Source organism: Theobroma cacao, chromosome 6 (assembly GCF_000208745.1).
Source record: "Theobroma cacao cultivar B97-61/B2 chromosome 6, Criollo_cocoa_genome_V2, whole genome shotgun sequence".
Taxonomy (NCBI): domain Eukaryota; kingdom Viridiplantae; phylum Streptophyta; class Magnoliopsida; order Malvales; family Malvaceae; genus Theobroma; species Theobroma cacao.
In genome coordinates this window covers 16,616,919-16,675,083 of record NC_030855.1, presented here as the reverse complement: position 1 = coordinate 16,675,083, position 58,165 = coordinate 16,616,919, and the positions used below count along the sequence as shown (strand labels likewise).

General features: G+C 34.9%; 7 protein-coding genes and 1 non-coding gene across 17 annotated transcripts; 5 read left to right on the top strand and 3 right to left on the bottom strand.

Moving 5' to 3' along the window:
- LOC18595896 (heat shock 70 kDa protein 14) lies at nt 5,032–10,320 on the top strand. Its single transcript, XM_007024050.2, has 10 exons — nt 5,032–5,190; nt 6,137–7,359; nt 7,679–7,900; nt 8,047–8,142; nt 8,234–8,455; nt 8,565–8,759; nt 8,839–8,985; nt 9,062–9,211; nt 9,307–9,437; nt 9,639–10,320. Exons 2-10 carry the CDS (start codon nt 6,190–6,192, stop codon nt 9,886–9,888), a joined length of 2,583 nt encoding a protein of 860 aa, XP_007024112.2. The 5' UTR covers nt 5,032–5,190; nt 6,137–6,189; the 3' UTR covers nt 9,889–10,320.
- On the top strand, nt 10,969–16,881 carry LOC18595895 (pentatricopeptide repeat-containing protein At3g16010). Of its 4 annotated transcripts, XR_001928510.1 has the most exons (5): nt 12,117–12,415; nt 12,782–12,908; nt 13,074–14,919; nt 15,831–15,981; nt 16,066–16,881. XR_001928510.1 is itself a non-coding variant. In XM_018123298.1 (4 exons), exons 2-3 carry the CDS (start codon nt 12,827–12,829, stop codon nt 14,900–14,902), a joined length of 1,911 nt encoding a protein of 636 aa, XP_017978787.1. In that variant the 5' UTR covers nt 10,969–11,390; nt 12,782–12,826; the 3' UTR covers nt 14,903–14,919; nt 15,831–16,881. The 4 variants fall into 4 exon arrangements, 2 of the variants coding, with proteins under 2 accessions (XP_017978787.1, XP_017978786.1); XM_018123298.1 differs by lacking the exon at nt 12,117–12,415 and adding an exon at nt 10,969–11,390 and having other exon boundaries at nt 15,831–16,881; XR_001928509.1 differs by having other exon boundaries at nt 13,074–15,632; nt 15,831–16,857.
- LOC18595893 (trihelix transcription factor ASIL2) lies at nt 18,141–20,458 on the bottom strand. The gene has a single exon (XM_007024042.2). It carries the CDS (start codon nt 19,623–19,625, stop codon nt 18,432–18,434), a length of 1,194 nt encoding a protein of 397 aa, XP_007024104.2. The 5' UTR covers nt 19,626–20,458; the 3' UTR covers nt 18,141–18,431.
- LOC18595892 lies at nt 23,770–26,947 on the top strand. 6 transcript variants are annotated; one of them, XM_018123897.1, is made up of 5 exons: nt 23,774–24,033; nt 25,032–25,084; nt 25,194–26,304; nt 26,394–26,524; nt 26,662–26,947. In XM_018123897.1, the coding sequence occupies exons 3-5, from the start codon at nt 25,277–25,279 to the stop codon at nt 26,715–26,717; spliced, it is 1,215 nt and encodes a 404-aa protein (XP_017979386.1). In that variant the 5' UTR covers nt 23,774–24,033; nt 25,032–25,084; nt 25,194–25,276; the 3' UTR covers nt 26,718–26,947. The 6 variants fall into 6 exon arrangements, with proteins under 6 accessions (XP_017979387.1, XP_017979386.1, XP_007024096.2 ...); XM_018123898.1 differs by lacking the exon at nt 25,032–25,084 and having other exon boundaries at nt 23,770–24,033; nt 25,194–25,674; XM_007024034.2 differs by lacking the exon at nt 25,032–25,084 and having other exon boundaries at nt 26,394–26,540.
- Nucleotides 28,700–35,182, top strand: LOC18595891 (MAR-binding filament-like protein 1-1). 2 transcript variants are annotated; one of them, XM_007024030.2, is made up of 5 exons: nt 28,700–29,110; nt 31,687–31,764; nt 32,400–32,503; nt 32,620–32,757; nt 33,184–35,182. In XM_007024030.2, exons 1-5 carry the CDS (start codon nt 28,840–28,842, stop codon nt 34,891–34,893), a joined length of 2,301 nt encoding a protein of 766 aa, XP_007024092.2. In that variant the 5' UTR covers nt 28,700–28,839; the 3' UTR covers nt 34,894–35,182. The 2 variants fall into 2 exon arrangements, with proteins under 2 accessions (XP_007024092.2, XP_007024094.2); XM_007024032.2 differs by lacking the exon at nt 31,687–31,764 and having other exon boundaries at nt 28,718–29,110.
- TRNAR-UCG lies at nt 35,397–35,470 on the bottom strand. The gene has a single exon. It is a non-coding gene; the product is annotated as a tRNA-Arg (tRNA).
- On the top strand, nt 35,586–38,842 carry LOC18595890 (protein SYS1 homolog). The gene is made up of 4 exons (XM_007024029.2): nt 35,586–35,752; nt 35,906–36,521; nt 37,313–37,539; nt 38,387–38,842. Exons 2-4 carry the CDS (start codon nt 36,298–36,300, stop codon nt 38,392–38,394), a joined length of 459 nt encoding a protein of 152 aa, XP_007024091.2. The 5' UTR covers nt 35,586–35,752; nt 35,906–36,297; the 3' UTR covers nt 38,395–38,842.
- LOC18595889 (probable sulfate transporter 3.4) lies at nt 39,992–44,693 on the bottom strand. The gene is made up of 13 exons (XM_007024028.2): nt 44,281–44,693; nt 43,691–43,739; nt 43,377–43,584; nt 42,867–43,038; nt 42,346–42,411; nt 42,141–42,254; nt 41,928–42,044; nt 41,587–41,713; nt 41,219–41,505; nt 40,888–41,078; nt 40,707–40,792; nt 40,474–40,550; nt 39,992–40,393 (listed from the first exon to the last, which is right to left on the bottom strand). The coding sequence occupies exons 1-13, from the start codon at nt 44,638–44,640 to the stop codon at nt 40,250–40,252; spliced, it is 1,998 nt and encodes a 665-aa protein (XP_007024090.2). The 5' UTR covers nt 44,641–44,693; the 3' UTR covers nt 39,992–40,249.

Sequence of the window (58,165 nt, the reverse complement as noted above, 5' to 3'; positions counted from 1 at the left end):
TTTTTTTATTTTTTATTTATAATTTAAAATATTAATAATTTTAATTAAATTTTAAATTTAAATATTAATTTTTTATAATATATAATAAAAAATGAAACCTTTTATTTTAAATTCTTTTCTTCTTTTTTTTCATTTTCACTTGTAAGGGTATTTTTGTCTTATTAATTTTAGAAGTTATTTCTCCACTTATGGAATAGCAAATACCATAAAGGGTTGGGATTAGCTAATCTTTGATTTTGAGTGATTTTAAGGCATGTTTGATTAGGGGAATGACTCTCTCTATTCCATAAAAGTTTTTCTCTCCCCATTTGGTTTGTTTTTGGAGGAATGATCTTCAAAACTTGGCAAAACATTGAAATAGCTAATACCACTTTCCTTCTTAGTATTAGCTATTCCACACATATGGGAATAGAGTCCAAACATTTTGAACTGAAATGTCCTCACTTTCTTTCAAAAATTACAAACTTAAATTGATAAAATTAATATTTTAAACTAAAAATTAAAATATTTTTAATATTTTAATATTTTAATTGTAATATATTTCAATCATAATGACTCACCAAACAAGGCTCAATTGCATCCGAGCATTTAGCTTATTGGTTAGTGCATGATCCCCCTACCTAGAGAACAAAGTTCAAATCTCTCTCCCCCAATTAAAAAAAAAAAACTAGGCTCATTTAAAAAAAAAAATTGACGCTTGTTCCCATGCAATTATATACTAGTATGGTATTTAAGGATATAGATATAATAGGACATAACATTTGGAGAATATTTTTAATCTATACACAATTCACACATAAAGAACATAGATATTCACATATGGACCAACATATAACACTTAACAATTGCAAATTTTCGAAAATCACATTACATGCATTTACTAAAGCATGTAAGTTAAAATAAATTTTCATTTGACAACCACAAGAGAAATATTGATTAAAAAAAACTATTAACAAATATGTAATCATTGGTACCCTAATTAGATCCCCATGAATGAAGAAATGCACAAACATGTCTCCATCACATTCCTTTACCTCATACAAGAAACTAAGTGTAAAAGAATTATAAAATAATTATTGTTATTGAAGGTTTGACATAAAGTTTTCCAATGCTCACCGTGAAATACTCCATGTCTAGTTGCATGTTTTTTGTGTGTGGATAAATCATTCCATCAAATTAGCAAACTAAATATTCATTATTCAAAATGAGTTAGTGCCTATCTGGTCTGGGTTTTTTTTAAACTTATTTATTTCTTAAAAGTAGAAGTTGAGCCAAGCACTATTTTATGAGAAGTTCTTAAAAATTTTTTTTTTTAAAGGACAAAATCTAAAAAAAAAACTTTTAAAAAGCTCCAAATAGGAGCTTTCTCTTCTCTTTTTTTTTTAAATATACTAGCTTCTTAGGAGAGTTATTTTTTTTTCCAAAATGATCCTCTCTCAAAAAATACTTTCTTCCTTTCTCCCTATTGATCTCCCTTTCCTCTCCCGCTTTCTACAAATCATCCTTCTATGGTTTTTTTTTTGTTCTTACAAAAATTAAAAAAAAAGATTTAAAATTAAATTCAGGTATTATAAACTTATTTATAAAAAAAGCTTTATAATAGCTTTTTAGTTAAAAAAAAAGGCCAAAAATGCTGTTTGTTCACTTTCCCAAGAAACTACACCTATGTCATTCCAATTCTTTTTCATTTTGAGAAACCAAAATGACTGTAACCTTTAAGTCACACAGTCCACACTTTTATAAGTTACTTATATAATTAGAAGATTTACATTAATAGTAATATAGAAAAATTACTCTGGGCATGTATAATGGCCCCTAATTAAGCAAATTATTTATTTCCAAAAAGTGAATATTTTGAAATATTAAAAAAAGTTAATATTTGGAAATATTAAAAATAGTTGTGTTGAGAATGAACGTAGAGACTAGTATTTATAAAGAGGAGCACTGAGAGAATCAAGAGAAAATTAAAATAAAATATGCTAGAAGATCAAGTAAAAAGGAATGTTCCAAAAATTTATGAAAAACGTGGTAAAAGGATTGAATAAAGCAATCAAAGTACAAAATATCATTTGAGTTTAGTCCACTTGTATATTTGCACGTAAGGGGAAATTCGCAATTTCTTAAGACTTGGTTTGATTTTGTGTGCACGCGAGCCCAATTTCTTTTTTTACTTACAATAAATACATAATGGATTTACTTATATAAAACACATAACATCTTTTGTACTTAAACAATGTGAGATTGCAACTTTATAAAATATCACTATTTTTCCAACGATCTAACCTTGCATTCAGAAATGAAATACATCTCTAGTAAGTGATTTTCACTTTGTCATAGAGAAATTTTAAGGATCCACTTCAAATGCAGCATATTTCCACAAAGGACCAATTAGCTCCCAAACTTCTTTTTTATTTCATTTCTTTATTCTTTATCATATCTCTGAGTTTTTATTTTTTATTTTTTTCCCTCTCTGTCTATTTTCATCTTATTTTTTCACTAATATTAAAAGAATATGGTGAAATGTTCTGTAAAACCAACTTAAAATATGTATTACACTTATCACAATATATACAAAAAGACTTGGATAAGTATCTATCTTGTCTATTAGCACCCAACTCAACTTTCAAGATTGAGGCGCCACCAGAGATTCCAATCTTGAAGTGTAGCAGCTTGGACAAAGGCTTTGTAAGCATGCAATGAGTTGCATGTCATTCGATCAAATATACTTTAGTCAAAACGACACGTCACATTTGTGTCATCACAAAAATGCACGTCACAATTTTAATAATTTTCATTAATTATTTTAGTAATTGGCGAAAAACCCAAAACACATATTTAGTGGAAAGTGAATATGAATGTGAAAGGGAGGGGGAAACATAACCTACTCATTTCACTATTTCAGTACTTGGCAGGATTTACCGATTCAGTTTATGAGCCTCACCTTGCACGTTGGCGGCTTGGTTGGACCAATAGCTATCTGAGTTCCTCAGTTTTAAGTCTAGAGACTTCACGATATTTAAAAAATACGCACATGTCATTGTTGATTATGTCAACACGTTGGCCCACTCAAACTGGTTTAAATTATATAGTAATTACTATATAATATATAGTTAATTATAGTAAATTTACATTAATTTTTTTTTATAATTAGAGAAGGGGAAATTCAAATCTTGTTTTTTAGACAAAGAGATAATGCATCAATCAATTAGCTAAATGCTCAGGTATAATTTTTTTTTAAATGTAAAAGATCTGTCTCTAAGAATAAAATGTATTATTATTAAGAGTCAGTAAAATCAAATCAGATCAATTACTCACTCAAATTATATGCAATTTGAGTAAATCGGTTCTATTTAATTGTTGTATTAGATCAATTGATTTAAAATATTTGATCTAATTAGTTTTTTGGTCAGTTCCCGATTTTAAAATTTTTAGATCAATCCATCCAAAAAATCAAACTAATTTTTTATATTATATATATATTAATATATAAAATATTTTTATATGTATTAAGAAGAATTAATAATATACTAAAAATATATTAGTTTAGCATATGTATATATACAAATCATAATCATAATAATTTAATTTTAGTTATATATATATTTATTTATAAATATTTATTAATATGAAATTACTAGTTATATATTTTAAATAATATAACTTATATATTAATATTATAATATATAATAGTAAATATTCTACATATTAATTTGTTTTAATTATTACACTTTAGTAATGTTTCGTAATATAAAATGTTATGAATATATATATATATATATAATTGTATAAATATAATATAATATATATAAACATATTTAATTTATACATAAATATTACTATAACTTAAAATAAAATTTATTTATATGATTACATTTAATAATTTTGTAAGTTATTATCTTAATTTTTATAACATATTTGTTTATAATTAATTATTATTTATACAAACTTTGTTATAAAAATTAAAATATTATAACATATAAATTATACCATTAATTTCATATATATAATAAAGTAATATATATATAATTAATTTATAAATAATTTATATATTTTATAATTATGGATGAAGTTTATAAATTTTAAAATTATAATTTGTAAAAAAAAAAGTAAAAAAATTTTGATTTATTGGTCTAAAACCAATTGATTTAATCAATTTTATATTTGATCGGTTTGATCTTTATTTATATTTGATTAATTTTTAAAAAATATTTAATACATTTGATCCTTAGATATGACAAAGCAAATTACTCAATCTACCCTTTACCCAACCCTAATTATTATATCCTTTATGAGAACAAGCCATGCTGCTACTTAGAAAAATTCTGCCCCGTCACTGTATCTACTATGCGATCGATTGAAAGAGTAGAAAAAAAAGTTAATATCCTAAATTTTAGAGAGAATATTAATTAATTTAATTAAAGTATGAATATAATCATATTCGATCTAAACACTTTTTGTCACTTTTTTTTTATAAATAATATTTTTTTGACAAGCAAAATTATTAATTTACAAACTTATGACTTAAAAGTATATACTAAAATCTAAAGAAGATGCTAATCACATGTTTATTTGGAGTTGATTTTAAGAAAGATCATTACCACATCAGAAATGAAAAACCAAAAAATTAACGAAAGAAGTTTTAAAAAAATTAGCAGATGATGGTTGTCGTAGATAGACCCAACTCTGATAAGTCTATCCATTGCATCCTAGGAAAAATTTTTAAAACCCGAATGAAAACCCAAAACCCGAGAACCCAACCCATGAGCCGACCAACAACCCGGCGCTTGACCTAAAAAAACGAAAACCTATAGAATTCCAAAGACTCCTCTCTCCGTAGATCTTTCTAGAAGCCGGAGTATCTCTAGACATCTCTAGGACCACCCGACCCCCACAAGACTCGCCCAAAAATATATAAAAAAGAAAAAAAGACAAATAATTAAATATATCACAGAATTATTAATTTTAAAAAAAAAAGAGTAAAAAGAAGTTGAAAATTCCACACAAACCCTCCTTAATAAAAAGGCTCCTAACTCCCTTTCGCTGCTTAAGGTTGGTTCCGTATTCTCTCTCTCGCGCACCAACGAAGAAAAAAAAAAAAACCCCCAACAAAAAAGAGGTGTTTTTGAAAAGAAATTTCAGAACCTCTTTTGGCCCCCAATCTTTCCTCTCTCTCTATTTCGTTTGTAAAAGGTACGATCGCCATCCTCCGGTCTTCGCAATTTCGTCGATTGTTTTTTGTTGGTGCTTTATTTCTCCGTCTGGAATTTGTAGATCTGTTTAGTTTTACCTTTAGATTTGGTACATCGGTGGATTTTTTTTCGCTTGATGATTTTTGCATTAACTTTTGTTTCTCTTTAGATTTAGATGTTTTCAGTGATTCAGGTGGAAATAGTTTTCTCAATTTATTGCTGATTTTTCTCTCCTGTTACTTAAAATTAACTTAAGTTTTTTTTTTGTTGTAATTTGTTTTTGCACCTGTTCTTTGGACTCAACGTCTTTCTAGTCGGGAGATTTATTTGAGAAGGAAAACGAAGTTGAATTTTGTTATTTCAGGTTGATTTGAATGCGATTTCTATCTGTCATTGCTAGGATTTTGCTTTTCTAATTGATTTATTTTAATGTAGTGTTATTTTTCAGTTGGAATCTGGTTTTGAAAGTTTTTAAGATTAAGATTTATTTCTATGAGTTTGATTTATGTGGCTCTTCTAAAAGCTTTTTGCTTTTTTTTTTAAACTAAGGTGTTTGATTAACTTCAAATGTGTTTGTTGTTTTTGCATGCACCTGGTAAGCACATTCATCTGACATTATGTCGTTGTGTGCTCTGTGTTCTAGTGTAAATGATTAACTTATCAAGAGTCTTCAATTGAAAAAAAGGGGGGAAAATGTCATTTGAATCTAGTTATGAGCTCAAGTCCATGGGAGTTACCACAGAATCTTGAGTCACAATTTATTGCTCATAATAAAAGGGAATATATTTATATCACCATGATTGATATTAATTTTGTATTTTCTTACTCTTAATTGTGTGATTATGTTGATGCCTTGCCTAGATTTCTAGTAATTTCTAGATTGTGATTATCTGTTTCCTTCCTGCATTAATATTTATATATACTCATATTGCTATTTGTTTTGTTAGGTGAAGATCAATTTTATTTTATATAAAATAAATCAGTGTAATTTCTGGTGAAGATGAGCGTTGTTGGGTTTGATTTTGGCAATGAAAGCTGCATTGTTGCTGTTGCGAGGCAGAGAGGGATTGATGTTGTGCTTAATGATGAATCAAAGCGTGAAACTCCAGCTATTGTATGCTTTGGGGAGAAGCAGAGATTCATTGGTACTGCAGGGGCAGCATCTTCTACAATGAACCCTAAAAATTCAATTTCTCAGATAAAGCGGTTGATTGGCCGTCAGTTCTCAGATCCTGAGTTGCAAAGGGATCTCAAGTCTTTACCCTTCAGTGTCACTGAGGGACCTGATGGATATCCTTTGATTCATGCTCGTTATTTAGGTGAAATGAAAACCTTTACTCCAACACAAGTCTTGGGAATGGTTTTGTCAGATTTGAAAAGCATAGCTGAGAAGAATCTGAATGCAGCAGTGGTCGATTGCTGCATTGGTATTCCTGTATATTTCACTGATCTTCAAAGAAGGGCAGTTTTAGATGCTGCCACAATTGCAGGCTTGCACCCTCTTCGCTTGATTCATGAAACTACAGCAACGGCATTGGCTTATGGTATCTATAAGACCGATTTACCTGAAAATGAGCAATTAAATGTTGCCTTTGTTGATATTGGACATGCTAGCATGCAAGTTTGTATTGCTGGCTTCAAGAAGGGACAACTCAAGATATTGGCTCATTCGTTTGACTGCTCTTTGGGCGGTAGAGATTTTGATGAAGTTTTATTTCAGCATTTTGCTGCAAAATTTAAAGAGGATTATAAGATTGATGTTTTCCAGAACGCAAGAGCTTGTATAAGGCTTCGGGCTGCTTGTGAGAAGTTAAAGAAGGTACTTAGTGCCAATCCTGTGGCACCTTTGAATATTGAGTGCTTAATAGATGAGAAGGATGTTAAGGGTTTCATTAAGAGAGAGGAGTTTGAACAGATCAGTGCTCCAATTTTGCAACGTGTGAAGAGCCCGCTGGAGAAGGCTCTTGCTGATGCTGGACTTGCAGTTGAGAATGTTCACATGGTTGAGGTTGTTGGTTCAGCTTCTCGTGTTCCGGCTATGTTAAAAATCCTCACGGAGTTCTTTGGTAAAGAGCCTAGGCGCACAATGAATGCTAGTGAATGTGTTGCAAAGGGTTGTGCTTTGCAATGTGCAATTCTCAGTCCCACATTCAAAGTTCGGGAGTTTCAGGTAATTGTCCACCAAATTGTTGTCTTAATCTCACTCTTTCTGTGGAGTGTCATCTCAGCTTTGCATTTATCATTCATTATTTGGAGGCTTTCTTGTGTAACTTGAGTAGTCTATTTTTTTGAAAAGGTGCATTGTAGTATGATTTCTAGTTTGGTACTTTGCTATATCATCTTGAAGATGGGAATGATGCAAGGTTTTTGCCTCCATTCCTTATTTTATCTGTTGTTGCTGCTGCATGTCTATATTCACTTTTGTGTACTTTTCCTTTCTCTTTTTGTCATATTTCTAACATGGTTTATCACTTAATTCATATTTGAAGGTCAATGAGAGCTTCCCTTTACCAATTTCCCTATCATGGAAAGGATCTGCTTCAGATGCTCAGAATGAAGGAGCAGAACAACAACAACTGGTTTTTCCAAAGGGAAATCCAATACCCAGTGTCAAGGCTGTGACATTCCACAAGACAAGTACATTCAGTGTTGATGTTCAATATTCTGATGTCAGTGAGTTGCAGGTCCCTGCAAAGATTAGTACTTACACGGTAATTAATCAGGAACCTTAATCAAACTGATCATCTTGTTTTCTAGTTTTCTACTTTAGGATAAGAATTACTTGTCCAGTTCAAGAATTTAGAATTTCTTGCTCAACCTTCTGATGAAATAATTTGTGGCATTTGTTAAATGGCAGATTGGTCCTTTTCCAACAATAAGAAGTGAACGACCAAAATTGAAGGTCAAAGTTCGTCTGAATTTGCATGGGATTGTGTCCCTTGAGTCGGCAACTGTAAGCATATGTGAATTAATTTCTAGATTTTAATTCTACCTGAAGGGTAATCTTTTTGTGCTCTTTCATAACTACTTTTCTGTGTTTTTAGCTCTTGGAAGAGGAAGAAGTTGAAGTTCCAGTGTCAAAAGAGCCAGTAAAAGAAGATACTAAGATGGAGACTGATGAAATACCTAGTGATGCTGCTGCCCCCTGTGCCAATGAGACAGATGTTAATATGCAAGATGCCAAGGGTACAGCTGATGCTGAGGGGGTTGAAAATGGTGTTCCTGAGTCAGGGGACAAGCCTGTGCAAATGGAGACTGATACCAAAGTAAGTGTTTTTTAGTCAGCATGCTATATAAATGAGTGGCGTTGTATATGTGTGTGTGTCTGTGGGTTTGGGTATGGTTGTTTACATTTTTGTTTTGCCTGTCATGTAGGTTGAGGCTCCTAAGAAGAAGGTTAAGAAAACAAATGTCCCAGTGGCAGAGTTGGTTTATGGTGCAATGTTTCCTGCAGATGTTCAAAAAGCAGTAGAGAAGGAGTTTGAAATGGCTTTGCAAGATAGGATAATGGAAGAAACAAAGGATAAAAAGAATGCTGTTGAAGCCTATGTCTACGACATGAGGAATAAGGTAAAATGTTGTTACTAGTTTGCAAAATTGTTACTTGGCTGTTCTGATCTTAAAACTAATTATACTTTTATGTCATCAGCTTAGTGATAAATACCATGATTTTGTCACTGCTCCGGAGAAGGAAGAGTTTACTGCTAAGCTTCAGGAAACAGAGGATTGGCTGTATGAAGATGGGGAGGATGAAACAAAAGGCGTCTATGTTGCCAAGCTTGAAGAGCTGAAGAAGGTAATTCTAGTGTTTCTTATTATTTCTCAGGTTGACTGTATAAATTGAGTATCTGACAGGTGTCTAAATATTGCAGCAAGGGGATCCTATTGAAGAACGTTATAAAGAGTATGCTGAGAGAGGAACTGTCATTGATCAGTTGGCTTACTGTATTAACAGTTACAGGGAGGCAGCCATGTCAAATGATCCCAAATTTGATCACATTGAACTTGCTGAAAAGCAAAAAGTAATGGCTTCTTCCCTCTCTCTCTCTCTTCTCTCTCTCTCTCTCTCCTTACNCCCCCTTCTTCTGCTAAGATTTAATCCTTTGGTGCATTATAGGTCTTAAATGAGTGTGTGGAAGCTGAGGCCTGGTTGAGAGAGAAAAAACAGCAACAGGATCAACTTCCCAAGTATGCCACTCCGGTTCTCTTGTCAGCTGATGTGAGAAAGAAGGCTGAAGCATTAGACAGGTACACGCTATTCCACCTGCTTAAGTTATTGTATCCAGCATGTAAATACTTGTTTTGTTTGTAGATTCCTGTAGCTTGAACAAAGTAATGTTCTCTTTTTTTTCTGCTAACCTATGATATATATGTTGATATATGGTATCATTGATATCTACACACGAATAAATGATACTCCTGCTGAGATTCAAATTTTGTCTTAAATAGGTTTTGCAGGCCAATAATGACGAAACCTAAACCAGCTAAACCAGCCACACCTGAAACACCAGCAACCCCACCTCCTCAGGGAAGTGAGGCTCCGCCACAGGGTGCAGATGACAATGCCAACCCGAATGCAAGCCCTAACTGCAATGCTGACCCTAGTGAAAATGCACCAGCAGACAGTGCTGAGGCACCTCCAGCTTCTACAGAACCGATGGAAACTGACAAATCGGAGAGTACATCAGCTACTGCATAAATTATTAGCAGGTGGTCTGTTGTTGACGTGGCCAAAATTTGGTTCTTTATGTATAAGCACTATTTTTGAAAGAGCCTGAGACCAACTCTTTGGTAGTCTGATATGAGAGGCTGGGATCACTGTTTTCAATTTGTAAAGCATTGTCTTTGCTACGCCTACCAAGATTTGTTATTGTTAAGAGTGAGTCTTTAGAATCCAGGTGTTTTTCACGGAGGGATTTTAAGAGAAAAGACTGCTATTGTGCTTCCTTGATAAGATTTTTCTGTTGGAGGGAGGCTAAACTTTACTCTTTAAAGGATTTCAAGTGTTAAATCTTGTTTTATGTTTTGTAGGATTTCTCTTGGGATTAGTAGCCACTTCAATTCTGGGTATTGTTGGTGTCCTCAAATCTTGGATTTTGTTTCAATTGAAGTTTTACATTATTTTTCCGTGTCTTTTGTCTACCTCTAGGTAGGAGTTTCGAAATGTTTTCTTCAGATTTCACATGCTCGTCTATATCTGTTCATTTCCTTTTCCCCTTGGTAATGGGTCGTTGTCTTGTCACTTAATTGTTTTATGTGACTTTATATACATATACATATCCTTGGACAAGATTGTCGAAGGAATACGAGTTTATTCCCTGTTGCTTGGAATGTTAGTTTCTAAATATCATGTCAGTTTTTAGTTATTTAGACATTCTAGTTTATACACCGAAATGTGGAGAGAAGTATGGTGCGAGTTGGATTTGGGCCGAGTAAGCCGACATGCAAGCAAGTCCATCTTTTTAAATCCTGTGCAAGATTCAGGAAGTGACCAGAGGGCCCAAGTCAAGAGCAGAACCTAACCCACAAAAAAAAAAAAAAAAAAAAAGACAAAAGGATCCAAATCAACTAAGAAAAAAAGTCGAGTAACAATCAACAAAGGAAAGGCATTTCAGTTTGCCATATGAGCGATTATCATGGAAAGTACACAAACAGAGCAATTGCAGATGATAAGCCAGTGATTGTTTCCTTTTCATAATAAGTCTTTCAAAGTGGTGCAAGTACAGGAAAGAGGTTCGCCATCATGTATTTTACATTAGTTTTTTTTTTTTTTTTTTTTCTAAAAGAACCATGTCATTGTCACCAAGTTTTCAAGAGTCTAAGTGAGGTTGAAGAGTTCTCCGGTCCCCCCCCTGCAAGCGCATGTGTGTTTTCTAATTTTCTCATTTCTTCCAAGAGAAAAAGGGTGACAATTCATCCAAGAGATGGACCATACGATAAATTTTCTCGTTGCTGAGTGGTGCAAGTCCATAAGCTCCATGCCCATGTTGCCGTCCGGGAATCCAAGGAAGGTCTCGAGGTCGGTTGTGGTGGTCAGCTGACCGCCATGGGGCGACGTCATTAGCCATCCAGCCCTCGAAGAGAATGGGCTTCAACTCAGCACTGGCGGTGTAGATGGCTACCGTGTGGGCTGCGGGGCCGCTGCCAATGATGCAAACCTTTGTCCTAGAGGAGTTGGAAAATGATGCTACAGTCGTTACGGTAACTGTTCGTTCTCAATTTTAAAATTTTTAGTTTTTTATTTTCTTTCAATAATAAAAAAATTAAATTAAATATATATTAATATATATAATATTATATATTTTATTTAAATTCAAATAAAATATAATATATTTAATATTTTTACTTTTTTTTATTTTTTTATGCATTTTAGAGATGTCAAATATTGAGATTGTGAATTTTATTTCTATTGTTGACAATTGATGAGCAAGAAGTTATCAACTGAGATAAATATTAAATTTTATAACTTGTTACATAATTTTTTATTTTGAATCTTTTGTTACTTTGTTATTAAAAAATTTATATTAATTATTTTTTTTATTTTTTATTTTCTTTCAATATAATTTATGTGAATGAACATGAAAAGTCAAGTCATAAAAAATATTCGAGTTGATAATTTATGATGGGTAATGGTCTTGTATTAGATAATTTTATTTTATGAAAATTAATTTTATTATTTTTAATTTTTTGTTAAATTGAATATTGAATATTAATTGGATAATTTATATAAAAAGATATAATTATTTGAGTAAAGAAACAAAGGTTATGTTTTTTAGATTTAGGTTATTTGTATATTTTATAATTATAGATGAAATTTATAAATTTTAATATTGTAATTTATAAAAAAAGTGATAAAATTTTTATTGATTTTTTAAAATATTTAATTTATTTAAGCTTTATTTAATCTTTTTAACTACGACGGATCGAACCACTAAATCATTCATAGTTCACCTCTAGCCGCAGCGGAAGTGGTCGCAAGGCCTACCAAAGTGCGGGCTTTTGTCCACGGAGCGTCTTGGCGTTTGGATGACTAACCCCTTCAAACGCAGTTAAAAACACAGGACACATGAGGTGATTATAATAACGGAGCAAAAAAGCGGGGCGCCGGAGCGGGCAGGGATTTCTATTCTTAAATAACAGCGCTTTTCGTTTTCAACCAGTGCGTTTAGCCTTTTTCAAGTGAAAACGCTCTTCTTGTTCCTTCTTTTTGCGGTGAATAATTAAAAGTGGGTTTACCAATCACTTCTTTTTTTGTTATTTTTTTGGTTTCTCTTTAGCATATCACTTCTTTTACGGAAGTTCAATTGTATCGGAAGTTGGTGTTTATGATTATTTTTATTTTTATTTATTTTTGCCGTAGCCATTATCAGCGGTTAATTGCTATTGCTGGGTTTTTCCTTTTTCCCCTCTTCTTTCCCATTTTTTTCTTATTTCCTGCATTTCGGAGAAAATGGTATTTAAGTTTGAAAAGAATGTTCATTCAATATGTTATGTTTTTTAGTTTGTCCAAGTGCCAGTCTGAGTTTAATCTTATTGCTTATTGAATGCATTGGTGTTCATATGCTAAAGCCATTTTATCCTTCCTGCTTTAGTTACTTCACCTTCTGCGATCTGATACGCAAAGTGGGCTGTAATTAATGAAAACCATCATGCCATCATCTGCTTTGAGGCGATCCATATCAACTTTGTCTCACCTCTGCGAGCCAATCAAGCAAACAGGTGAGCTTCCCAAAATGCTTGTCAGCTGATTAATCCGTTTCTTTCTATTAAATTGGCATTCTTTGGTAGGAATGAATTAAGATGGTTTCATATAATAAAAAGGATGAAAAGGATTACTTCCATCAAGTAATATGTTGGTTAATTTTGCATGGTTTTCCTAAACAGAGAATGAGATAGTGCAAATGTTCCAGTTGCCTAGTCCAAAGAAGGAAGCTCAGGACTTGGCTGTTAAGAGGAAGAAACCCTCTGTACGGACATTGGATGAGAGGTTCATAAGAATTTTGAAAATATTTAAGTGGGGTTCTGATGCAGAGAAGGCATTGGAAGTGCTCAAGTTGAAGGTGGACCAACGGTTGGTTCGTGAGGTTTTGATGATAGATGTAGAGATCAATGTTAAAATCCAGTTCTTCAAGTGGGCAGGGAAAAGAAGAAACTTTGAACATGACTCTACCACCTACATGACTTTAATTCACTGTTTGGATGAAGCAGGACTTGTTGGTGAAATGTGGAAGACTATCCAAGAGATGCTTCGAAGTACATGTGCTATTGGCCCGGCTGAATTGTCTGAAATTGTGAGAATATTGGGCAAAGCTAAGATGGTGAACAAGGCACTCTCCATTTTTTATCAGATTAAATGTCGCAAGTGCAAGCCAACATCAAGCACTTACAACAATATAATCTTGATGTTGATGCTAGAAGGGCACCATGAGAAAGTTCATGAGCTCTATAATGAGATGTGCAATGAGGGTAACTGTTTACCAGACACAGTGACCTACAGTGCACTGATATCTACTTTCAGTAAGTTGGGTCGTCATGATTCTGCCATTAGGTTGTTTGAAGAGATGAAGGAGAATGGATTACAGCCTACGTCAAAGATTTATACAACCTTAATTAAAATCTATTTTAAGCTAGGTGAGACTTGGAAAGCTTTAGGTCTAGTTCAGGAGATGAAAGGAAAGGGCTGTAAGCCAACTGTTTTTACTTACACAGAGTTGATAAAGGGGCTTGGAAAAGCTGGGAGGGTTCAAGATGCCTATGGTATATTCATGAATATGTTAAAGGAAGGTGGTAAGCCTGATGTTGTGCTTATTAACAATATGATTAACATCTTGGGCAAAGCAGGTCGATTGGAAGATGCTTTTAAGCTTTTCAATAAAATGAAGTCTTGGCAGTGTATACCAAATGTTGTAACATATAACACTGTAATTAAAGCTTTATTTGACTCCAAAGCCCCAAGTTCTGAGGCATCTTTATGGTTCGAGAAGATGAAGGCAGATGGTGTTGTTCCCAGCTCATTTACTTATTCAATTCTTATTGATGGTTTCTGCAAGACAAACAAAGTTGAGAAAGCTTTATTACTCCTGGAAGAGATGGATGAAAGGGGTTTTCCTCCTTGTCCAGCTGCATATTGTAGCCTGATCAACAGTCTTGGAAAGGCAAAACGATATGAAGCTGCCAATGAGTTATTTCAGGAATTGAAAGAGAATTGTGGGTGTTCAAGTGCTCGGGTGTATGCAGTGATGATAAAACATTTTGGAAAGTGCGGCCGTTTGAGTGATGCTGTAGATCTTTTCAATGAGATGAAGAAACTGGGATGCAATCCTGATGTTTATGCTTATAATGCTCTCATGTCAGGGATGGTAAGGGCTGGCATGATAAATGAAGCTCATTCCTTGCTCAGAACCATGGAAGAAAACGGTTGTGCTCCAGACTTGAATTCTCATAATATCATTCTAAATGGCTTAGCTAGGACAGGTGGCCCAAGGCGGGCAATGGAAATGTTTATGAAGATGGAGAATTCAAATATTAAACCTGATGCAGTATCTTACAATACTGTCCTTGGCTGCCTCAGCCGAGCTGGTATGCTTGAAGAGGCTGCAAAGTTAATGAAAGAGATGAAAGCAAGAGGTTTTGAATATGATCTCATCACTTACTCATCGATACTTGAGGCAGTTGGCAAGATTGATGAAGATCGTAGTCTAAGCACTTTCTGATGGAGTCCTGATGTTAGGTAAGATAAAGGCATCTTTCATATTTCTCTCTTACCTTTTTCCAACTATCGTTTGGTTTTTCTGTCACTTCCATATTTTAAATTATTCGTTGGACTTTTTTGAAGAAATGCTAAACCAAAGGATGCTATCTGAATCATTGATGCATAATGTTCTTATTACTCATATTTTCTGGATAGCGTTTCTGGTGCAGACAATCAGTTTGCTATTAACTGTCTTATCATGCAGTGACCAACTTATTTATAGATGATTCTACCCTTGGCTAACTGCCATAGCAAGGTCATTTAGTTCTAAGCTAAGTGGATTCAATATACAATTATCAAGCTGCAGTTATGGGAATTGGCTAGATGTAAACCAAGCAATATGACTAGAAACCACAGGGGAAGCAGGCATGGGGCTGAAATAGGCTTTAGAATCAGTAATTCATAGAGATTGAAAACCAAATCATGTGGGCAAACTCTTCAACCTGTAACTTTAATTCTCAAATTAATCTTGTAACAGTTTTGTCAAAATATCTCAAATGTTAATCATCACAAGCTAACTATTTAGTCTGACATTTGCATATAATAGCTAGCCTAAGAACAAGATTATTCATTGAAGATATGCCTGATGAAGAGGGTTGGCTTTAACAGACTGAAGGAGCAGACCTGTGCAAACTGATGATGCTTTTATAGGTTCCTCTAGATCAACTATTCGACACTTTCCCATCCTCTTGGTAACAAGCACCAACTGTTCACACAAATCATCCATTTGTTAATGAAAAAAATTCATTTCACTTTACTGCTTTTAAGTATGCAGGTTTACTGATCGTGGCAAAGTTTTAGTGTGATAATTATTATAGGAAACATCTTTGGAGCCTTTTTCTTGTTGTTTCATGTGTGTGGTTTTGTATTTTGTTCTGCTTGATGTACAGGTTGAGGCTCCAAAGAAAGTGAAGAGAACAAATATCCAAGTTGCAGAGTTAACTTCAGACATGTAACACGAAGTAGAGTGTGAAATGGCTCTGCAAATGATGGTTATGGAAGAATCTAGAAACAGAAAAAATGCTGTTGTTGAGGGCTGTGGTAAAATGCTGTCGGGTTAAAACACCTACTTTTCCTTTTTTTCTAATATCTTCTTTTAAACTAATTATTGCTCTCTAACTCTAGCTAAGTGACAAATATTATAAATTTGTTACTGCTCTGATCAAGGAAGCTTTACTGCTAAGCTTCTGGAAGTTGAATATCAGCCTTATGAAGATGAGATGATGAAACGAAGGTTGCTTATGTTGTCAAGCCTGCCAAGCTTGAGAAGGTAGCTCATTTTCTTCTGAATGTTATATCACTCCTTTTTGGAGACAAAACTGTATGACTATAGAAATTGCAGAGATGAGAGGTGTCTTAACTTTTATAGCAAGGTGAGGTGATCTTTTCAGCAAACTTTACACGTACACTGAGATGGTGGATCTGCCATTTCACCTTGCTCATCCTATTAACAGTTATGTGGAGGCAAATATATCAGCTGATCCCAAATTTGATCACATTGTACTGGCTGCAAAGCAGAAAATAATGGTCTTTTTGGGTCTCTTTCTTTTGCTGCCTGTATCTTTTCGTCTCCTGGTCCCTCCTTATTGCTGGAAAATAAACCTGTTATGAGTGTATGGAAGCTGAGGCCTGGAGGGGAGAGGAAAAATAGCAGCAGGATTGCTCCCACTAATATCAACTCCAGTTGTCTTGCAAGCTTATGTGAGACGGCTGAAGCACTTGACAGTGAATGCAGAAAAACATGGGTTACATTTGTTAAAAAACATATACATCATGCAGAGAATAGAGCTGTAAAAGTAGGAGTAAAGGAGATAAAAGGAGAAAATTAGAAATTATCTTATTATTTGAAAGAGAGGATATTGAGGATTCAAAGTTAACAAATTTTGTTTGATCATATTTCTATGCCAGTTTTGACGACATGAAATCAATACTCTTTCTTTATATATTGTTAGTAGAGATGAATGCAAGAAATGGGTCCTAATGTTTCAGGTCCTGCTTCAGCTTCTTGGCAAGTGTAACTAGTTTTGTTGGATATGGACATAATGGATACAAGTAAAGGGTGGTTAGGTAAGTAAGGGTGCCTGGTCGTTTTTGCTTTCTAAACTTGGAAGCAAAGTTTTCCCAGCTACACAATTTTGTCAAAAAATAATTCTACGTTAGGTAAGCGACCTGGAGATTCTGCATTAATTTTCGGGTGAGTCCAACGATAACTTTACAATCACATTTTGGTCTACAGTGATAAAGATTTATACTTGATTCGGTGAAAGAGAGATTGACATCTCATTAGTTTATTCATTTTAAATTAAAAAAATCTAAATATAAAATAAATATAAATTTTTTTATATTTTTGTGAGAGCATGTTAGTTGATAAAAACAGAGGCTGGTTTTAACCAAAGCCAACCAATTTTCATCTTCCCTTCAAGTTTTCACCATCAAAGGCATTCAATATTTTACCAAAGCTTGGAAAAAACGAACACCCTCGACAAAAAACACAAGAATAATTATAAATATAAATAAAAACAGGAATTGAACATTCTTTGGCTCATTTGACAATGAGAGTGATTTACGGGTTTTAGCGGAGAAAAAAAAAAAAAATCAAACCCAGCAACCCAAGGAGAAAAAGAGAGGAGTCTCCATGGCTGGGTTTGGTATTGAAGTCGGTGATGATACAAGGGAAAGGGATCTCTGTAACTCCTCAACAAAGCGAAAGAGAAACTATCCTTTAGACTGTAAAGCCAATCTTTGAAAGTTATGTATTTTTATTTTTAAGAGTTTCTGAATTTTCAGATTTATTCATTAATGAGGGGTCAATCTCTCCTTCACCCACAACGTAACAGATATAAACTCCAAACATTCAGCCCCAGACTGGATAACGTAAGAGGGAATGCACAGCTACCTATCAAGGATTAGAGGCATATACCAAATCTTGCCATCTACTTGCCCTCTCAATCAACACCTTTCTTTGGTGCTCTCTGTTTTTCCTTTTCCATGTGAAACACCAGAAGGTAAGTTTACAGATATTGATTCTTGTGTCTAGCTAACAAAGGAAGAAAAAAGGGCAATTTATGCCTTCAAAGAAGTTACATTACTACATTATGTTACATCTCACATTTACACTTTTAACTGAAGCAGACAATCTTGTTATGGTCACGAGCACACAACAGCAAGACATTTATCCAAGCACTCACCTCCAAAAATGGTACTATCTAATCACGAAGTCCATGCTTTCAAGCTTGATTATTGGTGACAGCAATTGATAAGAGGAAAAAAGGATCACCAGTGCACTATAACATTAAAGCAGTACAAGTAATAATGAGAGTAATGATCTTCTCTAAATTCAGTAAAAATTTTCTACTTGACTGATACAGCATGTCTAGCCTCATTATTGTCGCTCACAATAGCTATTGGGAAAAGTCCCCAATATATTATACAACAACATTTAGCAGTCAACATCTACTCAACCTTACAAAGATAACTGGGTTTTGCATGCATTACTCACTAGCATTCTCAGCAGAGACATCATTCTCCTCATCATCACCCTGCTGTATTTTTGCAATTTCAGCCTGTGCTCTCTCCATGATCTGCCTCTTCTGCATTTCCAACTCCCTATGAAAATCCATTCTCATCTTCTCCAATTCCAACATCTGCTGTCTTTTACTATTCTCAATCTTTTCGTATATATCGCTAAATTTCTGAATAGAGTCTGCAAGCAATCTGAACGAAGAACCCTCATCAGATTGCCTCCCAAATCTTCTCTTTTTAGGTGGCAGTCCATCTGAGATATCCTCCTCACCATCAGCGGATTCTGAATTTGCTGGGCTATCCCTCATTTCATCCAAACCATTTGCACGGTTCAAATAAACCCGAGGGTTCATGAACACATACTCCCCTGAGTCCAACCCACAAGAGAGTCCACCCTGCTGTGGAGGAGTTGACATTAACATATCCATCTTTCTGAAATAAACCCATTTGCTAGTGGTAGCACCAGTCTCTGCCAGCATAGCCTTCTCCTTCTTATACTTCTTCTTCAATGTATCCAATCGATTACGACACTGGGTGTCAGTCCTTTCAATCTTTGAAACCTCTGATACCCTCTCTGCAACATCTTGCCATTCCTCAGACCGAAGACTCTTCCTCCCACGTTGCAAAAACCGGTCACCCCATGCATCCAGCAAAACAAATGTCTCACGCTCGGTCCAATCTGTAAGAGAATTCCTCCCGCCATACGAGGGCTTTGGCACTGACGTAGCTGCAACTGCTGCTGCTGGTACTCGAGGAGCAAATTCATAACTTGACACCAAACTCTTCAATTTCCTCTTTTTTGGGTGCCTCTCCAAGTCAACCTCATCACTCTTTCTATTATAACCTTTCTGCTTATCACCACCTTCATCGTCATCGTCCTCATCTTCATCCAGCTTGTCGTCGTCATCATCATCATCCATATCTTTTCCTACATACCGAACACCATTGTTTTGGTTATGGTTTTCCTCTTCCTCTCCCAAATCCTCCTCATCTTCTTCCTCCTCCTCATCTTCATCATCATCAACATATTGATTCACAATTGGTCTAGCATAAGGAGCATTTCTTACAGGAAGCTTTTGGCGATTCAAAGAACCATAACCCTGCTGGTGAGTAACACCATATGGATTTGGAGGGTATCTAGCATCATCTTCAATGTCATCCATTAAAACCCAAAATTCAACTCAACAATGAGAAACTCTGAAAGTATACCTAAAATAATACAAGACTATAGCTCAAAACAAGATTCAAAATGAAACAAAAACGACACTTCCCCTACACCTTACCAGGTCCAATCCCAAATTTCCTCTTCCCTTTAAACAAACTTCAAGAACAACATAACAATCAATTATTTTTTTACAAAAAGAATCCCGCTAATTCTCATCACCACTCCACTCTTCCAAAAAAGAAAAACCCCAAAGTCCTAAACCCTTGAATCTTTTCTCTTCATAAAAGGAAAGAAATGCAAAATCCCTTTATTATTGAATCAAATAACAAAAACGCATAAAAAATTACTCAAAAAATCGACTTTTTCAACTCTAAATTCTCAATCTCTCAACAGCCAAGTTAACAGAATCAAACCCCTCCACGTTCATTGACCTAATCAAACACCAAACCACTAAATTTCAAGTTTCTTTTTCTTTTTTGGCTGACTTTTTTTAATTTCCAGCTCTTGATCACTGATTTACCCTATCCCATAAAATCAGATTCCAATTAACTCCATCATCCTCAAAATAACTAAAACCTAAATCTTTAATCAAATCGGAATCCATTTTCAAATAACAACGATACCCATCAAAACTTACCTGAAAAAGTGCTCAACATTCTCAAACTTTTCTTCAACATCAAACCCTAAGAAGCCCCTAACTCAAAAAACTGACAAGTTTCATTTTTGTTTTCTGGGAACAAACTCAAACACGGAAAGGGGAAAAATTAGGCGATTATGGGAGAGAGTTAAAACTTGGAAGGGAAAAAAAAAATAAAAACATAAAAATTAGGGATGACAAGAGGATTGCTGCTATTGTACGCCTTGTGCATAATCCTTTTAGATATCAGGCCCTGAAATTTGTGAGCCCATTGGGTCAAGGGACTGCTAATTGGGCTTCATGATTGTTTATCGAGTGATGATAAATTTAAAGAAATTTCAGGTTTTAAAACCAAAGGGATGAGGGTTTAACATGCTGAGATTGTGCGAGCCAGCTGCCTCCGCCAAAGATAGCTGCTTCGTTGCCCGCAACAAGGCCAAGATTGGTGCCCTGCCTACCCATGCAGACCGTGTCGACGCCGTGCGTACGAGGTGCCATTTTATGTCCATTAAATTCTACATAATTATAATTAAATAATTTTATTATTTATAATTATACAAATATGTTGCGTACAACAAGTGATCGTATCCCTTATTTTTTAGCTAATCTAATTCAACTTTATGAATACACAATTAAATTTTAAAATTATTAATCTAAATATTCAAATATTTCAAACATTATGAGTAAAATATTCGTATTCATTAAATATTTAATTAAAATAATTAAAAATTAAATTTATAGACATTATTAAATTAATAAATTAAAATAATTCATAAGAAATAAATTAAAGTTTAAAATCATATTTGTAATAATTGATGAATTATAGTAAGTATTACACTAATCATAATAAATTTATAAACAAAAAAATAATATATAAATTAATATTTAATATTAAAAATTATCATTTGTAATAAGATTAAGGAAGTGAATATGCTAAACTCACTATCTGAATTTTATCCAAACACATTATAAATAGTAATTTTATTATCAAAATAATATCCTAATCTTTGTCAATCGAATTGAATAATGCTAGATATCCAATTATAAAATATTCAATTATATCACTACATACATTTAATTTTGTTTATAAATTTACTTTCAACGCATAAGATAATTGAAAAACATCTACACTCGTTTGACTAAGAGTTATTTTATTGCTTAGCATTTGCATTTCAAGTTTAACATTGCTTTTAAATTCTCTTATGAAATGCTTAAAAAATATTCATTCTTTTTCGTTCAAACATTTTTTTAATGAAAAGAAAAAAGTAAAAGTTAAGAAAATCCTATTACCCAGTAGTAAAAAAGGAAAAGCAATGATGCAATTCCGCGTGTCCCAATGTGCTTACGATCTCGTGCGCCACAAACAAACAAAGGAATTCTGGCACTTCAATACATGCACGACACGTGTGGTAGGCCTCACTTTCAGGAGCAGTGAACTAACTCGTTTTCAGCCGTAAGATTATACGACTTTTCGCAGAGAATCTTCATCTCTGAGCCGTTGGATTTCACGAGGTTTGCACGGCAGAAGGGAACACGTGTGGGGCCATGTGTATTTATTTATATTTAAATTATTGGTTTTTTTAGTTAATTAGATTTTCTTTGTTTTTATAAAAAAATGAAAAGAAAAGGCTGACTCAAGCTAAACGACAAAACGGAACTGTAAAATAAAGAGGCCTGTGAGGAATCATTACTCGGGGCCAGCTCTTTTCTAGCGGGGTCCACTTTTTTGGACCCACTAAATCATAGACTTTGATGGCCAGATTTGACGCCGTTTAAACTTATTGTTTGGGTCCCACTAGAAATGATGTGGCAAAGTAAATTGACTACTTTGCCGCATTCCGTCAAGGAGTAAAGAGTATTTTAGCAAATGAATTTATACTTTTTGGTTGTTAATAGGAAATTGACTGTGCTGTTGAGAATGACATTAATCTCCAAATGTAGAATTATAGGAGAGCATATCACTTAAAATGATTGTATTATAATTAGTCAATTATAATATTAAAATAAATGGTGGACCTTTAAATAATTCTTGTTGTGATTAGATAATTGCAAAACTATAATAAAAAGAATTGTAAGTGAAATGCTCGTGAAAAAATGCATTCTACTTTGACACCGTATTGACGTTGATACAATGGCAATTAGTTTTACGTGAAGGCAAACGTCTGCTTCGACTAAAAAGAAATTTTCGATTTTAGATTTAGAAAGACTTAAAGTTACAAAATAGTTGGATTAAAATTTATTTGTGGTTTAGGATGGTAGAAGAAATAATTTTATTTCATTATCAATATTTTTTGAATTCATTTGTTAGTTAAGTCGATAAAAGTTTGAAGTAATTATCTTTCTTATTCGAGATAAAAAAAAATTAATTTTTTTGAGAAACTTTTTTGTCTAATCTAATTAGACCTAATAATAAAATGCCTTAAAATTTTACTTATTTATGCCATAGTTAGTTATATCTGCTCCAACTATGACTTAAACCAAAAAATTTGAACAAAAAATGTAGCTCATTTAATAATGGATCTTATAAAAAATTGCTCATGGAGCTATGTGATATGCTTTAATCTGACATAGTATATGTGTCCCTTTTTTTCTAAGATTTATTTTTAGATGCAAAATAAAATTTTAATAATATTCACTTAAAGAAAAAATATTTTAAAATTAACCTAATAACCTGCAGCATTATTGTTATGCCTTAGGAAATAGCTTAAAAAAAGTTGGGATTTTTATTTCTGTAAATCCTAATTTTTCCACAGAAGGGCAGCTTGGTCATCAGGTCATATAAATATAGGGCCACATCCGTACTTTCAGGACCAGAGAGAAGTCGCACCGTGTTTGGATCAACGCAGAACCATGGCTGGTTTTGGTTCAAACACCGACGGGCAAATAATACGTTTTGAAAAGCTAAAGCAAACAGGTACTTGTTTCCTTATCAGTTAACGTGGTTAAACGCAACAGAAAACATTGGCGTTAATAGACGTTTGAACCCACCAGGCCGCATTGTCTTTTTGTGCTGACTACCCTTAGAAAGGTGAACAATTTACTCTTTCAAAAGCTTTGCCTTTTATACCAAGGAGTTTCTAATGTCTATCTTCAATAGACGAGTTTATGGTCCGAATACAGAGGCTTCCTTTGCCTTTGCTAATTCTTTCATGAAAAAAAGTGTTTTTTTTTTAAATCTTATAAATCCATCTGTTGAATTATTATTTTTTTAAAGGAAGATATAAGGCCACTCACATTATGGGGTATTTTTTAAGATATATTTATCGTAAAATCCCTCCCAAAAAAATTGAAAATAAAAAAGTTGATGATCAGAGGAGGGCACTTTAAAGCAAAAACGTGGGTAAATCAGGCGGACAAGATTTGCAGTGTACTGCAAGTGTGACTCTCTTCACACTAAAGAAACTCCCTTTCTTTTTGCCTTCAACTCCAAAACCAGGAATATACACCGTTTTCTACATATACCGTATAATATACGAATTTCTTCCTTAATCATGAGAGAGAGAGAGAGAGAGAGCGAGGAGTATATCAGAAGCCTCAGTGGCTTACTATTTCTCTGATTTTGATGCATTGCAGAAGAAGCAAAAAAAAAAAAAAAAAAGAACTAACTAAAAAAATATAATAAACAAAAAAAAATGGCAGAAAAAATTTATATAGAGAGATAGAGATCCTTTATGTTTTGGCTAACCCAAAGTAATATCTCTATCTCTTCTGCATTTTGGGTTTTTCTTTTTTCTCTCTCACCCTTCAAGTTTTAACCGAAGAAAACCAGGTGGGTCTTTTTTATTTTTGCTATTTTTTTAAAAAATTTTTTAGCTCTTTTATTTTTATCCATATACATTTTTGAGCATCTGGGATATCAAAATGGACCTTTGCTTGAAGCAACTTTGGTTTTCAATGTTTTTTCCCCCTTATGTTTTAAGTTTGACTTCAAATGTTGTATATGCTTGTTCTTATGCATGCAAGGGTCTTTTTCTTTTTTTTTGTTAAATATTGATGCTTTAGCCATTTTTTGAGTACCCATTTGATGCATTTGAAGTAAATCTTTTCGCATCTTGTTTTGATTAAGCTTTTGTTTTGAGTTTCTTCTTCATCTTCATCGGTTCAAATTTTTTTTTAATGTTTTCTCTTTTTGGATGTTCTCACTTCTCTAGCTTGAAAGCTCCTCAAATGTGTCTGATTTGTAGGAATCTTTGAGATTTTTGATTAGTGATAATCTGGGGTTTGATTAATGTTGATCATCAAAATCTATGCTAGCCCCATTTTTACTCGCTTCTTGCTGGAGTTCAATGTAAATTAATGATCAGCTTTGTTGTTTCTTTGCCTTGTACGTTTATATAGTTCATTGTTGTATATCAGCTATTAAAGGGATTGCCTTTATTGCTGATTTGGATTTACCATATCATGTTAAATGAAGGTCAGGAGGCGTTGTTTCCTTTCTTAGTTTCTTCGTGGTGCTCAAAATTATTTTTTGATGAAGAGTTTTTTAGAGCTCTATTGATATTTTCAAGTATTTTTGCTTCTCATCTTGCTTTGCCGATATCATTCAAGGATCTTGTACTAGTTTTACTAAGCGAATCAGGCCAAACTTTTGTTTTTAAAGTGAAATTGTTATGATATTATTTCTGCTGTTGCATCGGAGTTCCCAATATGCTCATTCTTTTGGGGCTTTTTGTGTGCTTGAGTATAATATGATGTTCTGGATTCTTTTTTCTTTTGCCCCTATCTGGATCTAACTGCATACGAGCTATGTTGCCACTTCTATCACAGTTGATTTTTGTCATTGGGGTTAGCTAAATCAATGATCTTTATTTTTTCGTAAGGTATTGCCATACGTTGTACTTGATTCTTTTTTGCTTTGGCCATTATATTTTTTGGTTTTGGTGTCAATCATATTCGTTTTGTATTGATGGTTTCTTGATTCTAATGCAGTAAGAAATTGCTGGTTTTCTTGCTAGAAGATTGAGGTTTATAGATAATGCAGTGTAAGAAAACATACATCATAGGCAAGTCTAATGGATGGTAATGTGATGGCTGATCCTGATTCAGAGTCCTATTTTCAGTCTGATACATTGGGTTTAAGGCATATTAGCAGCTCACTTTTCAATATTCCTGGTTTTCTTGTTGGATTTAGCACTAAGGGTTCTTCAGATTCTGATATGGTTCGGAGCCCTACATCTCCTCTTGATTTGAGAGTTTTTGCAAATTTTAGCAACCCATTTAGTGGTAGGTCTCCTAGATCATCATCCCAAAGTGGTTATCAAAAGAAGTGGGATTGCAGTAAGATGGGTTTGGGCATTGTGAATCTGCTTGCTGATGAAATTAAATCAGATGGTGAAGACCTTGATTCTCCAAAGAGAAAGAATATAATTTTTGGACCACAGGTGAAGACTAAGTTTCCTTCCTCTTCAAGGTATTCCCATGAATTCCTTGGTAATTCTATGAAATCCAATTCTTTGCCTAGGAATTACATAATTTCACAACTTTCCAAAGACAGAAAACCCAACACCAACTCAGGGGGTTCTAGTCTTGTCTTTGGAAATGAGGAAGTGCCATTAGAACCCAAATCAGATTCCAGCAGGCTTTCCCCTTCGTTTATTGCCTCCACCAAAAACTCCAATTTGAGTTCCAGAAGTTTTTGTTCAGAGAATGGAACCACCAGCCTTAATAGTTCATCTCTGCCAATTGGCAGAGCTTTGCAAGTAGATGATTCTTTGCTAAGTAAACCAAGTTCACTTCCTATACCCGTTGGCCATAGCATGGGATCTCTCTCTGCACATGAGATAGAACTTTCTGAGGATTATACTTGCATAATTTCTCATGGTCCAAACCCCAAAACAACTCACATTTTTGGTGACTGTATTTTGGAATGTCACAACACTGAGTTGACCAATTTTGACAAAAAAGCAGAACCAGAAACCAAAGTGTCCCAACTGGATAAGAGCCCAGAGACTTCAACCCCTTACCCCTCTGATGAGTTTTTGAGCTTCTGTTACTCTTGCCAGAAAAAACTAGAGAAGGATGAAGACATTTACATGTACAGGTTTATACAATTTAGATCCCTTTGCTGCTTTTACTTCAGTTGCATCTTGTTTTAATGATTGAGGCTGTTTTTTCTTCTTATTCTTGCAGAGGTGAAAAGGCATTTTGCAGTTTTGATTGCCGCTCTGAGGAGATTTTCGCAGAGGAAATGGAGAAAACCTGTAATAATTCCTTCAATGGTTCTCCTGAGCAGAGTGATGATGAAGATCTCTTCCTAATGGGTATGCCCATTAACATGTAATGGTCTATAGTTGATTGCTTTTTGCAGGCTCCCATGCCAAGACTGATAAAATTGCTGCAAAGTTTAATACCTGGATCATCTGTTCATAAAGAGCTGTTTATGTGAATCTGTTTGCAGCCATGGATGATCGCAGCATAAATCATGAATCATGGATAGCAAAGCATAGAGTTTGATTTATAGTCCGCGGATAGATATAGTGTTAGACTGTTGTTGCATTATAATTTTGATTAGATGAGTCAGTAGTGGCCAGAAGCCCCATCTCATCAGTTTTCTTTTTTATGTCATTTATTACTGTTGCTCCTTTTATGAGCTGTTGTAGAAGCCTCTTGAACTTGAAGAACTCATTGTTGAATCTTGAATGTATGTGGCATTTACTCAATTGAATGCATTCTCTTTCAGATAATTCTTTCTAGTCGGCAGCTGTCTTGACCTATTCTTTGGCATTATATGACAACAAATGGAGATTAATCTTATTGTCTGCAATAAGTTCTAGCTTATGATTGTCATTAGGGTTAATCTGTTTGTGATTTAGTGATGTCAGTTTCTTGCAAATTTGGATTTATATGGTTGACTGGTAATGCTAAAGAGTATTGTCAGACGGATTGCGCCCCCCTTCCAGCAACCATAATTTGTGTATCAATGCTTGGGCCCAGCTATGCTTTTGGTCCGTTCTTCTGTGTGGAAGATACACTGACATCTTCCATTAATCTTGCTTGAAGTTTTTGTTGATATATCTGCATAGAAGTTTGAATTTTTCCTGGTGGCTTCTTAGAGAAGCCCATTGGTTGTGTCAGAAATTTGCTCCAAGGTCTTCTTTTCATCCAAGTTCTTCTGGAGAGTTAATTTTCCTGACTTTCTGGTAGCTGCCTTTGGTTCTGTACAGAGTACATGTTGCATAGAGGATTAGAGGTGCATGAGAGGTCAAATGCTGGTTGACTGGTTTCTATGGTCTAGGTTGTCAAGTTAGCCGCTTCTGTCCAGCCAGAAAAGGGATAGTGATATGCTATCACCGCCAAATGGTATCCTAATATTCAGGTACAATCTGGCAAAAGCCTAGGCTAAGCAGATCCGAAGGACTTTGGTATTAACAGAAGGCAAGTATTTTTTAACGAAATGAGCTCTCATGTATGATGATTTTTCAATTGAGTATAATGGAAGCATTGTCAAAGGCACTCACTCAAATGTATACGGGCTGAAAATCATTGCAGCTTTACGTCTATAATTGTTCTAATAGTAAAACTGCTTTGCAAAGTCAAGAATTAGGACCATGAAATGTGGTCGTGAGGCAAATAAATATAATTCGTTAATCATTGATTAGGAAGCACCCACTTGACAATCAACCATCCTTTTCAAAAGACCAAAAGCAGTGGTCCAACAGAGTCATCTTTGTGATAAGAAGCTGTGCAGTTTGCACCCCACTCAGTGGCTTGATTGGCAGACCAACAATTAAATGTGGGTTCATTTCAATCCATTCATAAATGATGAAAAAATAGAGTGTGGTTAGATAAATGGGGAATGAAAATGATACCATCTGTGTACACCTGGATTAATATCTTCAAATATTTAACAAATGAGATTAGACAGTTTCCTGAGTCTACACGTTCCTCTCTTTTCCTCTGTAAAATCTTCTCAGTTTTCAGTGCTTTGCGAAGCTGACCGCTGATTTTGGTGAAATTGGTACTACCGCATTCGCTTGTGCATTTTTACAGAAAAAAGTTCCCTGTGACGTGGCAAACTAGCCTACGCAGCTTGAGGATAAAAGTTGCGCTTTTTCTTACGTGGCAATTTTGCATTGGTTTAAAGCTCTTTGGATCTTGATCCACCTTACCTTTTATGGACCTGTTTGTTTCTTCATGCCTCAGATAAGTAATAAACCAAAGCAGGGTTCTGTCAACCCAAAGAGTAGCAGTATTACTATATCTTTAATTTGTTTCTTAAACCCTACACCCATCAAAAATAGGCAGGCAAAGCACTTCGGCATTTGATTTATTGGATCTTCCTCTTAAAAAATAGGGTTCCAACTCTCTTTTTCAAATATAAAAAAAATGCATAAACAAAATTTTCATTTAAAAATTTAAAATATTTATAGTCGAATGGGAGTCTTTTCCGTAATTTCACCAACTAAAAGGGGCATTCCTGTCTTTTAAAAGTTTCCACTGACAAAACCCGAACCATAGGAAGATAGAGCAAAGCAAGAGCAAGCTTCTTTTCTTTCTCAGTGTGCTTAGTCTCTCTCGGGATCAAGAAAATCAATTGAAAAGTAGAAGAAAAAAAAAAAAAAGGGAAAAAGTCGAAATGGTTTTTGTCATTGGGAGCTCTTGCTATTTGCAAACTCTCATTTCCAACCCTCAAATGCTGTTTTCTTCTTCTCAATCCGTTTTCTTTAACGTCAGAAATGCGGAAACCAAGAGAAGAAGGAGAAGCATCAGGTCTCCAATGGCTTGTCTAGCCCATGAAGACCCAAACGACGACGTTTCCAGCAAAAGGAGGGCGGTTCTTCTTGTGGGTATGTCAATTCTTCCTTTCTTGCAACTCAGAGCCCAAGCTCTTGAAGGCTCCACCTTAAGTAAGTCCCATTTTTTAAATGTTCTTTTTTCTTTCAATATTTAATCTTTTTAATCAAATTGTCGGATTTCTTTTTTGAATTGGGTTATCGCTAAATTTGTCTTGGAATTTTCAAGTCAATGATATCTTGAAGTTGTATATATAAGCAATGTTTTAGTTGGTGAAATCTTCTTTTGAATTTTTATCATTTGGTTGTTCTCATAGCTTGTAAATTGGTTACATGTATAAATTTTCCTTTTTTTTCTTTCTCGACTATACTTGGTTTTCGTTTCCTGATTTGTTCTTTTATTAAGGTTAGCTAGAATGGAATTAACCATTTTATTTAATCAAATTATTGCATATGGTTGAATGGGTTTTCTTTATTTCTTTATTTCTTTTTTAGTCTTAGAAGTTTGAATCTTTAATAGCAAGTTTTGGAGTCTGCACTTAGTTTTTAAAGAATTACTTGTTACTGCTTTTTTTTTACTTTTGTTTAGAGGGTGCTTTTGCTTTTCAAGAACCATTTCTTGATTCTTAGTTTGCTAGGCATTGTTTATTTAGATAAACATTTTTCTCTTTAAATTTTATCAAATAGTTGAGTCTGCTGAAATTTTGTTTTGAAATATATCTACTTTATAATTTTTTTAAGTTTTCTATTTTTGGAGTGAACTTAATTCATATCGCAGTACATTGTTAAATGCTTTTGTAGGTTTTTTTCCTGACTTGATTTTAGAGTTGATGTTAGTTCAGTGATTGCCAACCCTTTATCTATTTAGGGCTGGCTTGGTGCATAGATTGGAATTTTTTTTTTTTATTAAGGTGCATAGATTGGATTGAATAGGATAAACTTCATATTTCATGCTGTATTTTTCATTCTTTTTTAGTCTTTTTAACAGAAGGATGGAAAATTAGTTGGATTAGTTATCCTATATGGATAGCATTAGATAAATTTATGTGGGATAATCTTAATAATCAATTTTCTAAAATAAGATGAGATCGTTTTGTTATGCATGCACTAAACTTAGTTAAAATATAGAAAATTTTCTAATCAATTTGTCTTGTCCTATCCTATCCATAAGCTTTTACACCAAGAGGAACGTTTATTAATTATGGTTTTTCAGTTGATATAGATGTTAGATTATCAATATTAGTTACATAATTATCAACCTTAAGTAATTTTTTTCCTACTTGCATTTAATTAACAGCTATTGGATGCATTGAGAGTAGAGGTGGCAAAGCATGCGGTTGGGCCAGCCTGGCATGCTATATTGTCAGCCTTGGCAGTTGACACTATAGCGGGCCTAGCTGCCCTAATACGGTTGAAATATAGGCCATGCCAGCATGACCCAGATTTTCTGGGTGAATGGCCCTGCACGGCTTGTGACCCACTGGCGGGGCGTGTTTTAGTGGGCCAGGCTGGGCCAAGGACGACCCAACATAATTTTTTTGGCTTTAATTGCTTTTTATAGTTTTTCTTATGTTTTTTAGTGTCACAATTACGAGAGAGAGTAAAGAGGAAGAAAATAAACAGACACATGGTTTTCATAAGTTGGCTTAAAATGTGTATTTCGATGGGAAAGGGGAAAAAATTTTCACTATGAATAAATAAATTTTGCAAACAATAATTAAGTCAAAATGCAATAAATAACAAATAAGAATTAACATATTGATACGATCATGTTGCGTTGTCATTTTCTGTCAACGACTTATCTTGTCCTCTTACATCTTGTAAGCGATCTTTGACTTCCAGTCAATCTTTGAAGAAAATACACATTCAACTGTTTTTGGTGCCATTTTACTTCATTTCTTGTTGAGACTCTTCCACCTGCACTAAAACAAGTTTTTAATAGAATGTGGACACCGAATGCATTTGTAGATCACGAGCCATGATGGGAAGCATGGGTCTATATTTTTCATTATTTCTTCACCATGCCAAAACATCAAAATTTTTTACTTCTGCTCCTGAAAAATTTAAGAAGTTGGTTTAAAATACAATTGAAGTTTAGTAAAAGAAGCAACATTTAAATAGGGACCATATGTTTTTTAAGTTTAGGAATTCTACTTGAGCAAGGATTAGCTTTGGAGGATATATGCATCATTGAATGGAATTTTTTTCAGACCTTGATCTTTTAGGAGAAAATTAGTATTTTCATGTTGAGATTCGGGGGTGTCATCAATAGTAAAATTAACGAAAGTATAACCATGAGATGATCCAATCATTATGCTTTGATTAATAAACCAAACAATGCAATAAAAACAGCATAAATGTAAAAAAAAAAAAAGTTGTCAAAAAAAATACTTTGGAGAGAGTTTTGCAGAATTTTAGACTTCTAGCTTAGAACCTTGACAAGTTTGGGACAAAAAGGGGTTTCAAATTATTTAAGGGTGTGGCCATGGGGGACATGCTGAGAGATTTCTCTATGTTTATTTTGGTTTCTGTAATCTAACTTTGGTAAGCCTCCTTAAGGATCCAAGTATAAAAGTGATGCGTGTGCTAGATAACTTACCACATTTATTGTTGTCTTGGAAGAGATGGTTAGTTAGATCAATTTTCCATGATAAGAGAGAGAGAGATTGCTAAGACTTGTGAAATTGCAGGTAGAGAGAGGCAGAGAAAGAGAAAAAAGGATGGAGAAGTAGAAGAAACAATGGAGCTACCAATGGCAGTTGCTAGTGGTAAAGCACTGGCACTGATTGCCTTTATCTTGATTTCTTTTATTGTTCCCCTTATTATGGTTAAGAATTTTGTTTTAACTTTTATTACTATGATACAATTGAGAGTTAATTATTTATTTAGTCCAACCCTGTTCCGAGAAAAAAAGGAGAAACTCTACCTGCTACTGGTAATAGAACAACCTTGTTAGGAATGTTTGGTCAGTAAAAATCCAACAGTGCATTGAAACGAATTAGTAAGAGATGGCCTGATTGAGAATTTAGTAAAATGCTGAGTGACTTGTTTTGATATCACAAAAAATTACCTTGCCTGAAGAACAAATTAGGTATGATGTCACAGCTACTGGACTAGTTGTCTTGAGGTATTATTTCAAGTGAGGCTCGTATAACTATTGAAGTAAATGGCTAGCATTGTAGCTCTTCCCTTTGATATTCAAAACAAATTCTTATGTCCATGCTTCTTTTAAAGTTAATCTACTTACTATTTTCTTTAAGTTTTTTTGGCATATTATTGGGTCTCTAATCAATGTCCTGTCTGCATTCTTCTTCTTTAAGTCCTTTTACTAGGGCTGGCCTAATGATTTTTTTATCCTTATTCATTTTCTGTTTGCTTATGATGTGTATTCATCTTATTTCAGAAGGAAGTGAGGTAAAGAAACCAGAGAGAAACCAAATAGCAGAAAGTGAGCTAAACAAACCAGAGGCAAACCAAATATCAGAAAGTCAGCTAAACAAACCAGAGGTCTGAATCACTCTTACTTTATGATCCCATCCAGTCTATTTGCTTTCATTATGTTTGCTTCTTGATTTTGTGACTTTAAGTTTCAAAATATCTCAATTGGTAGCTTGCATGGACAGGAAGCACGGGAAGATATACCATCCAATCCCTTTCTATCTCTCCTTAACGGTCTTGGAATTTTTGGTGCTGGTGTGCTTGGTGCACTCTATGCTCTGGTTCAGAAGGAGAAAAAGGCAACTAATGAAACCATAGAATCGGTAAGTCATCACTTACCTTCGAAGTCAAATTTTGTTACAGACTCATTGTTTCATGGATGACTTTGAGCATTCAAGAAGAATTCTATGGATATTTTTTCATGGAAACAAATTATGAAAGAATATAAATAAGGAAATCTCTGTTCCCTCCATTTCAAGACTCAGATGCGTTTCAACAATATTATTGTCTCTCCCACCCACTCCCCAAAACCCCTTGTCCCCTCCCTACTCCCCTACCTCCTACCAAGAAATCTTTCTTTCCAAAATAAAAAGGGAAAAAGAAATAGAAGAAACGTGATCAAAGAATATTTTTGATATTTCCCCTTAATTTAATGCTTGCAGTTCTAAATTATTTTATTCAACTTCCATTACTGAATACCCGTTTTTAGGATTAGTATACAATTAATCTTGTTCTGGTTGGACATACAGATGAAGATCAAATTGCAAGAAAAGGAAGCTGCAATATTTTCAACGGAGAAAGACTTTGAATCACAGCTGCTAAATGAACAGGAGAAACAAACCAAGCAACTCAAAGAGGCAAAGGAAGAACAGCTGTCTTTAATGGATCGACTAGATGCAGCTAACAATACAATTACAGGCTTAGGGCAGGAACTGAAAAATGAGAAGAGGTTAATTGAGAAGCTTAAAGCGCAAATTGACAGTCTTCAAAGCAACCTCACAAAGGCTGGGGAAGAGAAACGATCTCTTGAAGAAGAACTGAAGAAAAAGCTTGATTCAATTGAAGTCCTACAACAAAAAGTTAACTTGCTCAGTTCAGAACTTAACGATAAGGAAGGTAAAATTCAAAAGCTCAACTCTTCCCTTGTTGAAAAAGAATCAGAGTTGAAGAACTTGAACAGTACCTTCAAGCAAACAAAGGAAGAACTTGGGAAAGCACATACAGAGATTGAAGGCTTGAAGGAAGAATTACTGAGAAATCAAAGTGAACTTGAATCCAAAAGTTCTGTGGTGGATGAATTAAATGCAAGGATAAGTTATTTAATGGTTGAAAGAGATAATTCTAAGCAGGAATTTGGTGCTCTTCAGGATGATTACAATGATCTGAAATTGTCTTCTGAAAAGAAGGCAGCAGAAGGGTCTAAGCTTTTGGGTGAAAGAGAAAAAGAAATTCACCAGCTAAAGGATAAACTCGAGCTTGCTCTAAATGATGTAAGTGAAAATAAAGCAATTTTTGCTGATTTGAACAAGGAAAAGGAACACCTAAAGGGAGCACTGGAGGTGGAATTGCACAATGTAAAGAACCTGAAAGACGAACTCCAACTTGCTGAGGAAACCATTGCAAAGACCAGAAGTGAGGCTTCTGATGTGTGCAAGCAACTAAACAAATCAATAAATCATTGTAAAGAGCTTGAGTCTGAGGTTTCTAGGGTTAGGGCTGAGTTTGATGAAGCTAAACTGAGACTGCAGGGTAGCCTTGATGAGTCAGAACAAAGTGGCAAAGTGCTAGCTAGTGAGCTCACAACTGCAAAAGAGCTTCTGAAGAAAACTAGGGAGGAGCTGCAGATTTTTTCTCATGAGCTGACTGCTGTGACAGAAAATCGGGATAGCCTTCAGAAGGAATTAGTTGATGTTTACAAAAAGGCAGAAACCACAGCCAATGATTTGAAAGAAGAGAAAAAGATTGTTTCTTCTTTAAACAAAGAAGTACAGGCTTTGGAGAAGCAGATTGTGAAGGACAAAGAAGCAAGAAAGTCACTCGAAACAGACCTGGAAGAGGCTACCAAGTCACTTGATGAGATGAACCGAAATATATTAAAATTTTCTGTAGATCTTGAAAGGGCCAACGCTAAAATATCCAGTCTTGAGGATGAGAAAATGGTGCTTTATAAAACACTAACAGAGCAGAAGAATGCATCAAAAGAAGCCCGAGAAAACATGGAAGATGCTCATAACCTTGTCATGACACTTGGCAAGGAAAGGGAGAGTTTGGAAAAGCGAGCCAAGAAACTTGAGGAAGAACTAGCATCTGCTAAGGGTGAAATATTACGGTTGAGGAGTCAAATAAATTCATCTAAAGTTGGTGCAAATGATCAGCCTCAACAGAAGGGTGAAACTGAAGCAAAAGTCACCGTCAGTGCAAGGAAAAGTACCAGGAGGAGAAAAAGTAGCTCACAATGAGGCTGTGAACTATCCTGAGTTCCAATATTCTTCTCCTGGATTATGATTGTTGTTATGGTATCCTTCAAAGCAGCTTTCTCTAGCCTCCTTCCCTAACAAAATTTTTCACATACCATTCCCTTGTTACTGTATAAATCTGACACCGAGGTATGGCAATTAAGGAATTTACTCTTGCATGTAATGATCATTGGTTCACTTTTGTACTGATAAAATACTAACACAGGTTCTCAAGAATATTTTTCTCCCGACAATGAAAACATCAACCTTGTGCATGTTCATTGGGAATTAAGGTGCAGTCTGTTGTACATTTCATTGCTTGGATGTCAGATACTGTTTCCTGCTTAAGAATGCGTCTCTTGGGGTAATTAAGAGAACAATTTACAAGTAAAAATGAAAAACACATAGTTATCTTAGATCCTGAATCAATCTAATCAGTGTTGGAGAAAAAAGATTTGATAAATTGTTGAACAAAACGGAAGTAAAGCAATGAATGAATTTGCCATCGACCACAGTGGGAGTCGAACCCACGACCTTTTGATCCGAAGTCAAACGCGCTAATCCACTGCGCTATGCGGTCAGATGAGATGTTTGGCACTAATTATAAACATGACAATGACTGAAACATAGATGAAAATAAAACTAACGACCTCCGTGTATATTTTCATTTATTTATTTATTTATTCTTTTAAAAATCTTCAATCCCTCGCCAAAGTTGCAGCGCAGTGGAGGCTGGAGCCGAGCAAAGCAAAAGAAGAAAAAAACCTTTATACTAATATGAAAAGAAGTTTTATGAAATAAAAATTGCAGAATTGTTTCAGGTTTGCGGCTCCCTAACCTCTCCCGTGTATCGATCTCGGCGGTTAGTTTCAATCTTCCTTTTGGCTTCTCTTTTGTTTGTTAAATCAAAATCTGAATTTCATTTAAGTTAGCTGGACAGAGGAAATCTTCTGTTGTTTATTTGCTTGTTTCTGTTTTTAATTTACCTCAAGTAACAGATGGTTTTTATTCTCAGATTCCCTCCTTGAAAGGGCCTTTCAGATTCGGGTTTGTTTATCTCGGGACTCACTGATTCACCAGATCCGAGCCCGCCAAGTCTCATTTCTGGGTACACTGAAAATGAAACCTCAAAGTCAATTTTAGCATTGAAATTTTCTTTTTCAAAAACTGGGTTTTCCTTTAACTTCGTAAAGCTCCACCCTGGCAACCAACGTTTTGGCTTTGATCCTTTTAATTTCCTGAGAATTGGGTGTCGAAGAGAATATTTCAAAGCAATTAGTTTTTTAGGATCTGATGCTTGGGTAGAAGGAAAATTTAGTATCCTTTTGAAGAATTGGTTTGGAAATTCTTTGGATTTTTGTTGATCTGGGGGTCTTCGGAATTTGAAGAGGTATTTTAATTGTAGTCATGTTCTATGGTGCGGTGGTATGGGACCCTTGGCTTATTGTAGCCCAAATTGTTTGCCTTCAATGTTTATACTACCTCAGTCTTGGAGTCTTCTTGTCCTTTCTTGTGGGCACTCGTGTTTCTCGAATGAGTTTGGTCTATTTCTTTGACTTTGCTACTGTTACTACCTCTACTGTTACTGGCTGGTGTGTTATTGCTTCATTCCTGCTCAGCTCTATAGCAGGGTGAGATATGTAATTCCATCTTTATTTTTTTTAATTATGTTTCATTCTGATGCTTGACTGCGTCTGCTAGCATGAACTTTTGAATGCATTTGTGAAGAAATGGTTGGTTCCTATCTGCTGCTCTTTAGATGTACTAATTGTTAGTTTTGCTTGAATACGAATAATTGTTTTCATAAAAGAATGATAGTGTTAAAACTTCCTCAAATAGGGCCTAATTTATTCATTCTAAGGGCACTATGTTTCCTACTGTTACCTCACCAATGTTCCCCTGTCCGTTATACTCATCCTTGTAGCACCTTTAAGTTGGTTGTGAGTAAACTACGAAATTTCCATTTCTCTTGTTTCATCCTTGATTATAGGTTGTAAGACTGGCTTTGATCAATTTAGAGATTGCATGCTACCCTTCTGATGTTTGGTGTGAGTAACTTGTTTTATAAAATGTATCTGGTACTAAAAACTAAGATTTAGAAAGCTTTGCAAATGAATTTTGAAATCGAAACATAAGAAGATTGAATCTTGTACTTCTTTTCGCATGTTAGAGCTAAGCTTAAAAGCTATTTACCTCCCTGTCCATGTCATACATCTGTTATTGTGCTGATTCAGTTGGTCCTCTGTATGAGGGAGAGTTTATTTAGTTGTGAATTAATGGTGAGAACTAGATATTGCTTCTGTGAAAATATTGTGTAGTTTTAAAATAAGTGCTATTAAGAATTTCAGAGATATTAATACTAGATGTTTTTGAAACTTAGCTCATTTTAACTTGCAATTTTGTTTTATTTGGATTTATGCAGAGCTGGGTACATGCTTTATCTGATTGAAAGGGCAAAAAAGTGCTTAGATTTTTCAGCCACACTCTATATTATTCATCTTTTTATATGCATCGTATATGGAGGTTGGCCTTCCTCAGTAACATGGTGGGTTGTGAATGGTATTGGAGTTGCAGTGATGGCTTTGCTAGGTGAATATCTATGTATTAGACGGGAACTGAGAGAGATTCCCATAACGCGATACCGATCAAGTAAGAAATAATCTTATATTTGTTAGTGTGACTTCTTAAGATAATTGTAATGTGAAATTGTCTGTCCTTTTCTTTTGGGATGCTGGTGGGGTGAAATTATCAATGCTGGCTCTCCAACTTATTCTTCCTTGAATTTGTGGAATTACGATTTATTGTCCCAGCCCTTCTTAATATTTCTGTTTGGTGGTTGGTCTGCACAATAAATTGTGCATTGTACTTGTTGGTATTATGCTCAACTGGTGTATGAGGATTTCCCACATCAACTTCATCAATGGTTGGGGCTAATTCATGTCACTTGTCTTCTTGGATGTTGTTGGCTGTTGTCTCTTGTTCTTCTTTTCTTTTGTTTCTTTAGTGGGCTGTTGCAGTGTTAGTCTCTTGCTTGCACATCCTTTTCCTTCTATCTATACAATGTTGTTTTAGTGCAAGGATTTAGAATATTTTATGATTTTTTAAAAAAATGTCCGAAACATTATCCTTGAATTTCAGTTATGATTTAATAGCAGTTGCGAAATTTTTTTGGTTGGATTGTATCGGTGAAACTAATGGAGGCATTTCCAGAAAGTGTTTGCCTTTTTAATGCTTAAACCCCCAATCATTAAATGAAGATCCAGTTTTCATGTTAGTTAAATAAGAAAATATGAAGGTTACTGAATTATGTAAAGTTAAAATGATAATAGTTCAAATACCTGACCCTGTTTACTTGTTGAACCAAGACCTCCCTAGTTTTCGGATTGAACTTTAATTAGCCATAGTATTTACATTTTTTTCCTTTTCAGTGTTCTTTATTATTCTTATATTTCAATTGTCATAATATTGGCTAAATTTTTGGAACTATTTCATGCAGATGTTTGACTGACGAAGAATCAGGTTGGAAGAAATTTCTTGTGGGATTAAAATTCTTTGTTTTCCACTGCTTTGGAGGAGCTGAAAGGCTTAAATTTTTAGATGCCAAACCTAATTTTCAATGAGAAAGAACTAGCTTAAGTTATGGAATATATTTCAGTGCTTCTGGAGATTGTAGTGAAGTGCTTCTGAGATTGATACGGAGCAACCATAAAAGTTTGGGATAGTGGTGCCTAAGTGATATGAAGCTGGAGCACATAAGGCTAGGTATGCATTTGTACGAGGGAAATACAAATGTACAACTATAGGTGACTTTGAGAAAGATTATACATTGCATCTGATACTGCTTTCTGATTTTATCTGCATAGTTAATTAGTTTTTCATTCTTTAATACAATTGTTTGGTTGTGTTTGTTTAGGTCTGCATATGATTTGAGAAATTTGGGGTTAATCTAAAATTTGGGTGTATACTACTATTGACTACTGAGTTATCTGACCTAGTGTTCACCAGGTCAATAATGCAAGCTTGAGTTGTAGTCTCAGGTTGTGTATTACTGAATTGTTTGGTTGTGTATGCTTAATTATTGAACATTAGCGTAATACGTTTGAGCATCGAGCCAACTTCAAACTAGCCATCTCAACCTCTCATCTCCCACGTTTCTTACATGCACATCCCAGAATTAACATAACAAATCTCATTGAATTAACCTCTAATACGAGAAACAAAGCATAGGATACCAACTTAAAGATCTCGGAGCTTTGGATTTGAACTACCAATTGTTAATTCATTTGGGACCAGAAGACGGCAGTGCCCTCATGAGACCTCACCCAACCTTAAATTAGCAGCTGCTACAGATAATTGTATTCTTTCAAAAAGCATCCATTTATATTTTGTTCGACAGGCATGACACATGTATATCATAGATTCTCCATCCTACATCCCTAAAATCAGATTACCCATGACACATATATATTATATATTTTTCATCTCACTTTACCTCTAGCAACATACACTACCCATGATTACCACAAAGTTTAAATTTGTACCATCACAAACAATGCACATGCTAGCAGAACACATATGGCAGCAGGCAAAATAATTCTTAAGAGTAGAAGATAATTCTTATGAAAGGGTGCAAGAGGAGTAAGGGCAACCTTTCTCTCTACCCATTCTCCCCAGCATATTGGCATGATGAGGTGAATTAAAAGAATTAAAGTGGTAGATGATTGGCCTTTTAAGCTTTGGATAAAGTTTTCTTATTGCACACTCATGTGGCCTAATGCTTTAATGAACTGTGGCGGGGAAACTTTTGTTTACAGTTGGTAGTTGTCAATGGCTTTAGGAAAAACTAGAACAGCGATTTCATTCGCAAGATGCACAAAGCAAATTGTTTCTTCAGCTTGAGTTGTTTTAGGGGCGTGGCTGTCATGGTGAATATCATAAAATGTTGCCCTTAGCTGCGACATGAAGGATTAAGAAACTTGTGAGATTAACATCCATATGATTTTCTTTGAAGCTCTTGGATTCTTAACTGTGTCAAATCGTAAGTTTCCAGAACTCAAACTTGAGATCCATGTCAATTCTCTCATGTCTAGCCAGTCGAAGATGATGACAACTTTGTGACTTGGGCTGGTTAAAACCCAAAATAAGTTGATTTATTAACATCAAAATTGATTTAATTTCTTACATCCATATGCAATGAGCAGATAAATTTGGAACAACAGGGGAGGGGGCTTCAACTTGGTTTGGTCGACTGCATAAGTAGAAGAAGTTCAACCTTCATTTCTTCACCAAACCAAAGCATAATGATCAACTAATTTGGGTTTCTCGCAAAATGAAAAGTAAAAACTACAAATCTACAAAGTCATGGCTGAGGCTTCCATGAAGCTGAGACATCTGCCACGGCTTTCCCGACTGTGAGATAGAAGGCATTCATTCCAAACGACTCCAAGATTTTGGAGTGATGCAACTTTTCCGTCACACTTCCCACAGGATTTACCAACACAAGCTACAATGGAAACATCACCATATAAGCAAACAGTTAACCTTTAAGCTTAGAAAGAAAAATGCATTGGCGACTATCATTACCTGAAGTGATCTTTTCTCCAGCATCTTTCTTAGTTCACATACCATGTCGATGCCGCTTGTATCTATGGCTGTGACAGCTGACGAAATTGCAAGACCGTTCTGTTAGCGAAACACACTTGGAAATTCTTGGTAATCATATTTCACAACCTAGAGTCGTTTTTTTCTTCTAAATGAAAGGATTAATCATGACAGTGTTTTACAAGAATGAGCAAAGAGTTTCTGGACAAACTCACCAGTCATGTCAATGATTATACATTTCAAAGTGCTTTCACGGTTTGCCTTAATCCATTCTTCCTCCTCTCGAACCCATCTTAATATCCTATAGCAAAGAAATTCCTTCAGTCCACAGGATGCTCTGTTTTAAATCTGCTACACTAATTAAACATTCAGCCTACCTCACACTCGTATACATACCTCTCCTGTAGATAAGTCGAATTTGCAAAGTAGATCGGAGATTCAATGGCCAGTATGAGAAACGAAGGGACCCTTGAAGCTTCTCTGTATCGGTTGAGGCTTTGGTATATCTCTGTTCTTGGAATATTCCCCAAGACCACAGTGTTTGGCCTGGTGACATGCAAGAGAATCTTGAATACAGAAACTCCAACCTGCATTTTCAGGCCGAGGCATTCGATACCAACCAAAAAAACTGTCAAATTTCATTGCTTCTATTCCATTTTGATGCTTAATAAAAATAATGCTCAAGAGAAGAGAGATGAAGGCAATCACTACAAAGTTAAATGCTTACAGCAATGGCAAGTCCCAAAGGAACAGATATGAAAAGAACCCCAAAGAAGGAGCAAACACAAGCCAGGAAATCGAGTTTGTCAACTTTCCACAATTTGTATGCGGCTTGATAATCAATAAGCCCAATCACTGCTGTTATGATGATGGCTCCTAAGATGACATTAGGGGTGTAGTAAAACAGTGGCATGAGAAACAGCAGAGTCACAAGCACTGCTGTAGCTAATACTATGTTAGAGACTGCTGTTTGTGCTCCAGCATTATAATTTACTGCAGATCGAGAAAATGATCCTGAAAGACACGTTGAAGAGAATAGTTTTAGATGCTCAGCACCACTTTTGTTTATTAAGACAAATATAAAAGAGTAACAACCTGTTGTAACATAACATGAAGTGCAAGAACCAGCAATGTTCATGAGGCCAATAGCCATCATTTCTTTGTTTCCATCAACTTGGTAGTTCCTTAGAGAAGCAAATGTCCTTCCCACTGCAATTCCTTCCTACAAAACATAAAAACCATTTGGATATTAGAAAGACTAAACAGAAATTAGATTTCAAGAACAAGGATGCATAGTCATTCAAATCCACACACAATTGTAAGGAAGGGTAGGGCCATCCATAAAAAGTTATGTCTATGTTGTCCAATAATGTTTGGTAAGGATTTAAGATATCAAAGAAGACATCAATGACAATGCTGATTAAAGAAAAGCTTACAGTGAGCGACAAGATCCCAGTGATAATGCCAGTCTTGATAGCTAATGCAAGATATTGGCCATTAAAGTATAGCATGTTCAATGAAGGTGGATTCAAACCCTTTTGCAATTGGCCAATCTGTGGAAGAGAATAGGAAAGACACAGCTTAGATTCGAGAGAATTTTTCAAAAGATTTTCTTTTACATAAAAGTAGAACGTAGCATCACTTCTTACAATTGAGATTCCATGAGCTTTTGATTTAACGCAGAAGACAAAAAGAGTTGAGAGAATCACTGATGTTAACGGGGCGGCTGCTGATACCCAGAAAAGCTTTGGTTTCCTCATGCTCTGCATCAATATTTTCAAACATCAAAACTCAAAGAACTAAGCTACAATCAGCACAAATCATCTTGTTGGTAACTAAAATAGAGATGCTTACGATATGCCTTGTTGTCAACAGAAACAACAGGAAGATGGATCCCAATCCAACAGTTTGCCAGGACCACTGCAGATGAATTTAACCAATAATACCATTAGAAAGTTTTTATTGAAAAGCATTTTATGAAAGAGAATATGTCTCTTTCTACCTGAAGCAATTATAAGCATTTAAATTAAACTAAATAAAAATGAACAGAAGATATACAGAATCTATTAAAGGGCACTTGCCTTCTAGTAATTAATTCAGTGGTTGAGTTTATTGGATTTAAACAAAGCGGTAGATTGTCATTTGTAAAACTTATCCTACGCAATGATTATAGAAGCATTTGTCAAGTGCCCCCTTCGGACAATAATCACCCGCTACACTTTCTTTGGCCAAAAAGCGAGAAGAGCACTTTCAAGATGCTTCTAAATACTAGCTTAGTTGACATTCTTCACCCCTATTGCTGACACCTAATTATTTAAAAAAGAAGGAAACAAAAAAGAAAGTGTACATTGCTCTGCCTTGATGAAGGCACTTACCTCTTTTCTACGGTCAAATACAGAGGTCATAACAGGAATGAGTTGCATCTTGCCAGTAAAATGAACAATTCCAAGCAACCCTTTCAGCTGCTGTAAGGACACAATGACTGCTGCTCCAGCCATGAATCCAATAAGAGTTGCCTTGGACAGAAAATCAATCACGAAGCCTAACCTGTAAATTATGAACCAGAATCAATTAGATACTAATAGATAATGAAGTGGCTTTTGTCTATAGTCCAATATGTCTAGGAATTCTTCTGATAATCCGAATATGGTGAATAAAAGTTAGGAACGCCTATGTTTTAAAAGGTATTAAGACAGAAAGAAAAGGCATATCAGACTCTTTTCCACTGTGAAGGGAATTGCATTGTGGCAACAGTTGTTTCCAGTAATCTTAAGGATGTCACCATCAACTGATCCTCAAGAAAAATGAGCAAAAATAAATTTACTCTTCCACTTAACTATCAAACTTGTATATTTCCACTTAGGACATGAAAAAAGAAAGGATACCTTAACAGACCCAAAGATGCCTGAAATAAACCAGCAAAGAAGGTTGCAGTGAAGGCCAATTTTAGGTAGAGAATTGGCTCTTCAACAGGAGAAACACTTTCACTTAACATTGTGCCCATGACTAAGGATGCGATGGACACTGGACCAACAGCAAGATGTCTAGAACTTCCAAGGACAGAATAAATCAATGGGGGAATAAAGCTTGAATCTGCATGAATTAATGGAAAACTCATATTAATAAAACTTAATTTTATTTCATTTATCCGTTACCGAATTCAATTAGGAGATAAAGTAGTTCTGGTTATGATACTAACATAGTCCAATAATAGGTGGCAAATTTGCAAGCTTTGCATAACTGATCCCCTGCAGTCCTCCAAAACAAAATAGATTATTGTCAAAGAGTAAGGAGTTTTTTCAATGAAGAATTTTGTGAAAAAAAAAAATAATAATTTAAATATTTATTTGATCCACAATATGATTTGTTTAATCCAATGACCCAGTAATATCATGTTTGAGATCCAAAAATCATTAGCATGTGATATCAAGCACAGCAGGACATTGAATTAAATTCACAAGAGGATTGACTATTGAGAACACAAATCATGTTTAGATAAGTTCAGACCAACATAATTCTTTTTTTATTTAGAATATGACAACAGTAAAAACAAATTTATTTTATTATTAAAAACTATATATAAAAACAAAAATCCAGTTCACATAAGCCACACTTACTTATTCACTGATAAACTTTTTTAAAACTGAGCCACTCTAATGATCCAAAAGTAATGGAATATATTCAGAAACATGTCCACTGATCCTAATTAGATGACAAAAACCCATGAACAGCCATGGGAGAGTGAGAAAGAGAGAGATGCTATTGTGCTTTTGTGTTCACGATAATTACCTGTGGGATTGCAAGGCTAGCAATGGTGAGACCAGAAATGATATCAGACCTGAACAGGCTGAGATTATACTCAGGCCCCCACTGGAATATTGGGAACAAACACTGAAGTCCCAAAACCAGTTTCTTACGCCATGTTTGCTTCTTGAATCTGTAGAGAGGATCATCAGGGAAGAATATCTCAGAAAGCCTGTGTTTTAGCTTCTGGAAAGTGGTTTTCTGTGGTGGCAGGCAAACGTTGTGTATCTCCATTGCCTCAGGTGGCGGCATTGGTATCTCTGTTGAAACCTTGAGAGTTGTTGTTGTTGCAGCACTTCCATTATGGCTAGAGAAATCTTCCACCCTGTTAGAGTTTGCACCCATTTCTTTTTTTCTTTTAGTTTTAGCAGAGTAGAAGAAAAACCAAGCTCTTATTTTTTGGTGAAGAACAAAAGTGTAGAGTGGCTTTGGATTTATAGAGGAGAGAAAAGGGCAGGGTACCTGTCAGACGGTAGTTATTGGGCAGTTGTTTGTATTTGGTTGAATGGAGTAGATTGGTCTTCATCTTTTTTGGGGTTTCACTGCCATGGGAATTAATGCCTCTAAACTGAATGTGGAGTAAGTATTTTTGATGGGCCCCAGTCAGCACTTTTCCATTTGTTTCTGTGTAATTACACTACTTTAGACTCTATTTATGACTCTCGATTCTTTTTTTCTTCTCCTTTCTAATTAATGTTTTTTGGGTTTATGTATTCATTTTTTTTTGTGAACGGTTTTTGGGTTTTATATTCCAGCATTAAAGATAGGCTTGGTGCCATTTGTTTTCATGGAAGAATTTTTTGCCAATATATTTAACCATGTGATTGGTAGATATATCAGAAGATTTTTATTGTTGTAAGAACTTGTAATGGGGTTCTTTGTGAAAGGGAGAGACAACATGGTAAACAAGTAAAAAAGGATGTACCGGAAGAGATATAGAAGAAGATTGGAGTAGTCACTCTGAGCGCTTGGTTGGAAATAGAATAGCCATTCTCCTATTTCTAATTAATCTCCTCTAATAACTTGTTTGTGAAGAAGAAGATTGGAGTAGTTACTATAAGTACTTGATTGGGAATAGAATAGTCATTCTCTTATTTCTAATTAATCTCCTCTAATAACTTGTTTGCTTCACAGGAATTGCCATTCCTCATAAATGACTATCATTACCAAGAGAACCTCAATAATAGCTATTCCAAAGATGGAGAATAGGTCAAAAATTTTATTGGATAAAATTACTCTTAAATATATTTAAAAATTATTGTCATAACATAGATTTTCTTTCTCTTTCTACCCATCTTTCACCTTTTTCCTTCTCTCTAAAGTTCTTCAACAAAGGGCGGCAATGGCACCATATCGATTGCAAGAAATGCTTATTGGCATTGCCTTACCATATTTGGCTGTAAGAAGTGTCGATCTAACACTCCCTAGCTGGATTCAGTCGTGGGAAAAGCCGATCTGGCACTTTAGTGGCCAAATTCGATTACAAAACGCACTACATCAAGTAAAAATTTTAATTATAAATTATTAATATTTTAAAAATAAAAATAAAATAATTATATATTATAATAAAAGATATTTTTATCATTTATTACTTATTCATTGGTTATTCCTAAAACTATTCTTGTCAACCAAGCATTAAAACAAGTCATAATAGCAATTTCTGTCCTATTCCATTCTTATAAATTAAATTATATAATAACTATTTCTTCTTTATTTCATTCTCTCGGTATTGATTATTCTATTCCCACCTTATTCCATTTTGTAAACCAAACATACTTTGAGTGTTATGGTAAGTGGAAGTGAATAGATAAATAGTAGAGCAATAATTGAGGATAAGTAAAGAATAGGCAAGCGATAGAATAACTATATTGCCAAAGTAGTAGGGTAAGATTTAGAATAGGTAAAGAATAAGCAAGTGGTAGAATAACTGTATAGTCGAAGTAGTAGAGTAAGATAAAGAATATACGAGTGATAGAGTGAAGCTGAAAAGCACTAAGTAGAAGTGTTCAAGAGAGAAGTTAAAGAGAGAAGCTTTAGGTGAAAATGTTATAGCTCTGGAAAAGTGAAGCTCCCCAAATGAATTGTGAAGTGGCAGTCACTCAAGAATAGATTTTAATGTGTGCAATGAATGACATTATTATGTAGAGTAATCGTTACTATAATCCATTATGAGGATATTAAAATGATGATTTTATTGCATATAATGAGTAATGGTTAAAAACTCATTATGTAATTGTTGAAGTGATTGTGTGTAATAAGATTTGTTCTTAAATAGAAGGTAATAAAGAAGAAGTATATGTGAAAAGCTATACAAGATAAGTTAAGAAAGAAAAAAGCTACGTGAACAGGTATAAGAGAAAAATGTATATGTAAATAAATACAAGAGAACAAGATAAGAGGAGAAAACACTCGTACTTTAGAAAAAGATTAAGAGGAAGACTTCTTAACTATCTCCATATCTGAGTTATCAAATCAAATTCTCTGAAACATCTTAAGATGAAAATAACCTCTTAACTATCTCTATATTTGAGCTACTCAATCAAATTCTCCAAAACATCTTAAGATGAAAATAACTCGTGAACTTTGCCAATTATTCCAAATTGCTTTACTGCTATCTCTTTAAAACAATTTTAAAGAGAATTGGGTAGTGACCAAAATCAACTATTTACTAAAATTATTTTAGATTTAATTTGTCTAAAAAGTATAAACAAAAATGATTCTATGTAAATTGAGCATACGTTTATACATGAAATCCTAACACAATTGGATTAGCATGCATAATCAATATTATCCTTCTTCTTCTTCTTTTTTTTTTAATTAAAATGCAGCCTAAAGTTTTTCTCCCTCTGAAACACTTTGCATTTTTTTCGGTATTATCAAGATTCGAGGCTTGAAGATGGTATAAGATAGCCTTTAGAATTATGTTGAAGATCATGACGATGATTTAATTAGCGGAATGGTTTCATTACCCGTGATACAGACTTATTATGTTTGGTTAACAATTATTAATTATTACATGTTAAATTAGATCATTGTGTTTTGTATCACCAAGAAAAGACAAACTATTATTCAATAATTTTCGCATTCATTTAGAACGGAACGAAGGGTTTATGTAAAATTTTCTCTCAGCTGCAACTACATTTTCCTTGGCTTAGTTGGCAACCGATTTTATATGAGCTTGACATTATTCCATCGAAGATATACATATTTTTATAATAAAATAAAATACTCATTTATTCACTTAAATTTTTAAATAAAATTTATTTTAATCACTCAATTTTGAAAAATTATGTTTTGACCACTAATATTTATAAAAGCTAATGTTTTGATCACTGAACCGTAAAAACTATCGATTATTTGACGTGATTTTTCAAATTAGTTAATTTTAACCCCATGGTATGTTCATATTTTCAAATTATTTACTTATTTTTATGAAAGTAAGTTATTTATTAAACATCATTAACTTATTATAAATCTCATATTTAAGTATAAGTTTATTATTATACTTTTATGAAAGTTTGTTATTTATCAAACATAATTAACTTAATATAAATCTCATATTAACTTTTACTGCCTTCAATCGATAGATTTAAGCACATTATTAACTTTTTAATTGGGAAATTTTGGGAAACAAACTTTAGGAAATAGAAATGGTGTTCTATATTTTTGTAGTGTTGTGGCTAATGCCTTGCCCAAAAAAGATGTAAAGAAGAACAGGTAACATTCCAACCCCACTGCCTTACAAAAAGGAGTATTTGTTTGAAATCTTTCTAATGATATGTCCTTTGACATTGATTAATTCCCAAAGGTTAGGTTACTCTAAAAAGGATTTGCCATCAATTATAAATCCTTCTTCTTTCCCTTTCTTTGTTTCTCACTTTTGACACAGAAACAAAGAGATTACCGAGTTAAAGTAAGAGTATCTATGTATGTTGGTAGAAAGAGAAGTATACATTGAGTGTTGAGAAATTTGTAAAGTTGGAAAGGGCCATCTACCGCCCAAATGCAGCTGCTTAAACTGCAAGCTGTCCTTTCAGGAGGGTCCTGGGGAAGCTATATATACATATAGAAGCAGAGGCTCCCCGAAATAAAGTTTATAAGTAGGGAGAGTTAGGTCAATATTATCACTATTGTGACTTTTGGCTTGTTGGTTCAAGTTTTGTAGCATGGCCCCTGGCCCTAGCAGAATTAATTAAATAAGATTAATGTGACAATTTTCAGGTTGATAATCGCTTCTTGTAGAGGAATATGGGAATATCCAAGTTCCACTTTTAGCTTCCCTTCAAACAAGAATGCGCACTCAATCCAGACCGTCTAATCGATGCTAGCTTTTGCTCCAAATAGAAAAAGATTCTAGCCTAACCCTTTTTCTAGCTTTTTCCTTCTCTACTTTTTGCCTATCTACTCTACAAAGCCATTGCTTGTGTATGGTGTTTCAAGGCAGACAATTACATCCTTTTTAATCTCTTTTATTTCCTTTCATGCAATAGCAACTTTTTGACCATCAAGGCAGCGCTTCACTCTTGATATGGGTTGACGCTATTTTTACATAAACTAACACAAAATCAAAATGAAATATTAACCTTAATATAATATACTGCTAGAATTCTTATTCAATGTGTATTCATCATGATGTCTGGTTGTAGTTTTTCTCCTACCAATGAATCTTAATTGCACGCTGGTCTTACACAAATATCTGTGAAGTTGTCAATCTTAATAATCAAATTACTAACCAGCCAATATTGAATTTTGCTAAAAGCAACCACGAGGAGTGATCTTTTGAAAATCATGTCACCATAACAATAGCAAAGGAAGAAGTCTCCAAGAACCTAACTCTTAACAATTGGATATCGTGAAGTAGTCCTGAATTACCCTGCAGCGGTATGCATTTGACTATAAGTGCTTTGCTTTTGCTAGAGAAGGAAACATCAGAGAAAGGCATAACATTTATTATAACCGTGCACATTTTATATAAAAAACAAAAGAAGATTGCTAACGATACCAGTCTGCTTGTCTTACTTTTGGTTACAAACTGGTTGGTTCCAATTTGACCAATAGTCAATCTAATTGAAAGTCGAATCAATAGAAGGACAACGTAGAGCAACTTGGTTGTTTAGTGGTACTGAATATGAATCATGAATTATAGTATTGATCTAATTTTGGTTCATTGCGCATGTGTCGTGTCAACTGTTATTCATGTCCTGATCAGTGCTACAAATAATTTGTGGGAAGATAATGTATGGAAACACGTTGACATTAAAATAAAGCTGAGCCTCACATAGTGAAATGCAGAAGCTGAACTAAATTGGCAGAGAACCGAAGAAGAAGCTGATCATGGTCATAATTGAGTACATTTTGGTTACGTATCGCGTTAGGGTGATGTGAAAGCAATGAGGAAGGCAACAATATCTGTTCCTAATGTGGTCAAAGAGGAGGGATTTTGCTTTATGAAGCCAAGGTGTAAGGCTGCAAAAATATAGTTACAGTTGACTTGCATTGAAGGATATATATTTATATAGCTGGTGGCTCAAGCAAATATGCTTGTCCCCCACAATTCTATGCTTCAGCAATCCTTTCTGCACTGGACAGCATATGATAATGGATGATTAGAACAGACAAGAAACTAACATGTTTTTAAGGCTTGTGAATTAGGGTTATCTAGTTCTTGGCCCTTACATTAGCATAAGATAAGCTGCTTTACTCCACTTGACTTTGAGGCATCTTGGTGCAAGTGCTTACAAGTTTTTTGGAAATAAAAAGATATAGTTCCAACTTCCAATGTGTTGCGAACAGCAATTAATGGAGTGATAATAATCAAACAGTGCTTCAATAATGCTATGTGCTTTCTGTGTTGGATTGAACTTACTAAATTACAGCACCTTCCTTCTATCAAAGAAAAAAAAATTAGAGCACCTTTCTTTTGACCAAAAGTCAGTTCACATGTAGGCCTACCATTAGCAAAGGTGTAATACTTTTGCATGCCATCTGTTATCTAATCTGGAAAAAACTTGTACTTATACTTTAAAGTAATCTTAAAGCAAATGGCATTTTATTCAAATTTTGAGAACTTATCACAATTAGAAAATTACACTTCTACAAGAGCATGCCGGTATACATAACATCTTAGATACATATCGTTGGATGCTTTGGATGGCAGTGTCTTAAAAGTTATTTTGTTGATTGATATGATCATAAAGTTTGATAGGGTATAGTCAATACTTTCGTCTTGTTCAAGGGTGGCTTTTCTCTTAGGGGATTGCTTGTTCCGTGAAGAAAGAGTTGTCGTTGTTTTGCCTTTTATTACCATTTCTTCGTGGGCAAAGTATAGCTGAAACTTTGTTTTTGGAGGAAATTGTGAGAAAAAGACCTCGTGATAAGGTGATTTCAGAAATAACCATCCATATAAAGTTATCTGTTTCTAGCCAAAAAGAAGCATGAGTAGACCAAAATGCCCTTAAAAACATCTTTCAAATAAATGCTCAATTGTTTGAGCTATCTCCTTCCTGCCAGAGAGAAAATAGAAAAAAATAAATGCTCAGCTGTTTGAGCTTGGTTATCTTTCTTTCTCAACTCTCTGAACTGTCTCAACTCTGCCAACTCTCTGTTGAGCACCATCGTCGTTAGCTCTCTCAAATCTCTAAACTGTATGAGCTTTGTCAACTCTCTGTTAAGCACCATCGTCATCGCTTTGTGGTCTATCTCTGGGCATCTGGCCATATTGTCGTAGATTAACAGACCCTATAGCAGAGATGACATCAATGTACTTGTTATTGGGTTTATTGCTGCAACACACTTAAATTTCTGAAACATTTGGTGTAAATTAGAACATGGATTAGAAACATTGCCCAGAGTTGTTACACGCCATGCATCTATAACATGTGTTAGCATTATTTTAACGTGTCACGACATTGGTTATATGCATGGCATGTTACAATAATTTACGTTATATGCATGGCATGTTACAACATTGTACGTTATATGCATGGTATGTTACAACATTTTACGTTATATGCATGGCGTGTTATAACATTTTACGTTATATGGATGGCGTGTTACCATATTTTACGTCATATGCATGGCATGTTACCACATTTTACGCTATATGCATGGCGTGTTACCACATTTTATGCCATATGCATGGCATGTTATCACATTTTACGCTATATGCATGGCGTGTTACAATATTTTTATGTTATATGTATGGCGTGTTACTACATTTTACGTTATATGCATGACGTGTAACAACATGACTGACAAATTTTTGAACATGGCATGTATTGTGTAAAATGATTGACAAAATTTTATTTTTTCAAAATTTCAGTGGGGTTCCAATTGTGCGACTTGTGATAAGACACGATGGTCAGTGGGTGGATTGCATTTACAAGGGTGGTGAGTCACGAATGCGGGGGGTTAGGAGTGATTTGTCGTTTGTGGGCTTGATGAAGCTGGTTGAAGATGTTGTTAGGGTAAACTCAGAAATTGACAAGATTGAGTTACATGCATTGATCAGTACACCCGGAGAGCTATTACGGCCAATTATCAAGGACGATGAGGATGTTGCATTAATTCTACTAGAACAGAGGAATGTTCCGACTGTGTATGTTAGCATTAAGGGATGCCAAACAAATGTTATGTCACATGAAGAAGTTGAACAACATGGTAATCAGCTCAATCAAAATGAGATTTACAATGCTTCACATATACCACAGCATTTGGTTCGTAACCCACAACAATGGCAATTGAGGTATGCACAAGAGTTTGTGCAGCTCGGTAGACAGATGACATTCACAGAATAGTTGGCTGCACAATTTCGATCAAGATGTGCATCAAACCAATTACTTGCTTCTATCCAACAAATGCAACGATCGGGTGAAACTGCAGAGTGTGTAATGCCATTATCAAATGAGAATACGACACTTGAGGATAACAATGTGAGGTTGGAGGGTGACACTGCGACATTAGAGGATAATACTGCATTTGATGAGGGAAATGAGGATTGGTTCGCTGCCGATGAAGATAGATTTAATGACAATTCAGATGATAGGCTTGAACAATGGCATGATGACAGTTCAGACGATGACTGACTTTATGATAGTGACATTCCAATTTGCAATAATGTTAAAGGCGAAACGGAACCTGTTGGACGTGTTGATGTAGGAGATGTTCAGTGTGACGACGCCATATACAATAACCCCATCGCTGGTGAGAACGGGATTCGTTCCCTTGATACATTGCTCGATGATAGTTATTAGGAAAGGGATAATGTAGAGATATCTCGTACGTGGCTAATTGCAAGTGCAGAAAGGTTCTCTTTCTAAACAATTACCACTGAGGAGTCGACATGTGCCGATGATCACTTATACAAAAGAAGAATGTTTTCGTCGAAGGCCGAGTTGAAACGAGCTTTCAACATGTTGGTTATAAAAGAAAAGTTTGCGATAAAAGTAAAAAGGTCATGTAAAGGTCGTTATAAGGTTGGTTGCAAAGACAAGACATGAAAGTTCAGTGTGTCTGCAATGAAGTTACCTAACAGAGGAGAATATTGGCAAGTTCGGACATTCCACAAAGAACACACCTATACTGTTGATGGTTTGCAAGGGTGATTTCCAACTATGAGTGCGAAGATAATGGGTGAACTTATGTCACACAAGCTTTGGGCTAATGGAGTAGCATTGAGCCCTAAGGACATAATTTGTGAGATGGGGGTTCAGTGGGGTTTGGAATGCTTGTATGGTAAGGTTTGGCAAGCGAAGGAGTATGCGGAGAGGCTTGTTTTCGATCCTTAGGATGAGTCATTTCAATTACTACTCTCGTATTTTTATATGTTGGAACAAAACAATCCTGACACAGTGACTGCAATGGCTACTGATGAGGCAGAAAGATTCAAATATTGTTTTTGGTCATATGGGGCTTGTATTTAGGGGTTTAGGGATGTAATGCATCCTACGGTTACAATTGATGTGACACATCTGAAAGGCAGGTTCAAGAGTGTTCTGTTTGTCGCTGTATACAAAGATGCGAACGAGTGTGTATATCCAGTTGCGTTTGGCATCGGCCATGTTGAGGACGAAGACTCGTGGACGTGGTTTTTTAGAAAGCTACGTGATGCGGTTGGTTGTCCTGAAAACATTATGTTCATTTCTGATCAGCATCTCGGCATTAAGAAAGCAATCCAAAATGTATACCTAAAAGCGCACCACGGTTTATGCGGTTGCCACTTGAAAAAAAAACTTTAAAAACAAGTTCAAGCGCGACAACGTTTGTATGATTTTCACCTTTGCTCGAGATTGCTATAAGGTTTCCGATTTCAACAGACATATGCACCAGCTCAAGCAAATTCACGCGGGAGTCCACGTTGACCTTATGAGAATAGGGCTTGAGAGATGGGCACATGCTTGTTCACTGGCAAGGCGATACCAAATGATGACATCCAACATTGTGGAATGTGTTAACTCATGCTTGAAGCATGCAAGACAAATGACAATCACTATTTTGAAGGAATTTATCAAAGACATGTTCCAGCGTTGGTTACATGATCGGTACGATGAGGTCGTTAAGGTGACCATGCCCCTCAGCCCTTGGGTTGCCAAGCAGTTGAGCAAACGGTTCAATGATGCACATCGCTTTATAGTTAAGCCTATCAATCGAGTGGAATTCGAAGTTAAAGACAGGAAGATGGACGGACTTGTAAACCTGTCCAAGAAGACGTGTTCATGTTGTGAGTTCCAAACAGATTTACTAACATGCAGCCATGCCATTGCAGCAATAAGGTCAGAATATCTTTATTTCTTATTTGAACCCTAATTGACATAGCATTTACATTGTGCTTGAAGATTGAGTTTATTGTATTTTTCAGTAAATGCAAACATGAAGCCATTGAATTTTGCGCTGACTACTACAAGATAACCGTTTTGGTGAAAGGTTATTCGGGATCCATTCGGTCGATAGGGCATCCTAGTGAGTGGGACATCCCCCCTCATGTGAAATAAATTGTTGTCTTGCCACCACTTTGGCAAGGCCAAGCGGGAAGACCTAAGAGGAGAAGGATTTCATCTGCTGGTGAAAGCAGTCGAGCACGGAGATGTTCACAATACAAGAAGTACGAGCATAACAGACAGAATTGCCCATCCCCATTTGCAGTTCCATCCACAAATCCGACACCATCTCCAAGTCAATTGACGCCTCCACGAGTGCGTCGACCCAAAGCATGTTCAAGTTGTAGACAACCGATCACACACGTAACAACTGTCCAATATGAAGGATAATGTTTGAAAATGTAGGGTGTGTTGTGGATGAAGACGGCTTGTCCGCCTAACTAAATATGTAACCCATGTGCAATACCTTTCTCACAATTTTCTCTTGTAGTATCTTACATTCATTCATATTTTTTAGTGTTTGTTAGTTTCCTCTTGTAGATGAGTCTTTATTTTTTTTTATTAATTTTGTAGATATATTATTTAAGTATTCATTTCATTTTGTCCGTAGTTTTGAACACTGAATAAACTTGCGAAGTCCCTATACTGTTACCCCATTTCTTACATTTTATTACCACTTGTATTAAACAATTAATGATTTGATTTAATTCCTTTCTATTTCATTTGATTTAACTTTTTATGTTCTTACAATCAAATTCCTTTCTATTTCATGAGTAATTAAATTTCGCCAATACTTTCTGCCTCTGTTTTTCTTCTTGCTTGTTATTCACTTCACCCACATCAAGTGTAATTATTACTTTATTTTAGATATTTTAAAAAAAAAGTAACACCTGTTATAAGAAAAATAATATAACCTGATATTTTAATTGTTATTTGAGTGATTCCGGCTCTCAGATGCTTATCCATACTCAATATTAAAAATTCTAGAAGTTCAATTTTCTTTTTCGAACCTTGCCAAATATATGTCTATTTTAAAAATGAAAATAAGTAGAGTTTCGAGAATCTCATAGGCTAAGCACTTTTATTTATATTTATATAATTTATATGTCATGAATTTATATTTTTAATTTAAAAAATATATTAATAAAATAGAGTAAAGTTGTTATTTATAAATTCAATAGGATTTGTGGTTTTTTATAATTTNTTTATATTTATATAATTTATATGTCATGAGTTTATATTTTTAATTTAAAAAATATATTAATAAAATAGAGTAAAGTTGTTATTTATAAATTCAATAGGATTTGTGGTATTTTATAATATTCAATTGTGAAATTGAGAGATAGTGTTGTCATCAACTTTGGTTTGTTTATATACAATGTTCTTGTTGTATTAACTCTTTTATTCATATAGAAAATTAGTTTGAATTTATTTTGATTTTTGTACTTTTAATAGAATTTCATGTTAATGAACAATTGGATAAACTTTAATATTATTTGTTATACATTTATATTTTTAATATAAAAAAATACTCATTATATAAAAAAAGAAATTTATTTATTAATTTAAATTATTCCATTTGTTAATAATATGAGTTCCATGACATGTAAATATAGAAAATCAAACAAAAGAGATTAATTCTCCTTGAAGATATAGACAAAGAAAAAGAACACGTGTAATTAAATTAATTCATCTAAATTATGCTAAGCTAATAAAAGAAATGCCACGTGGCAATTTTGATAATCTGGTGTGGGGGTTGAGATTAGGCTGTAATTGGTAGATGTGAATGACATCTTATGGTGACACGCTGGCTTGTTGTAGTCTTGTGGGGTGACACGGCAGGGGCCAATTGTGGTGACACGCTGAATGAATACAGACTTCTGAAGTGACATGCTAACTTGTTGCAGTCTTATGGGGTGACACGACACGGGACAATTGTGGTGACACGTTGAGTGCATGCAGACTTATGACGTGACACGCTGACTTGTTGCAATCTTATGGGTGACACGACGGGGGCCAATTGTGGTCACACGCTGAGTGAATGCAGACTTATGACGTGACACGCTGACTTGTTGCAGTCCTGTGGGGTGACACGACACAGCCCAATTGTGGTGACACGCTGAGTGCATGCAAACTTCTAATGTGACATGCTGACTTGTTGCAATCTTGTGGGTGACATGGCACAAAATTAATAAAATTAATAAAATTAATAAAATTTTAGCTTTTGGATTTTTTCGATTTTTTCAGTATGAAGTTTATCTCTCTATTTTTAGCTTTTCACTTTTCAGCTTGATTTTATGTTTAATTGATAAAGAAGAAGTAATGGGAAAGTAATGATAAAGAAGTAATGAACGAATATTAAAATTAATAAAATTAATTGTATATACAAAAAAAATTATGTACATACAAGGGCTAATATGCTCAGGGTTCGCTCTCACAACTGTTAGAAAAAATTTCTAAAGTGTATTGGCGACACATATTTGCAATCATATTCTGCTTAACTCTGATATTTTCTGATTGCAAAATATCGTCAATGTACCCTATCATAAACATACAGCAGCTGACACTATCGTTCTGTCGATGCACTTTAGCTTTTGGCAAATGGATATTCAATGGCATCGGGCGTCAAATCCCATGTCTTCCTGCGTGTTTTGTTGAAAGAATCGGCTTGGTGGCAAATGATTAGCATAATAGTCGTAAGGGGTGTCATCTGAGCAGCACGCATTCCGTTATCCTTAACATCCGAAGTTCTTGCAGAGTCCACCACCTTGATCGTCCACCTCACCAAGTCGATCTTTTCTACCACCCAATGCCCGCCCATATTGCAAGGTGCGAGGATGAAATCGACATCTTCCCATTTTTTGTTGTATGTCGGCCTCTCACCCTCTACGTACCCCAGCAACTCATCCGAAATTTTCATCGTGGACTGGGCATCTTCAGTTGGAAATGCGGTGTGTAGCACATGGATGGTGTCCTGTGAAGCATGTATACATTAGCTTACACTTAATGCAATAAAAAACTTAGTATTTTTAGAATTAAAAAAATTTCAGATAAACTTACGAAGAATATCGTGTCAACCACGCATGCACGGGTAGTGTGCAGCTTTGACTTCGGCCCTGTCATCCAGTTACAGAGTATGTTGAGGCATGAGTCTATATGTTCACTACTCATTTCTTCTTTGGGATCCTCTAATGTTTTGAAAAATTCAGCACCTTAATCCCTTAAGATCCCGACGTCATGCCGGCAAATGTAACATAATGAATTTAAAAGCCTTGTGGATTAATGTTTCATTAAAAAACAATATTTGCAATGTTATTTATGAGCTTACCTCACACACTCGTTTTTCTTGAAAGCTTCATATGCTTCCACCAGTGCGTCCTTCATATCCCGACGGCTCACTGAGGGGTCAACATATGGGCTTGACATGTATTTGCTCGTCAGTTTGACCCGTGCCTGCTCAGTTGGGTCTGAAATTTGTGCTGCATGATTATGGACATCAGACTCTGCTGACAACAATCGTGCCCCGCTGGCTTCAAGAGTGTTTTGAGGAAGATGGTCCCTTTCAGCCTGAAGTGATGCAAGGTTCCCATCCCCTCATTTTGCTACCTCGACTATTGCATAGGACTTAGGAAGATGCTGTCCTTCAACCACGAGTGACTGAAGGTCCCCCTCTCCTCTCGCAGATGCATCGATAACGAAATCAGCCTCAAGAACATGGACTCCTTCAGCCACGAGCAAGTGAAGGTCCCCTTTCCCTCCCGCAGATGCATCGATAATCGAATAAGCTTGAGGAACATGGACACCTTCAGCATCATCTGATTGAAGGGTCACATCCCTTGCCACAACATCATCTCCATCACGGCCAACAACATCATTGTGAATGTGAACAGCAGCTTCATCATGTTGCCCATCATTAGCATCATCGTCGTCCTCACTAGCATCGTGAGATGAAGGACTGCCCTACAGAATGAGACAAATTAAAAATCTAGTTAGCT

What these genes read in the sequence shown, in the direction of transcription:
- LOC18595896 (XM_007024050.2), top strand. Translation starts at nt 6,190, where the DNA reads ATGAGCGTTGTTGGGTTTGATTTTGGCAATGAAAGCTGCATTGTTGCT. An exon ending in AAATGGAGACTGATACCAAA is followed by an intron (nt 8,456 to 8,564) that starts GTAAGTGTTTTT and finishes CCTGTCATGTAG; the next exon opens with GTTGAGGCTCCTAAGAAGAA. An exon ending in TCTACGACATGAGGAATAAG is followed by an intron (nt 8,760 to 8,838) that starts GTAAAATGTTGT and finishes TTATGTCATCAG; the next exon opens with CTTAGTGATAAATACCATGA.
- LOC18595895 (XM_018123298.1), top strand. Translation starts at nt 12,827, where the DNA reads ATGAAAACCATCATGCCATCATCTGCTTTGAGGCGATCCATATCAACT. An exon ending in CGAGCCAATCAAGCAAACAG is followed by an intron (nt 12,909 to 13,073) that starts GTGAGCTTCCCA and finishes TTTCCTAAACAG; the next exon opens with AGAATGAGATAGTGCAAATG.
- LOC18595893 (XM_007024042.2), bottom strand. Translation starts at nt 19,625, where the DNA reads ATGGATGACATTGAAGATGATGCTAGATACCCTCCAAATCCATATGGT.
- LOC18595892 (XM_018123897.1), top strand. Translation starts at nt 25,277, where the DNA reads ATGGATGGTAATGTGATGGCTGATCCTGATTCAGAGTCCTATTTTCAG. An exon ending in GAAGACATTTACATGTACAG is followed by an intron (nt 26,305 to 26,393) that starts GTTTATACAATT and finishes TTATTCTTGCAG; the next exon opens with AGGTGAAAAGGCATTTTGCA. An exon ending in TGAAGATCTCTTCCTAATGG is followed by an intron (nt 26,525 to 26,661) that starts GTATGCCCATTA and finishes ATCTGTTTGCAG; the next exon opens with CCATGGATGATCGCAGCATA.
- LOC18595891 (XM_007024030.2), top strand. Translation starts at nt 28,840, where the DNA reads ATGGTTTTTGTCATTGGGAGCTCTTGCTATTTGCAAACTCTCATTTCC. An exon ending in TCTTGAAGGCTCCACCTTAA is followed by an intron (nt 29,111 to 31,686) that starts GTAAGTCCCATT and finishes GTGAAATTGCAG; the next exon opens with GTAGAGAGAGGCAGAGAAAG. An exon ending in GTCAGCTAAACAAACCAGAG is followed by an intron (nt 32,504 to 32,619) that starts GTCTGAATCACT and finishes TTGCATGGACAG; the next exon opens with GAAGCACGGGAAGATATACC.
- LOC18595890 (XM_007024029.2), top strand. Translation starts at nt 36,298, where the DNA reads ATGTTCTATGGTGCGGTGGTATGGGACCCTTGGCTTATTGTAGCCCAA. An exon ending in CTGCTCAGCTCTATAGCAGG is followed by an intron (nt 36,522 to 37,312) that starts GTGAGATATGTA and finishes GGATTTATGCAG; the next exon opens with AGCTGGGTACATGCTTTATC.
- LOC18595889 (XM_007024028.2), bottom strand. Translation starts at nt 44,640, where the DNA reads ATGGGTGCAAACTCTAACAGGGTGGAAGATTTCTCTAGCCATAATGGA. An exon ending in GCCACCTATTATTGGACTAT is followed by an intron (nt 43,585 to 43,690) that starts GTTAGTATCATA and finishes TAATTCATGCAG; the next exon opens with ATTCAAGCTTTATTCCCCCA. An exon ending in GCATCTTTGGGTCTGTTAAG is followed by an intron (nt 43,039 to 43,376) that starts GTATCCTTTCTT and finishes CATAATTTACAG; the next exon opens with GTTAGGCTTCGTGATTGATT.